This window comes from Agelaius phoeniceus, chromosome 1 (assembly GCF_051311805.1).
Source record: "Agelaius phoeniceus isolate bAgePho1 chromosome 1, bAgePho1.hap1, whole genome shotgun sequence".
Taxonomy (NCBI): domain Eukaryota; kingdom Metazoa; phylum Chordata; class Aves; order Passeriformes; family Icteridae; genus Agelaius; species Agelaius phoeniceus.
In genome coordinates this window covers 132,041,630-132,113,718 of record NC_135265.1, presented here as the reverse complement: position 1 = coordinate 132,113,718, position 72,089 = coordinate 132,041,630, and the positions used below count along the sequence as shown (strand labels likewise).

General features: G+C 38.6%; 1 protein-coding gene across 2 annotated transcripts; it reads left to right on the top strand.

Annotated features, from left to right (window-relative positions):
* The first annotated feature begins 23,647 nt into the window (after nt 1–23,647).
* Nucleotides 23,648–58,692, top strand: MTDH (metadherin). 2 transcript variants are annotated; one of them, XM_054642115.2, is made up of 13 exons: nt 23,649–24,371; nt 30,262–30,366; nt 34,498–34,579; nt 34,993–35,172; nt 36,572–36,640; nt 39,093–39,344; nt 41,976–42,062; nt 43,864–43,962; nt 46,034–46,158; nt 46,709–46,828; nt 49,204–49,323; nt 53,130–53,286; nt 54,881–58,692. In XM_054642115.2, exons 1-13 carry the CDS (start codon nt 23,967–23,969, stop codon nt 54,949–54,951), a joined length of 1,872 nt encoding a protein of 623 aa, XP_054498090.1. In that variant the 5' UTR covers nt 23,649–23,966; the 3' UTR covers nt 54,952–58,692. The 2 variants fall into 2 exon arrangements, with proteins under 2 accessions (XP_054498098.1, XP_054498090.1); XM_054642123.2 differs by lacking the exon at nt 49,204–49,323 and having other exon boundaries at nt 23,648–24,371.
* Nucleotides 58,693–72,089: the final 13,397 nt, after the last annotated feature.

Here is a 72,089-nt window from a genome sequence, read left to right as displayed (position 1 = left end):
AAGGGAAGGGAAGGGAAGGGAAGGGAAGGGAAGGGAAGGGAAGGGAAGGGAAGGGAAGGGAAGGGAAGGGAAGGGAAGGGAAGGGAAGATCCCTAAACAATTATTCTTTATGAGTACATGGATTTCCTAGCCAAAGACATGGCAAATCACATCATAGGCCATGAAGTAACTGGCTGACAGCATCATAAGGAGGAAATGAAGGCAGAAGAAGATGGGGAACACATCTCTTGAAGTAAAAGAGGATGGCAGCACTTCAGTCAGGACTAAGAACTGGGCCTGGAAGGCATTAACAAATGAACACTATAGGAAATTGTTTTCCAGAGTATTGCACATTGAGCAGAATCCTATGTCTGTATTAAAATGTGCAAAAAGTCCTGTCATTTTGCACAGATGACTACCTGAGGAGCAAAGGCCAAGACAGTCAGGTCTTTCATCTCAACAGTCAAAAGCAGGAACAAAAGAGATCTGGTGATTTTCTACTAATGTCATGATACAAGCTTTTTCTTTCTCAGAAGAGGATTAAGTACATTCTGACAAGTAACTTCTATCCTTCTCATAATAAGCAGTGAAAGACTATTTTAACTAAGCCCAGTAAATCAAAGATGTGTGTTTACAGAGTAAAATTGCTTCTTTTCTTTTTTACAGTTACAAAAAGACCATCTGATTCCAATGATAATCAGGCACTCCACATGATTCCCATTAGCTCTGTCCGTGGAACACCTGAACAAAAGCCAAAGGAACTTGGACATGTTCCTCATTCTGCCATTTCATTATTTTTTTCATCTAAACATCTGTTTTCCCATGTTGACGTATGAGCTCATAACTTGCAGAACAAAGAGAACCCGTGCCTTCACGTAGGATGTTTATGTAGGTAGTGCTGGGTTTTTCTGACAATTTCTCCATATCAATTCCACCCTTTAGTCTGTTGTCCAAATTCACTGCCACATTGCAAGGAATGACTGAGAGTCACTGAATGCTTCTGTAGTGGGGAAAGTTTTTCAAAACATAAGCAGAAACTAAGGCATAATTTAATGAGGTATATTGGTTAAATATAGCTTTATAAGGAAAACATGATGGTGATTACTTCATGAATAGCAATGCTATGACCACTATCACAGATCATGTCTATTTAGCTGCATAACACCATAGCATTTTCAAAACAAATGTAGGACTTGTGCCCTATTTTGAAGCTTTTACAAGCATTTGCTTTTCACCGATCACGGGGATCTCTTGCAATACCCCAGGCTAAGTATGTGTGTGATGTGTGTGTAGCAGCTCAAAAGGACTAGGGCCTCTTAAACACACTGTATTTAACATCATCAGATCCTGTGGAATGTCTCACATACAGAAAACTATGAAAAGTTGAAGTGCTTGCAGATCAAATAAGTGAATTTAGAAAAAAAAAAAGACGAAAGATAAAAAAAGTTAGAGATTACAAAATAGAGTACAAAGTAGAGTTGCTTTGGACTCTAATGCAATTTGTGCTAGTCCTGCTGGAGTTGGCTTTTCTTTGTTTACAGTATGAATGTTGTAAGCCCCCTACAGCAAAACTACAATCCAGAGTTGAAATAAAGTTAGATTCAATGTTAAGCATTTAAATATTTAAAATAATTTTAACAGTTCACAGTGTTAAAGTTTTTCTTGCAATAATGTAGTTAATATTTTTAGTTTAGCATTTACATAAAAACAAATATCATAATTTTTTTCTTCCATCCTTCTCCATTACATAAGCAGATCTTGAGATCAAGAAAATGGAAGGCAGAGAGAGAGAGCAAGATGATAAACAACACAAGAGTTGTAGCAGAAGGACCCTTCTAACAGTTGAGAGAATGAGTATCATTAGATTAAGGTTAGGACAGTGAGGCAGTGACAGTATGGATGTACAGATTTGTGGCCAAATGGATATCAAATGTAGCTCTGTGTATTCCTTCAGTAACATAAACAGGGTGTAAAACACTCTGTCAAATAATGTCAGGAGTGTGGCACCTGGCTCCAAAGAGAGGAGACAGGCTGCTGTGGGCAGGCTGCTGTCAGAGACCATGGCTCCAGCACTGGCTTCAGGCAGCTGGGGCTTAACAAAGTTCTTGCAGACCCTGGTGGCACAGAGGTGGATTGAGTAGCAGCAATGGGGTTTCAGAGGATTTGGGAGGGCTTCTTGTGATTATTCATGCATAAATTGTTTTCTCACCTCAGCTCACTTTAGGGAACCGGTATTTTCCATCAGGGATTTTTGGAGATACCCATTTCCATAAGGTTTACTGTTGGAAGTCTGAAAATTTAACCATAATTACTAGCATTTCTGCCAAAAAAGAGAGTCATATTTTCAAATATTAGCTGCCATCAACACATCAGCTACAACTACTCATATATCTTTCCCACCCAGGAGGAGAGCTCAAATGCCAGTTTAAGCTGACTCTTGTCCCATGGCAAAGACAGACATTAAGAGCAAGGGATTCTTATATCATGTTTACATACAGCAGATGCAAAGAAATGTAGTTTGTACATTTTTTTGCCAAGCTTTGTTTCATCTGAGATAGTATGCACTGAAAGCATTCATGCTGTGCAGTTGCATGGGAAGACTGGAGAGCTGGAGAGTTGGGATCCCTGTTTGTGGGACAGATGGGCTCACCTGGAGAGTAACTGACCATGCTGTCACTTCTTCACTGATTCAGCACATGTGGCCAGCTGATGCCAAACTGGGCAGGAAAAGCCTTCTCAAATACGTCACAAATACCTCGAGATCTGGTTTTATGCCTTGTCTTAGGGTGGCACTGCACTGATACTCTCTGCAGCACCTAAACAAACCAGGTTGGGGAGCTAAAATAACACTTAGATATTTGCATTCTCTTCTGCTGGTTTCTGATAAATTGGCTACTGGTCTCATTCCCTCTGAAAGGGCAAGGGGTATTCCATTGCAGTGGTGCTGAGTCTCTGCCAGGTCACCAGCCTACACAGAAATCTGCAGCATGACTCACCAGGTGCAAATGTTTTGGTTCTAGACTCTTAAGTCTTAAGTTGTGTATATGTAGCCATACAAACTTATGAATCTGATTGTAGCAAGCTCTGCAGAAACACAGTTAAATGCTCCCCCTGCCCTAGGAGATGTTATACACAATTTGGGAGAAAACCAAATTATAAGTGGGAGAGAGGAAAAACATTAAATAATAGGAGCAAATATTTATGTAATGACTATAAGCAGCTAAAGTCTAAAAGATTCAAACAAGATTAAACATTAAAAAGAAACACTTTGTAAAGGTATGGATAATTTGGGAAAGATTGCTTGGAGAAAATTAGTGTTTCATGCAGTTCCATGGTTCTACAGATTTGTATCATTCCCAGATGTTCCACAGGTTTCACATCTGAGATCCTCCTTGAAAAAGAGTGTAAAAGGGAAGGATAATTCATTGCAAATAATTCAGAAAAGATAAAGGGGCACCTTAAGGGGGGCAAGAAAACAAGAAACTTAGCTATTGAATGCTTTCACAAAAAATGTGCATGCAGTGAAATCCAACAAGTTTTACAAATCTGTTTTCATGCTCTCTATTTATATTTAGGGTTGATTTAAGCTTTTATTTCAATTATAGCAGTTGTAGTACAAATTCATTCTCATAGTTTGGTTCCAACTGCTCCATTTTGATTTATAAAAACCCCCACCACAGACAATGAAAAGTATCCCTCTCTGTTCTTTAAATAGCCTTCTGTTCTGTTCACTCAGAGTGCTGCACAATTTAGTCACAGCTCTGTTAATTAAGAACATGCTGTTATCCTCAGCACTGCGAGAAATGAAGTTCCTGATAGATAAAGTTTTGAGGTTCCTATCTCCAATGAGAGCTTCCAATGAAAGGAAATGTGGGTGAGTGATAATTTTAGTGCTTTGCAGCATGGCTGAGAAAACTGACCCTATCTCTTTGCACCCTTGGGTATTCTAATAAGAGTGGTGTTGTTCCTGCAAGCACTCCTCTGGTTTCAAATTGGATTGTTCATAATATGTGTTGAGTTGTGAGAAATTCCACAGCTATCCCTCTCTTCTCCTTTCTCTATCCTTCCTTGCTTCTGGGACATGTTGTACATAAAGTTCCAGCAATGTGGGGATATAGGAGCTTCATGCTTTGGAGATCTCATGCCTAAATAAACAGTCCAGGACATGATTAAGTTCCAACTAATTTTATATATCAGATAATATAAACAACTTTATGTAAAGTTATGCAGATTATAATCCCACAGTGAAACCACCAGCAGCACTAAATCACATTTAAACCTCAATAGTTCCTCTTACTGTTATTTTCCTGCTATTTTCCTTCATTGTTTGGTCTGTATAGATGCTTAGATGTGAAATGATAAATGTGACAGATATACCAATACTTGTATCACATAAGGTTTTATGTTTTGATTTAAGAAGAAAGAAAGGCTATGCCTTCTAAAGTCAAGAATTTCAAGACAGGATTGTTGCTGCACTTGTTGCATAAAAACATCTGTGTGTCAGCCTGGCAGCACCCATAGCAATGATCAGGGCGTGAGGAAAGATAAGCAGAAGTTTCTAGTCAATCAGCCTTATTTTTTTTCTCTTTTTTGTCTTTCTCTCCTTCCAGTTGCATGAAAGGGAGAGCACACAATGGTTAGTTCTTAACAAACCAAATTAAAACCCAGGCCTATCTCCTGATCCTTATTGAGACAATGACACAACAGCACACTATGCTTAGAGAAATAAAGAATAATATTTTATAAATACATGTACATGCTTCTGGGACAACTATTTATGATGAAGAGATACTTGCTTCCTATATGTGATAGAAATTTTATCATGCAAAAAATTATACTGTGCAAGACCTGAAGTACATTTACTGACTCTTAGATTCCCCATCGGATGGCACAGATAATTTAGAATTATTACATTCTAAATTCTAAATACTAAATTCTTCTTATTCATGTTTGAAGTCTAACAGTCTAATGTTACATACTGATGTAGGTGCTACTAAACACTTCATGTATTTCACACTGGCATGAAAGCTTGACTTTTCAAAAAGCAATATATTTTCTCTTGGACATAGTTATCTCTGTTAGTTACAAAGCAGGAAGCTGGACTTGCTAGTGGATACTTTCAAAACCTGACCTTTGGCATGTGCTTCTTAGGAAATTCCCTTAATTCACAAATTCTGAAACTCTTACTCATATTAAACAGACTTCAGCATAAATAACTGTCATGTCTCTCAAGCTTACATTAGATAACCAATGGAAAAATGGTTTAACAATCTCTTTTTGATCCTTCTGATCTATGGAATGTCTTCAAAATTAGATGTGGGTAAAATTCCTACCAACATATTAATACCATCAGTAGGAATAACATCAACAAAGCATCAGCTGGCATTATCTATTTTTTGCCAAGAGACTTGTTATCATAATAAAGAAATGGAAGACCTGTTTACTTTGAGGTGTTCATGAAGCACTTAAATTTCTATCCAGAGAACCATACTAAGCATATAGGTAATATTTCACATTAAGAGTGAAGAGGATCCCTGTCCTGACAGAAGCTGATCATTGTCTAAAGAGTGTTTCACAGAAGAAAAGATAGAAACAGGAGAGAAGAAATTTTAAATAAAATACTGGAAAGAAATGGCTTCCTAAAGTACCATATAAATAAAGTAACCCAGCCATCTAGGGAAAAAGAAGACCAAATCCCACGAGACAAAAGAAAAAAAAGAGGTTACAAAACTCACTAGTGTCCTTTGTAGAACATTTTTAAGGTACCAAGGAAGAACAGTTTCGATCTTCTCAGCTGAACAGCTAATAAAGAGAATACAGGATGGTACAGCATCTCCTGTGTGGGAGCTTGAGAGCTTTGATTCAGAAAGTATCAAAGAAAAATAAGAATGGAAATCAAATGTCATATAATTTATAAGTAAAATGGTCTTTCATACCAGAACTCAGATCTGGAAAATAACTCAGGCTGTGACTTTTTGCAATGATAAAGCTATTTCCTACTATTTCCTTTGTCTTGTCTTTTCCCAGTTGGACCATTTTTCTTAAACGGTAGACAAATAATAACAGAATGGAGCACATTGTAGTGAAATTAGAGCTCTCCATCAGCTAGTCTATTTTATGTTTCTTACACCATGAGGTGAACTTTACTGTAACTTCTCTGACTCTGTGAACTTATATAAAGGAAAGAGGAAACTAATGAGTACAGTAGGATAATTGGCAGTAAAAATAGAGCAGATGTCGAGATTCATTGTAAAGCCATGGTATGGCTTTAAATCTACCCCAAATTGTCCAGACTTGTATGAATTTCTCCTGTTACAAAATGCCTAAAAGATTTCAACACTGAAAGAAGAATTCCAACTGATTGATTCACATTAGCATTGGCTATTCATGAGACAGTAAAAGGAAATATTAGTACTAAAACATCATAACACATACCCAAATTAAACCAGTTTCTGCTATTGTTGAACTGCTAGATCCCTAATCATTATTTCACTCAAATATTTTTTTTTCAAAAAATACTCCATAATGAAAGAAAAGCATACACTAGGAATAATGTACTAACTAAATGTGTAAAAAATAAGACAAACTTTAGTAAGATTTTTTGAAATGTGTGTGTCTTTACCTAAGATTTTTTGAAATGTGTGTGTCTTGAGAATCAGTTATTCAGCTTTTAGCTCCTGCTTTTCTTGATGTTCCCGGTCCCATGGCTGCAGTACTAATCAAGATGACAGGATTACATTGGATAAGCAATACCTGCCATCTGCTGGAAGGATATTTTCTAGCACTGATGAGGCTGGCATTGTTTGGGTAGGTGGCCAAATACAAAGAAATTGAATTAACAGCATTCTAGAAATTGTTGAGAAATTGAAATTCAATCTGCAGTGTAATAAAGACCTTCACATGTTGTTTACTGGTGGAGAAATGAGTCACAGCAAAAATGATTTCCAGACCAATCTAATGGAGCAGGACTAGAGACTTCATCAAAGTACTAATCCCCTTCTCAGTATGGTATCCCACAATTCTACCGCTGCTACTACAGAAGAAAAGAAAAAAAAGGGCGGCAGGGGAGAGAAGAATGTTAGTAAACCCCACTAAACCCTATTTTCTATTCAAAGGATTTCAAAAATGCAGTTTTCCTCAATCCACTCTGTAATCATTTGCCAGAAACATAGAATACAGCAGTACTGCATATTTGAACAGAAAAGGGTCTTGGTCTTCTTATTTTACACAAGTAAAACATTTAAATTAACCATGATGATGAAACATTTTAGAAAGGGAATCAAACCCAGTGATCCTGTAATGATATTACAGACATGGATGTCTACTGTCACATATACATGTATTACATACAGATAAACTTCCACAATATATATCTTTGGGATTTGACAAAACACTGGTATTTGTCTGTGCTTTTTAATGCCCTTAGAAGTATTCCATTAGGCTTCAAACTGACATTTCCATGATGTGAATGAGTGGAGTGAAATGCTATAATTACCTGAGCTAACAGAAATTGCACACTGCCTTTGCTACTCTTTGGTAGCAGCAGTACATTACCTGTTTAATACATTAGAGTGCTGTAGTAGGACTTGTAGTACTATTATGACAATTATCCATCACTTCTGAACCCAATTCCCTTTTATCAGCAGCATATAATTTTGCCATACATGAATAGCTCTGTCTGGAATTTTCCATGCTGGATGTTTGCCTCTGGACAATTTTGCAGAGAACTTCAGTCAAAAGATTTCATCTGTTTCTGAAAACACAATTAAGGACAAGAAAAACCAAAAAAACAAAAACCAAAACCAACACACTGTTTTGAGCATGTTAAAATATTCTAACAGCCTTTTCTTTTAATAGCTATGGTACATTCATCCTTTGTTACAGGGACTTCCTGTTTGCAAGGTGGGTGGCCTATTTATCAAGGGTAAACTTCTTGCTATCTTCACAAAATTTTATCAAAGCCTGCCCATGTTATAAACCTTGAAGCCTTTGTATAATATGTTTCCAGTAGAGATGGCAGTACATCCATTCACTCCAGCCTTGGGCTGCACACTACTTTCACAGCCTTTCAGGCTCCAAGCTGACATCATGGCTGGCTGGTCCTGGCCTGTGATCTGAAACCAAGGATACACTTTCAACAGTTCCAACACTGAGTCCCGGCGGTATGGGACAGAAAAAAGGGACCTGGTCAGAACAGAAATGCTATGGTAATTGTGGGTGGCATGGCATGGCGTGGTGTGTGGTGTGGTGTGTTGTGTGGTGCAGAAGGTGCAGCATGAGAGGAAAGCTGGGATGGGTTGCTAAGGCACTGAGAGTGGTGGAATGGGAACAACCAAGAGAAAAGAAAAGGTTGGTGTGGTTGCCTTCGACCTAGTTCAAGGTGGGGTTGAGATGAAGATCTAGAGGAGAGTGAAAGTGAACAAATAGGTTGGCAGGAAGGAGATATGAAAGGGAAATGGATTCAATTAGTGATCAGATATGTTGGAAATAGTGACAAATGTCTAGGAAAAGACACTAGAACAAGTAGTCAAGAGCAGATGACAAATCTAAAGGAGAAGATTGGAAATCATTGAATAGGGAAGCTGAGGAAGAAAGACTAGATGAGGAGTTCGGAGAGAAGAAAAAGTATGGGTAAGACAAACATGAAAACATAAGCTGAGGAATGAAAGGAGGCCAGTCACTGAGACAGAGGGGGAGTAGAGCTGGGATTTCGTTGGAGCAGAGATTAGTACTGGCTTGAGAAGTCTGTCAGACCGAGTATTCTCAGTCATCATTTATTTCAAGACTCCTTGATCAGTATGGGACATCTGTCTCAGTGGACTTTCTAAGGCACACACTGTAGGCTGGGTATCCCCAAGTGATGTCATTACACATTATCTTTTGCTCCTGTTTCATTCACTCATCTGCTCTGATGATGCATTTACTACTAGTGTAGTAAAGGAAACAGATTCTTTTCTAGCTAAAATGTGCTTTTAACGGAGGTGAATGAAGAATTTAATTCACTAAACTTACCACCTATCAAAGACAGTCTGTTTTTACCTTGGCTATATCCAGGTATTTCCACAGCCCTTAGGAAGGCTCTGCATGTGTTTGTATGCATGCATTTCTCTTAGGTTACCTTTCCTTCACAGTGTGAGGGAGAGGTATGAAGGAAGAGACAGTGATCTATCATCTCAAACTGTTTTTAGACATGCCACCCTCCTTTAAAAATGAAGCTCAAGTATTTTCATATTTCTTCTGGTGTGAAGAGAGCTGAAAAGTATAAACTCACATTTAGAGAGCCAGCATATTGAGAACCACAGACTAGAGAGGACAGATGCATGGGCAGAGCTGTGGGGAGCTGGCAGTGAGCACAGGCTGACTGAAAGTTGCTGCATTTCTTGCCCTGGATAATATGAGGAATCCCATTCAGTCCACAACGTACTTTGTTGAGAAAAGAAATCTCAAAAGCTCCCTCCCCAGTTTACTCATAATTTTTGAAGACCTTGACATTGGTCTCAGGGGCACTCTACTGATAGACTATTAGTAATTAATTATTTTCAAATTTTAATAACAATGATTAGAAGATCAGTTATTTTGTGACTTCAGCAATAGAGAGATGTAATTTTCTCATGCAGCTGAGGAATGGAGAGAAAGTAATGCAGACACACTGCATAATGCCCCTATCCACTGAAGACTGTAGTGAAAACACTCATCTCCATAAGAGTAAGAGGAAAAAATGTACATGAGATTAAAGGATACTTGGTCATGTGTATAACATTATGGATGAGTGGATTTAGAATAGATAGGTATCCATTGCTCCCTGAAAAGCTGCATATGAAATATCTAATGTCCTATAGAATGTATGTTTTGCCAAATATTTAAAATATTTCAAATACTTAAAATACTTGTATCTAGAGTATAGTTTCTATACTTTTAAGAGAGCCTTATTACCACAACTGATCTTTATAGTCTTTCCACTGGATTCAGAGCAAATGTGAAAGAACAACCAATGTTATTCAGTGACAGACAAGGGAGTATTTTGAACTATGTGGGTGATGTGTGTACTTAAAGGCTTCCATTGCTTTCTGGTAGCAAAGGTTCCTGGGCATCAAACCTTTCCCAAGTGGTCAAAACCAGAGTTTTATAAATGTCCTCTATGTTCTAAGCTATTTTCTTTCTTCTTTCTCAGTCCATCCATTCCTGTTCCTGTCTCGGGTTCATGTGAGTGCAGAGTCGTGTGGTATTGCTACCTAGTGCTCAGAAAAAGCTGTGCTCTGCCTTATGTGCTGCAGCTAATTAGTGTCAAAACAAAAAGAGGAACAAAACCAAAAAGAAAAATAATGACACCTTGAAAATATTCTTACAATTTTTTATGGTTTTGATAGGATCAAAAAATAATTCACTCTCCTGGATGGGTGTCAGGGAAACAGAATCCAAATCACACAAATACCCTTCAAATGTGGGGTGATGTATAAAATGCATAAAATTTCTCCCCCTTCACCTCCTAGCTGGCACCACTGAGGCAGAGCAAAAAAAAACCCTTTTAGAGTCACTTGGAACTTGCTGCTGCTTCTCTGTAGCCCAGTTTCTGGATGTTTGAGCTTAAATTCACATACCAATACAAAAACCCATATTGAGTTCAGTGGGCTCATTTGTGACATTTTTCTTCTTGGTATGATTTCATGGTTTTGGCAAGTCTTTATGCTTCTCTCCCCATTAAGAATCATTTCAATTCCTTGGTCTCTGAGTAGTTCATCTTTATTGTAAACTCCTCCCACTTTTTATAATAAGATCAAATTTTTAAAGCCACCAAAGTGCTCAGGTCAGGAGAGAGGCACAAAAGGGGTAAGAGCATGGCAAAAATATTTCTGGAAGAGGGCACGGAGTACCTGTGTAGAGAACTGACTGCATGTGCACAGGGTTCAAGATTTCTGTATGTTGTGCCTGGGACCAAGGATAACATGACCAAGGATTATATAAATATAATAATAATTATAAATATTATTGAGAAATAATTATTATAATTATAATTATCATAATATAATTATATATTATAATATTTAATATTATGAATATATAAAGAATTGTATATTATATAATAATATATAATATTATATTATAATAATATTATAATATTATATTATAATATTATATTATATTATAATATTATATATTATAATTATAAATATTATTCAGAAATAAATATTTCTGAACCAAGTAAAGGTGATAGAGGATATCCACTAATATTCCTCTTAAAGGAAGTATGATCTCATAGACAGAAACTGTCCTTTTTTTCTGTTTGTACATTACACATATGATTGGGTTTCTCAAGGGAATTCAATTAACAATACAAAAAGCAGTTGAAGAACTTAGACAATTCAAAGTTCTTTTAAGCAGTTAAATTGTAGCCCCCTTTTTGTTCCTTTTTAAATTCTGCATTTGCAAGGAATGTTCAGCAACACCTAATGTTCAAGATGTGCAAGTCTAATGTGAATTTTACCTAAAGACAAGCTGAATGGAAAAGACTACATTTTTAAGACTGTCAGATTGTTAGTCCTGAGTAAAAATGCAAATGCAATCAGCACATTCCTCAGAAAACCAAAAGAAGTGCGAAGTCCTGCTATTCTTTTTGTTGGCTTATAACTGAGGGGATTAATGCAAGGAAGGTGTGGTGAACTACACCAGTCCAACACTTGGTCTTTTTTCTCTGATCTCTTTTCACCTGGTTTTTCTACTTGACTCCACAGTGCAAAGCTTTCTAGATAACCCATATCATTCTTCAAGGCTGGATAAAGCTGCTGACAGTCTTACAGCAGACAAAAAATTCATTAAATGGATTCGAGTTTTGAAATCTTATTTTCTAATGCTTTGCTGCAGCACCTTAACAACCACATCCAGCGTTCCTAATCAGTTACTTCTTATTAAAATGTCACTTAATTGATTAGGAATCATGATAATAAAAGGAAATAAGCCATTTTTCATGTCATTATTGCTCTAAATGCAGGTCTCACTTTTCCCTTACACCCTAGTATATTGCTACCATGGTTGGTGAAGTGTGCACAAGGGCCTAGATCAAAGTTTTCTTTTTAAGCTATCCCAAACAGTTTTCCAACAGTGCAAGTCTCTGACTACTCTTCATTCTCCTGATTGGTTCTTCTCCAGCACCATAGAATCTTCTCCCCTCTCCTGAGGATTAAACTACTCTAGCTCTCTACTTCTTCAGAAGACAGTTCCAAAAGCTGCATTTCTGCTGTAATTTTATTGAGGCTTGGATAGTTATCAGTCTAGACAGACAATTTAATCAGGATGGAAATGTGCCAAGTACTCCCTAGGAGCCAAGACTGATATGAGATCTCTAAAGAAGAGCCAAAAATGGAGTACACTGAGACCTTTTTTTCCTTATTTCAGGATGTCATTCTTTTCTAAATCATATAACAGATGGAGCCTCTTTCTTCCTTTCCTCAGCCAGCCTGATCCATTCAAGTGTTTGAGTCCTTACAACTGTAACAAAAAGCAATTTTGCAGTGGTGTCCCAGAAGGGATGCATAAAGGGGATGCCAGTGTATCTAACCCCACAAAAAAAAAAATTGAAATGATACATCAAAAGAGGTAATGACCTGCCCTGAACACTGCATTTGTTCCATTAAGAGTATAGAAATTTGACAGAAAATAAACCCTTTGTGTTCCAGCTGGTTCACAGAGATGAGGGAGGCTGGGTGTTGCTGGGTTTAATTTCTGACTACAACCAGTTCAGCTCTCTAAGTTTGGTCATGTTCAGTAAGAACTTTGATGAGCACAGGTTCACAAGTAGTGCAATTTCAACAGGATGAGTCGAGTCTAATCAATAACAATGTGTGTGAGCAAGATTCAGGAATAGTGTGATTTACCACTCTGATACTAGAGCTCTGGCCAAGTTCAGTAAGAACTTACATGATCCAGAGTCACAAATAGAATGGTTTATTGAAGAAACAGGAAAACAAGTTCTGGATTGACAGTGGTAAATATACTAACTGCAGAGAGTTAGTATGTATAGCAACCAAAGGTACAGTAACGGGGATCTATTATAAATATGTATATGTATATATGTAAATAAATATTCCTGGAACTGCTCACATACAGATGTTCACCTAAATGCTTCCCTTTGGGAAGGAGGAGAGACAAAGTCCATTGACTGATCCCAGACAAGCAGAGGTGTTTCCCCCCCTCTCTTATATTTTTTCTTTTTTTTCTGCCTCAAACCCCTCTTCTTTTATACAATGTTTTAGCCCAAAAGGAGGGGAAAATTGCATGTTACAGGTGAGGATTGGTGACTGTAACAACACATGTAAGGCATGTTCTCTTTTCACTTGCATTCTTACTGGGTGAAAGTTAATAAGCAAACCAGGCTCCATGGCAGTTCTGGCTTCTTTCACTCAGAATTCTTAGTTGATAGAAAGAGTAAAATAAACACTTTAGTCTTCCTCCACCTACAAAAGAGGCAGTAAAGGCTGTCTGACATTCACCAGAGAGATTTTTCATGCATACTTATCTCCTTAAAGGACCAGATTTGTAGCAAGTCTTGTTTGGCACTGTGAAAGGGGGAGTGAAGCCAATGGCTGGTCTGGAGACACGGGTGCTCTTCTGTGCTTCACTGGAACAACACTGAGCAGTGAGGCCTCCACTTTGCTCTGAGCATCATTCAGTTGTTAGGCCTTACTTGAGCCAGGTGCTCAGCTCATGTTTTTCCCAACCAGCCTCAGCAATTCCTCACCAGCTTAAGGCAACTCTTGTAGCAGGTCTGATGATTTATGATAACACAGGTAGGATGAAAACTAGATGTAACATGCACGTGGAGTAACTCTAGAAAAGGCTAGCAAACTTTCAAACTGTATTATATGGGGTTTTATTCAGTTACATTATATATTATAGCATTATATCTTTTATAACAAGAAGTAGCTGGGAATGAATTACAGGAGCTATGGAATTAGAAAAGGGCAAGAGTGCAGGCATAACCCTGGAATGAAACACATGGCAGGGTCATAGGGAACTGAAAGGTCTAGGAGGAAGGTAAGTCAGAGGATAAACAGATGAGGTTGCAGAAACAGCAGTAAAAGAAACAGGACCAACAAGAAAGGAAAAACTCCTAGCATGCAGCATGTTATTTGTGCCCTGTAGAATAAATGAACAATCTGTTGGTCTTTTAAAAAATCTCTCTCCATTATTGTTCAAATGAAACTGCAAGAAATGCAAATTTCAGGATTTATCAGAGAAAACTGTGAGAAAAATGGTCACTGTAAGTATAACTATTCTAAAAAATTAGGAATTGAATGTAACTGTTGGAGGCACTTTGGCACCTGCATAACTGTATCACCTTGGATTTTAATAGGAGTCCATTGTCTTGTAAAGAAATGTTATTTCTTCACTAATGCACACAGACTGCTGATGTACTGAGAATACTTTCTTACTGTTTCTGAGTGGAATCCCCAAAAGAATATCTGACACTTCATGAGAGGATTTGAGAGTATGTTTTTAATACAGAAAACAGAATGACTACTTTAGACACAGTAAAAAAGGAGAAGCAATTGTTGAATAGTCTGCACAAATGACACATAAACCTAATTATCATAAAAGTTATTCCTTAGATTAAAGGACTGCTCTTTTTTAATTTTACTTCAAAGGGACTTTACAATAGAATGAAAAAGAATGAAAAGACTTTAAAATAGAAAGAAAAGAAAGAAGGAAAGGGGACATGCAGAGTTTTTTTAAGGTCAAAGGCCATAGTTCAGTAAGATATTCTGATGGCACAGAGATAGCACAGTTGCAGGCAGAAAGTTGGGATGCTGCTCAGAAATACAGTGTACAGTTGTCAGTGATTGCCAGTGATCCCACTGGCTCATGATCATGGAAATGCCTTGAAAAATATTGGAATTCAACACTTGTGACTTTTTAGGTCTTCATTTTTTTAAATGAAACATGCCTGTTCATCTTTTGGAAGCTATAAAATGTTTCTTAAAAGCTCAACACAGAGAAAAATTAATTAATAGTGCATATGATAAAATGGAACTAAAGGGAAATGTTTATGAATTTGGGTCAAACTGATGACTAAAAGTTTAGTTGAAAGACAGGGTGGAAAATCCATATAGATTCAAACAGTTAAGCTTTTTTGCAATAAAATATTCTGTTCAGACATGCCAAAATGTTTTATTTTTGAAAATAAAACCTTTTATTTCAAAATAAAATTCTCTCTTTTTAAAAACAACTAAAACAAGAAAAAGACTAAGCAAAAGACATAATTCTAAAAAGACATAAATAACTATAAAAATAAATAAATTCTAAAATTTCTTTGCAGAAAGGAAGTCTTTTGTCCAGGTTTAATTTTCAGCCCCAAGTATCTGTTTTGGTCTGAGCTTTCTTTTCATTTATATTTTCTGTTTCTTTACATGCTGGTTTCAGGCTCTAAAATCTATTTTCTCCGTGTAAATTTACTGTTTTCTCAATATTTTTCCATACTTACAGGGCTGGAGCATATGCCTTAAAAGAAAATTCAGTTTTGGTTAGCCTGGAAAAGAGAAGGCTGAGAGGAAATTAACTACCATCTTCAGCTAACTAAAGAAGAGTTGCAGAGAAAACAGCCATAGACTCTTCTCAGATGGGCACTGCAAAAACATAAGAGGCTGCAAGCCACATCACAGGACATTCCAGCTGGAGATAAAGATAATACTTTTCACAAGAGTGTGGCCAAGTACTGGCATGGGAAACTAGGGAGCCTGAAGAATCTCCATTCTTGGAGACTTTCAAAACCTGATTGGGCAAGCCTGAGCACCCTGATCAAACTTCAGAATTAGCCCTGCTTCTTGCAGGCAATGGGAATACATCAGTCACTCCAATTTAATTTGCTCTGTATTTCTAAATGTGAATGCTTTGCACAGTAGTGCTCTGGGTGAGATCAAAACAATACACAGAATGATTGAGTAACAGCTACCTGACTACCAAAAAGCACTGGTCTGACAGCTAGTGCACACATTCCATAGAAATCCAAGTGGTATTTCATGCTCTACTTTAGACTCTCAGGCTGAACTTGGCCAATTACAAGGAAGAAAATTGCATCCTGAGCTTGGTTTGGACCACACCAGCTAACTTTCCAACCAAAGCTCAGGCAGCATGCTCAGGATATTTTACATTAAGCACTGTTGACGTGATTTGGACCTACACAACCCTCATGTGTTGAAATATCTTCAGAGACCCTTACAGCACACAGCAAATCATGCAACCCTCAATCTCATTCTATAAAAACTTCTCTCTGTCAAGCTGCAACACAGCCCTCACATTGTGTCTGACAGCTTGACCTAAGAAAAAACCTACAAAAATATAGCAGTTTTCTCTCAGGGTCATAGGAACATCACATGGTACCCAAATGAAACCCAGAGGCAGAACCTACTCAGTATGGACACAGCTCATCAGTTAAAGCAGTGTGGGTGTGAGCCAGAGTGTGCCACCCCAGAGTCAGGAACTGAAACAATCCCTGGGGTTGTTTTATTGAGCACCATAGACACATATATTATAGACACTACAGTCTTTCAGAGAGTCAGGTTTCAATTAGTTTTAAATGAGGCTGAAGTTTGTACTCTGTATGGGAATAATGTCTCTCTGAAGCAGATTTTAAAACCAGGAGAACTTTTTTTCTGTTTGATTTTCTAAAAAGTCTAATTTGTATGTAAATTTTTCAATTAAGAATAATTAAGAATGCCAAATCAAGTGCACAGAAGTTAGGAAATACCATCTCTAGGACTGACGTTTCAGACTGAATTCACATATGTTCTATGTATTATTCATAGTTTCATTATTGAGTGGTGGGTTTTTCCTTCTCCCATTGGACTATACAGCTTTCCATTGACTAAAAAAAGGGATGGAAAATATATGATATTCTACCTCAAGCAAGGGGTTTGTTTTTCTGGGTTTCCAAGCTTACAGCTGCCAAGAACAGGTCTTTTCTGTGGTAGACCTCACAGCCAAGGGTGCCCAAGCTTCGCAGCATGCTGCTACATGAGCCAGCAGGGAGAACAGGATGAGATTAGGCTTCCTTTGCATGCCTAAGGTGATGCCTCAGGTTTTAGCTTTAATATTTTTCAGATTCTGTACTGCTTTAGTGTATACTTCCAAGCTTCATATTAGGGGATAGCAAGCTCTCTTCACAGAGTAGGTATACAAAACAATTCCTTCTCTAGCTGGGGACCAAGGACAACCTATCCAAATCTCAGGCCCAAGAGCATGAACAACAGTGGACTGAAGAGAGAAAAATAAGAAGGATGGGACTTCATGGGCTAAAGCTGTAATTGGACAATTAACTCCAATGTGCAAATGGACCAGAACTTTAAAAAGTGTGAGATCCCGGGACCGGTCATCCATTTTTATTGAATTTAAAATACCATCACATTGCAACACATTTTGTGACCATTTTGGGTTCATCTTGGGTGTAGCCCTGGCTGGGCTCTTGGGCTGCCCAAGGTGGATCTATTGATGCCTTCTCTCCTAATCAATACCTACTTTATTCTTTAACTCCATCTAGTCTCTGTTCTAGGTCAGCCTACACAAGGCATCAAAGGTGTGCTGCACTGAAAGCTCACCGAAAGACAGACATTTTCCTTTGTAACTGTAATTTCCCTGAGCTGATTTAGTATTTTGGAATATTTCCACCTACCTCTGGCACAGAATGACAGAAAACAGTCCAAGCCTGTAACAAAATTATTTAGAGTAGGACATACCAAAGGAACTTGAATATGTCTGCACTGACATCTACACTGACATCCCAGCAGTTTTCTGACTCTTGCTAGCTCAGGTACTGACAGCACAGGACAGTACCTGAGTGCAGGTACAACACAGACTGCAGTGCTACAGGCTAAATGTGTAAATGAGCCTGCATTCCTGAATTCTGTAATTGTATTGCTAATAAATGAACCACATGGTTTAAAGTTAACTTTAAACTGTGCTACTTCTATGAACAGCAACACCTCTTGATTAAAATGCTGTATTAGGAAAACTGTCTTGCCTATGAAAAAAAAACTGCGAAAACTCTCCAAACACACATATTACAGGAGACATTTAATGTACACTTAATACAATTTTATACAACAAATGATATGAGCTAATAGGCCTATAATTTGGTGTTTGCTTCCCATTAATTCAAGGAGTTTTTTCTTAGGTGGGTAGCAAGTCTTTGCAATTTATTCTTCTCAGTGTTTAGGGCTGATAGAAATTTGAACATGAATAGTCTGCCAAAGTGTTCTTCACCTCCCAAGGCATTGAGCTCTATCAGTCATAATGACAACTTAGCTTTGATGACTAAACACTACTTATGGCAAGGTTTAATGAGAACAGACTTATCCATTGTACAGGGAATTAAGTTTAGTACTTTTAGTAGAATGTTTCTGTATTTGAATTATATGATTATGTACAAGAATGTGAACTGAAATGAAAAATAATGTAAAATTGAGAAAGACTTTGAAGAACACATTACTTCTTAAGAGTGAATTTTGATTTATGATTCTGTCTCAGCTCAAAAAGCTGACCAGACCAATAGGAAAAAAAATAAGGTAAACTTTGAAGGTCAGAGAGGGACATGGTTTACTCATATAATGAGCTCTTCCTTTTCCCTTAGGAAAAAAATCCTTCCAAAAGCACTGCATCAGAAAAACTGTAACTATTCTAAGTCTTGCTTTGACCACTCTGAGAAGGTAATTGAGCACTAGCCCAGGTCCACCAGCCATGTCCCAGGTAAAAAAGCTCTCAGGGGACAAAATTTTTTTGCAACGTGCACCTTCCTTCAGCAACCTCCTTCAAGCTTCTCTCCGAACTGAGCTCTGTGCTTTGTCTCTCTCCCAACCCCAAATTTATGTGGGGACTTTGCCCCAACTATCCCAGACTCTGTGTTGGATGAGACCATGAATTCCTAGCTATGACTCAGATAAACACATCCTCATGTAAATTTAACACAGCTGTCTTGGGGTGATTTTATGATGATTAGTCTATTCCCTGATTGCATGCTTCATGCCCAGAAATGGTTGCTGTAGCTTTAAGGTGGGTCTGGAGGGAGAAGGGAGCCTTGAAGTTCTTCAGTGGGCTTTTCCAAAGTCTCACCCCCAGGTGTCCCTGCCATGTGGTCTGGGCTTTTGCTTGCCTAGCATGGATTTTTTTTGTTAGCCCAGGCAGAAGTTTTTTTCCTTGTCCTTCCTGGACTTGGAGAGGCTGCAGCAGCAATTCTTCAGCAGCACTTCGAAGTGAACTGGATGGTTTGGTTTTGGTCTGAGATCAGAGACTAGTGGGAAAGACGAGGGGCCTCTCCATTTCAGCCTCACACCTTGGGAAAAGCTGAGACAACAACAGAAAGTTCACCTGCTTCCTCTGCTGTGAAGAGGGGACTGATGTCAAAGACTCACCAGGTTTCACATCTGTTTGCCTGAACTGCTGCTTGAATCTGCTGGGGGTTTTTCTTGTTTGTTTGTTTTCCCTGAAAACCCATGCCATTTTGTACCCACTAAGTGGCAAAATGCTGTTGGCTTTTTTCTTTCCCTGGCATTTTGGGTTTTTGTTCCGGTGTGTGTGTGTGCAAGGGGGTGAAGGGAACTAAATTCTTACAATTCAATATCTACCATTTACTTACTTTTTACTGTGCCACATGGGCACAGTATTGATTCTGTCAATAAATGGTTGGGGTTTTTTTTACTTTCATCCACTAGTATTCATTCCTTATTGGGATTGTTAGAACTCCTTTTTTTTTTTTTTAGAGGAAACACTCATTCCAGAGTGTTTTTCCCCTAAACCAATCTCTAAACCAACAGAACAGCACAAGACTTCAGGGGAGAATTCTTCTGATACTCTACTGTTCCCTTTGGCAACCTCTTTCCAGGCTTAACAGACTAAACTGGAGCTTCTACTCTTTGTGTCTCTTCCAACTCTTAACCCAAACCTAGGTGTCAGGTGAGATCCAGCTCAACATTCTCAAGCCATAGCCCAGGTGAACATGTCCTCAGGGAACAATTATTTTTGCCCCCATCCCTTCCTCTGGCAATCCCTTTTCAATCCCTGACCAAATGAAGTGCTAGGCTTTCTCCCTTTTCCCAAAGCTGAACAGAACCAGATCCCTAACCATAGGTTCAGGCTGAGACAGCCCAAAGCCCCTAACAATTAACCAGATGGAAACTTCTCTAAGAATAATTCTTTCCTGCTCCATTCCAAATGGGTATTCAAACTTGGCCTGTTTCCTGTCCCTAAGCCTAATTGTAGCCACAACTTCAACACCTGGTATGTGCAGAGACCAACCAAAGTCCCCAAGCCACAGCCATGATGAACAAGTTATCCTAAGAGAATTCCTACAGCAGATCTTTTTATCAAAATGGAGCTCTTGGCTTTGCCTTGTTAAAAGTTTGACTTAGTCTGAATGCAAAGGATGGGTTGAGCCTTAATTCCAGATCCTGACCTAGCACCCAGATTAGAAAGATTTCAGGGAAGAGGTATTTTTGCAGCCTACCCCTTACTCCAGCTGCTCCTTTTCTGCCCCATACCAACTGTAGCCCCAGATTTTATCTCTCTCCCAACCAGGTATGTAATGTTAACATTAACCCTAATCCCAGGCATCAGCTGAGCCTTCTCCAACATGCCCAGCCATGGCCTGGATGAAAAGTGTAAAAGTGTCTCCAGGAAGAATTCTTTTCATGTTCTACCCCTTTTTGGCAGCTCTTGGTTACTCCACACCAAGTGCATTTCCAGGCATGATGAGCCTCATTTTCCTAATCCAACATTTAACTCCAAACCCATTCCTCAGCCTGAGCTCAGTCTTGGCTCAAGGCATCCAACCATGACCTAGATGAGAAATTTCTCAATGCAAATTCTGTCTGCAGACTTCTCATCCTTTTCCAGCTCCTTGTTAGCATTGCCAAGGATGGTAACTCTTGGATCAGGGATGTTCTTGTTGTTGTTGATCCCTCCTTCCAGAAAACTAATGGGTATATGACTTAGTATTTTCAGTGAATTATGTACTGAGTTCACCTTAAAGCAACTCAGAGTCACGATCCATATAAGACAGCAAAATTGCTTTTTGTTCAAGATTTTTTCAATTTCCTGTCACAACCACCATGAATGTGTTTTTATTGGGATTCTGCTTATTTACCTGATCAGAGGCTTTACCTGCTTCTGCCATATCCATCTGACTTCTAATCTAAAGAATGTCTACAGCTGCAAGACACATGGTTCAATATCATTCAAGATAATCATTAAAAAACCTCTTGAAACAGGTATTTTGAGACTGCAAAGCAATAGTTGGGTTTCCTTCATGCCATGGCAGCAAGCCATGGAGCTTTAAGTATGGTGGTAAGGTATTGTGTAAGGTATGTCCAATAGCTGTTGTGATAAAACAAGGAATGTTTGCACAATCAACAGAGCTGATATTTTAAAAAGTAAGTTTAAGCTCCATTCTTTTTGGTTTTTCCATAATTTTCTCTTATTTAGTGTGTCATGTGCAATGTGTCAATCTTGTGCTGTTATCTTTGGGAGAATGGCTTGAGAAAGATGATGGAAGAGTCCTTGGGGTAACTTTGATCAGATCTCTTAATACAGTTGAAGATTAATACCAGCCTAATATGTGTCGAAATTAGTTCCAAATAAAATGTTTGGTTTATTTGATGAGTACAGACAGAGTAGTATATTTGTTCCCAACTGTTTAAATGAGTCACACAGACCTTCAAAATATTTCAATTTGCTACAACTGTACGCCTATTTATGGCTATATCTCATTGCTTCAGAGTAAAAATATATTTATTCCTTTCAGATTAACTTACTTTACCAGCCGACTCAAACCAAAACTGGCTATTTCCAGGTGCGAAACCACTCCCTTTGTTCTTTTTTAAGACAGAAATGTTTTTCCGACGAGAGCTCAGCTCTTCACAGTGCTGCCACTTGGTGGTGCCCCGGCGCCGCAGTGAAAACCATCGTGTCAATGGCTCGGATTGTGGCATCCAGCCCCACCAGGTTCTTGCGGTGCTTTCTTTAAAATGAACAATATTTTCTGTTCCATGGCCTTGGTTTAATCATATGTACATATATATACATATCTATCTATATATATATACACGAAACAAATTACAAAACACAAAACATTCACTGTTAGCTGAATGATGCCTTCAAATTTGTTAGGCATATTTCTTTGATTGATGTATTTAAAACTATAGCTACACGATAAATGTTCTGTCACCTCTATCTATATAGTGCAACATCCTAAACTTCTAAAATACTTACAGAATACATTATTTGGGATGTTAGGGTGGCTCAAATGTGCAACCAGTTGCAACAACAACAGTTAATATTCACTGGAAAATGAAAACAGTCCACGCTAAAGCATCCTTGACTAACTGCTGTCCTTCTATGACAAGGTGACCCACTTAGTGGATGAGGGAAAGAAAGGGTATGGATGTTGCCTACCTGGACTCTGGTAAAGCCTTTGACATGCACAGCCCTCTCCTGCCTGCTAACAATTTGGGTGAGTGCAGTGTTTGCTGGATGAAATACTGGCTTGATGTCAGGCCCGGAGAGTGGTGGTAAATGGAACTAATGCAGTTGGCAGCTGGTCACTGGTGGCGCTGCTCAGGGATCAGTACTGGCTCCAGTTCTGTTTAACATCTTTATCAATGACCTCGACAAGGGGACCAAGTTGACCCTCAGCAAGTTTGCGGCTGACACCAAGTTGTGTGGGAGTGTTGATCTGCTGGATGGTAAGAGGCTCTGCAGAGGAATCTGGACAGGCTGGATCGATGGGCTGAGGCCAATTTTAAGAGGTTCAGTGAGACTGAGTGCTGGGTTCTGCACTTGGGTCACAGCAACCCCATGCCACACGCTTAGGGCGCAGTGTCTGGAAAGCTGCCCAGCAGAAAAGGAGCTGAGAGTGCTGGGACAGCAACTGAGCATGAGCCAATGTGTGCCCAGGTGGCCGAGAAGGCTGAGGGCATCCTGGCCTGGATCAGAAATAGCTTGGTCAGTAGGACCTCAAAAGTGACTGTCACTTGTACTCAGCACGGGTGAGGCTGCACCTCAAATCCTGTGTTCAGCTCTGGGCCCCTCACTACAAGAAGGACATTGAGGTGCTGGAGCATGTCCAGAGAAAAGCAATGGAGCTGGTGAAGGGGCTGGAGTAAAAGTCCTGCGTTCCTGAGGCAACTGTGGGTGTTTAGCTTGGAAAAAAACGAGGCTCAGGGGTCACTTTATCGCTCTCTACAATCACCTTTAAGTCGGGTGTAGCCAGGCTGGGGGGGCGGCCCTTTCTAGGAAAGCAGTGACAGGACGAGAGGACATCACTTCAAGCTGCGCCGGGGTAGCTTCACTTTGGAGCAGGAATTTTTTCACGGAAACGGTGGCCTGACATTGGAATGGGCTGCCCACCCCTGGAGGTGTCTAAGAAAAGACAAGACGTGGCACTTAGTGCCAAGGTCTGGTTGACAGGGTGGTGTTCGGCCATAGGTTGGATTTGATGACCTCAGATTCCAACCCCTCGGCTTCGGCCGCTCCCGCTCCCTTCGCTGCCTGCCACGTCGAGCTCGCTGCCTTCCCCGCCGGCACCGCCCTTGGCTGGGCCGTGCCGGGCCGGGCGCGCCGGGGAGGAGGAGGAGGAGGAGGCGGGAGGCTGAGGAGGCGGCGGGAGGCGCGGCCCCCGCCCCGCGCGCGGCGCTGATGGCGGTGATGGCGCTGATGGCGGTGATGGCGCTGATGGCGCGCTGCGGCGGGCGCGCGGCGGGGCGGTGACGTTGCGCGCGAGGCGGAGGGCGGGGAGGAGGAAGAGGAGGAGACCCGGGCGGCCCCGAGGCTGAGGCAGCCGCGTCCAGCGGAGGCTCCGCTCCCGTCCCGTCCCGTCCCGTCCTACCCCCACCCCCGGTGCCTCCGGTTCGGGCGGGCCGGCGCGGCTCTCCCGAGGCCGCGATGCGCTCGGCCTGAGCGCGCCCTCGCCGCCCCGCTCGGTTCGGGCCTCTGCGAGGTCGGGGACCGCGATGGCTGCGGGAAGCTGGCAGGAGGCGGCGGCCGGGTGGGCTGAGGAGGCGGCGGCCCGGGTGCGGGACGCCTTGTCGGGCGGGCTGGGGCTGCTGCATGCCGAACTGGGCCTCGAACTGGGCCTCGACCCGCAGGCGCTGCCCACCTGGCTCGCCCTGGCGGTCCCGGCCGCGCTGGGGTTCGTGTTGCTGGGGCTGCTGCTGGCCGCGGCCTGCGGGGGCGGCCTCCGCAAGAAGCCGGCGCGGAGCGCGGCCGTGAGGAAGGGTGACGAGGCGGTCGGCGCGGGCCTGACGGCCGGCGGGGGCCAGGGCAAGTCGGCGGGCCCGGGCCCCGGGCAGCTGAACCTCAAAGGCGATGAGCAGAAGAAGCGAAACAGGAAGAAGCTGCCGGAGAAAGCGGCGCGGGTAAGAGGGGTGTGAGGGCCGGGAGGGCAGCGGGGGTGGAAGGCGAGCTGACAGCGGCGGCACCGGGCGGGCTGTGGCACCCGGCCGGGTCCCAGTGGGGAGGCGAGGGGGTCGCGTCTGGCGAGCGGCCCGAGCCCGGCTGCCGCTCCCCGGGCCCTGTCGCGGTGGGAAGGATCCGGGTGCCGTAGAGGTTTCCCCGAGCCACCGTGCGATATTTGCCTGTGAAAGGAAGTGTGGGGGTCCTGTCTGCTCTGGAGCCGTCTCAGGTCGTCTGGGTTACTTTGTTACTTTGAAAACCTGGAGGAGCAGCGCTGCCACAAGTAAACTGCGCGTTAATAGCCCTGGGTGATGGGGAAAAGGCTGGCTTTTTGGAAGCGTTTTATTGTAAACAAAAATTATACGAAAGCTGCTATTACTGTTGTTATTCACTGAATAATAGGGTTAGCAACCAGTTGTGCAGTCCTTAGCATGGCTTAGAATTTCAAGCCAGGAATTGTAGTCTAGGCAGGTAAAGACTATTGGAAGCAGCATTCTAAGCCTTATGAATGCTGTGATGATTCAAACTTGAGTAAGGTTTTTGCTTTGTATTTTCAATGGAACACGTTAGTGTCAATGTTGCTGTGAGCGTGCCTCAGTAGGAATGTGTCTGATTTAGTTATTACTGTAAGGATCATCTCCTTTAATAAGGAAATCTGTGTCTTAGCAGCCCCTTAAAAAGAGATCATTCCTGTAGTTTATATTTTTTAAATTCTTAATATGTGTGGGAACCTTCCAGCTTTTATCGTGTGCATCCATCCACTTAAGAGAAAATTAGTAGAATGCAGAAATTGTCAACTGTCCTTTTAAAGCTTACAGTTGTCACAGTTTTGGGGCTTGAAAGGGATTGCTTCTATAGCTTTTATATTGTTAGGATGTTTGTAATCCTATTTATGTCCAAATAGATTATAGGAATGAAAGTGTAACAGATGTCCCCTGCCTATTACAACTGTGTCGTATAATTATATCTTGCTCTATAAAATCGGAATTGTTTCCCTAATGATGAGAGAAAGGAGAAACATTAGGTTTGTATCTTCACTCGAGTCTGTGGCAGCATTAAGATTTGAGAGGTTTGGGAAACTTTTTAATGAGAGTGTAAGGCTAGAACATCTTAAAAAGGAAAAAAAAAAAAAAGGTCTGCATATGTCACCAACCTGTCTCTGAACACTGAACTACTGAAGTTGTTTCTGGAAGTTGCAAGAGACTGAATGCTGAGCACCAAGAAGAGGAAACATGATTCAGAATCTTTCCAGTGTAGCTAGGTTCTCCATTTTGGAGAAGGCATGCTAAAGAGGTAATTTTTTTTCCCATCTTGAGAAGCAGATACTCCAGGGTCATATAAATATGTTATGCTTTCTTGACAACAAAGACTAACCCTAGAAATTAAATCAAGTTTGCTTCATTTATTTTGTTGAAACTCTAGTATGAAAACAAATAACAAACTCTTGCAAGTCATTGCTGAAGACATTAAAAAATGCTTCCACAGAAGATTGCGTGAATAGGTAGATATCTCTCTTGACTTGACAATGCTTTGTAGTACACAGATTCATAAAAACAAACTTTAGTAATTTTATATAAAAAATAACTGACTTTTTTAATGTAAATAATTGTACTCCATTGAGCTTAGTTTACGTAGGCATAGAATAAAGTTAAGGCGATGTAGGAGCAAATCTTTTTGTAATTAAAAGAGCAAAGTAGTTTTTAAGCTGTCATTCTGTATCATTAAGATTTTAAAAGTTATTTTTATAGTACTTTGTATTCATTATTTCCATGGTGAGATGGAAAAAATCCTACCTTCTTCCAAAAGGAAATGCACAAACTGAATCATTAACTGAAGTGCAAATAAGTTTATACCAGTGACAAAGTTTAATAGGCCTGCCTTGTGCTCATTTTCCAAGATAAGTTTAGAGAGACCAATATTAGCATGTCTCAGTGTTTTCTGACTTATGTATGAAAAATTCTCAAAATAGCCTTGGAAACTTAAAGGTGCAACAAAGATTTTTACGGATTGCTGCCTGGCAAATTTCATCGTGTGGCTTGTGTGCTGTGATGCTAATACTGAGGGCTGGGAGGGGAAAAGAGTAAGCCTATTACCAGTAGATTTACTACAGGCTTGCTATGCCAGGGTCTAGATTTCCATTGCAGGCGATTCAGAAAGCTTAGAGCAAGTGGTCTGTGGCTTTAAGAACACACTACAGATGTCTAATTAAAAGCTGTAGGGTTACTTTAATACCGAATTCCTGAGCTCACTGTATGGCAGGTGATGTGTAACACTCATCAGTCAGGATCAGAGGTGTTCCTCACTGTAGCTCTTCTGAGGAAGAGTATTAATTGGTTTTTCCTTGCATGTGGCTTTATTCAGTACCTGTATAAGTAGGGTACAACTTACCCTACATGTTCTTAGTAAAACAGGTTTCTTTGAATAGCACTGTGTTGACTGAATACAGTAGTACCTATGAGATTTTGTTTATTTACTTGCTGTGAACAGACTGTGAAAAAAACGGAGCTGAAACTGTTTAGCATTCATTAAGATGAAAGTTCACAGAGCCAGTTCTGGCATTCAGGCTGCTTGGAGCAAGGTATCATGGTGTCTTTACATCAGAGTCTGTGCAGTAAACCTGAAGCTGCTTTTTTCTTTTTTCATTTTTATTTTAACTCCTGGAAGAGGCAAAAGTCTTTGGCCTCATTAAGAATTTTTTTTCTGTTCATAAAACTTGATAGTTAATTTTGATTCTGTTGCCTTCTGAATAATTACTGTGCCTCTCCCACTTCAGCAGAAAAAAGTGGAGCTGTTCTTACATGGTTTCTGTGCAATCTGCCAAAACACCACAGAAACTTGAGAGTAGCCATCTTCTGTGCTCTGCAACCACTTTAGGAAGCCATTCACAACATCCATTTGTAGATGTGGAAAACACCAAATTGACTTTGTACTTTCCATTGTTTGTCACGCACCTGGAGAATAAATGCTACACATTCTAGTAAAAGTATTTGCATTCATTTGAGGAAGTTTCATATTTGAACTTTCTGGGCTATGGCTGTTTATTGCTTATTTGCGCTTAGATTTTGTAAAGACTGTATACTTTCAGGTGATACTCAGGTGTTGGTTTGTGTATATGATAGTGGTCAAATGGCAAAAGTTGGGCTGTAGGATTCTTCAGGCCTCATAGATAGAGAAAATTGCTTAGTTTCTTTCTGAACAGAAGCTTGCAGAAAACATTGGTTACCAGATTCTTTCATTGGCCAAGATATTCTAAGCAGAGGTATCTTTCTAACGTGTAACTGAGGACTTTGGCTAATACAGCATTGTAATATTGAGGTGATAACAATTTCATTAATACTGTTTGAAGCATGAAACTGAGTTATCCTTTGCACTACCATATTTAAAGAGTACTTTTTGTTTGTTTTGAAAGTCTAAGCAAAACCTTTTCTACATTTGGTATATCTTAACACCCTCAAATGAAGTGTGTGTGGAAAAAGGTTTATTTAAGTATTGGAATTTTAAGGTCCTTAGGCAAGAAAAGCATTCAGTAATCAATGCTGTTACTGACAGGATTACTTCTGCCTTGTTGCATCTTGCCTGGCAGCTTTAAGATGAGGGGAGAAAAGATGGCAAATAATAAATTGCACAATTTTGAGTTAATTAATTTTGCCAGTGGCTGTTTAATTTATTACCCATAAAGTTTTAAACTTTGGGCTGTGGTTGTCTTTTTAAAATTAAACATTTCTGAATACTGTAGAAAAACGTTCTTGTTTCTTGCTTCTGTTGCTTTCTTTGGTATATCCAAAAATGGTCACATGGATTTTGGTTAAAAATCTATGATTCATCTATGGGCAGAAAATAAATGTGGAAAGCTTCCACTGAAAAGGAGGGTATTACAATTAAGGGATGTATTTCTCCCAGATGTATCAAAGTCCAAGTTTTCTAACATGTTTCTAAAGATTGTTGTTTGCATGATCAGATGATCAGACAGCATTTTGAACAGTCATGTGGATGAATTTTTCCAGAGGGTTTTTAATGGATATGAATTCATTTATTAGTTCAGAGAAAGAGCTGAAGTTCTTTTAAACTAAAAAATAAAGCTTCTATTTATTGAATAGTTGGAAGGGATTAATAAAGTACTTTTCAATTTAAGGTACATATGTAATAGCTAAGAAGCAAGGTACAGAATTTAAAAAGTTAGTTGGCTGTAAAAGTTTTGGTACACACCCAGTACAAGATACATCAAATATGTTATCTAACTTCAATTCTAAGCAGTCCCTGGAGAAAATAGAGAGGCACAAGAACTGAGTTTTGACAATGAGTTATTTTCAAGATTAAATATCAGTTCTTTGGTACCCCTGTGGAATATACAAATAAGGTGGACTTGGTTTAGAAGAACTTTTAGAGAGCGTTCCTAGACCAGACTTATAAAATATACTTTGTTTTCAGAATGCTGAGGGAAATGCACTGCATGTGAGATATGAGAAGTCTAGTTTAAAGCTGGTTGTTGGAGAAGAGGGGTTAGGTGACCTGATCTTTCAATTTCTATTTATAGTTACTTTGAAGAAGTTGGCATGCTTGCTAACTAGAGTTAGCAATACTATGTTATGCACTAGTGAAATCATGCTGGCGTGGTTTGTAGGCATAATACAATGTGGCAAGGCTTAAATGCCTCTAACAGTTGAATTGAGGATCAGATCTAATATTTGAAGGAATAGGCCATGCTAAGTTGTGATATGGCTTTTGTTTTACTTGAAAGCAATTAGCTTTGTGTGATGCAGAGTTATAACAGCTTTTGGGTTTTTAATAGCAAAAAAAATAACTAAAGGTAATAGAGCTTGAAATTTATTTTGAGAGAATTGCTGGAATTAAAGCAGTTTGAAGTAGCTATTTATGCTTATTTAGTTTTCAGTCATCCATTTATCTGAGTCATTCTGAACATGAACCAGTGACATTTGTGTGGACTCTTCCAATTACTATTCTTAACAATTGTTTTCCATGCAGTGAAATTAATGGCTGACTGTAGTATAATATTTTCATCTTTTTTGCGGTTAAGCAGAGTAACTTCAGTCTTAGCCTTTTGTTAGAAGTAAATGATTTCTAAATTACTACATTTCTGTAAGGGGAATATGTAGGCTAAGGTGTCATACTTTTGACATGCTTTTGCTGTCAAAAGTAATGTAAAGGCCCCCTTTAATGATTGTCCAGAGTTTTAATTTTATATGTTGCATAATACATACTAATTTTCTTTCCTTAATTGTGTGAGGGGGAAATGGTAGACTAAGGTAACATCTGTAATCAAGTCTGTCTGAAAAGAACAATGGGCTACCATGCTTAGTCATGCTTCATGTTTGATTTTTAATTTCTGTTCTACTATGAAGTTTAACTTATGAAGGAAGTGAGCTGGGAGGGATATGCATAGAGAGAAATTGCAGATGTTTGGTCAATGTAGAAATTGCTTTTAAAAATTTGTCCTCTTGCTGAACTGCTACAAAGTGGTAATTGTGTTACTTTAATTAGATAATTTATGGCATGTACAACTGTAGCTGTTCGGGATCAGTTTTCAGAACAGCTACAGGTAATTTCAAAAGCTGGTAAATTTCTGAAATTTACCTTTTGCTATGAAATTCCTGGATTAAATAGGAGTGAGATGAAATTATAAGACCTGTTCTCTTTCCTTTTTCGTTTTTGTGTTTGGTAAATACAGAATTGTAGTAGATCCTTTGAACAGCAATCCACAATTTGGTCTGCTCTATTCAATAATCTTACAAGCATTTTTCCGTCAACAATTGCATTTCAGTAATATTGTAATTTGAGCTTTGTTTCATCTGCTTTCTCTAATTTTTTTATTATTTATGCTCTTTCTTTACACAGCCTAATGGAAGGTCTTTCCTTGATGTATCTGAAGATGAAGTAATACAAACTGTCCATAAAGACAATATAAAGCAGCCTGTGGACACAGAAAAGAAGAATGAAAAGGTTAGTTATGGATACACAGCAAAAATGTTGAAGTTTGATTTATAATATTTCAATATCTAAAAACTGGTTTTGGTTTGAAATCCTGTTACATATATGAATGAAGAGGCAGACTTCTTACTGTGAAGAGTACTAATCTAATTTGGAGTTGAAAAGAGCTAAAGTAGTATTTTCTTAACTTCTGAGACATGCCTTATCACAGAATGTTTGTCAAGGAAGCCCCGCTCCCAGCCCCCCACTAAACACTGGTATCTGTGTTCATCATGTGACAGTGTTAAGCCTACAGAAATAAAGTTTGTTTCATCTTGATGGCTTCATGGGGATGCAGCATAATGATAGTATTGTTAAATGCCTTGTAAATGGTCTACCAGTTGGGGGACTACTATTCAAAGGATTTAGACCGTGTGCATGCTTATTTCTTTTGCCAGATGTATCCATTACTGATTAGAGTTCTTGATTTTTGATGATAAATGTGGGCTTTGAAGTCTGGTGTGGGCTTTTTTGTTACACAAATTAAACAGCTACCTTAAAATATATTTTAAAGCATCCATCTGCAATTTCTAATCTAAAAGGTAACCTTACTACTGGCAGTGTTATTTTTTTGAACTGTGAGGACTAATCTTTTTTTATTATATATGCTGTTATTTATGGGTAACATGGATATGTTGGCTTGGGCCTTTGATAATTTTTTTTGCTTGGTTCTTTTGCTAACACTGTGCATGAAGTTTTCCCACTGTCATTATTTTCTGACTTATTTTCTTCAAGAAAATGCTTTTGTTGTAACTATACTGAGGAAAAATAAAAGGTTGTGTATAAACAGTCAGAAACACTTCGCTGTGAGGGTGGTGATACACTGGAACAAGTTGCCCAGGGAGGTTGTGGATGCCCCATCCCTGGAAGTGTTCAAGGCTAGGTTGGACAGGGCTTTGGGCAACCTGGTCTAGTGAAAGGTGTCCCTGCCCATGGCTGGGGTTGGAACTAGATGACCTTTAAGGTCCCTTCCAATCCAAGCTTTAATAAATACACTTGCTTACCCTCCAATAACTTCTTTTGTGTTTAGTATTTTGACTAAAAGACTGTATCCTTTTAGTTTGCTGTAGGACTTCAAATGTTTTTGCAATTTGCAAATTGAGTGACTTTTCTGTGAAATAGGTTTGCCTTAAAGTTCCATGCTGTGTGGCTCTTCCTCTTCTCCATGTTTTGCATATCAGATTGGCTTTGGCTTTTTTTTTTGTTTTCCCCAAGAACATGCCACAACTTGAACCTGAATTTGCAGGTTCTCAAGTAGATTAGGTGTTCAAATCCTAAACTCAACTTCATGTTAAAATTGCAAACATAGTGACCTGAATTTTAAAATGTGAAGCTGAAACTAGGAAATGAGTACCACTAAATGGATGTGGATGATTATTCAAATTGTGGTTTCATATCACTTTGGGGGATCCTGGGCAAAAAAATGATTGAGTCAGGAGTAAATTGTTACCCTTCAATTAAAAGCATACTTAAGAACTTCCTTTGAACTACAGGTAACTGTACAGGCTTCTGATTATTTGGTAAGGCTTCTCAGGGCATCTGTAACATTTATAACATTACAAACCTGCTGAGCTTGTAGGGGGTCCTGTGTGTCTTTGTGTACCATCTTTGGGATGGATGGTGTAAGACACAATGGCTGTGATTGAAGTTGTATGTGCAAGTGGGTACATATATGAATGCATATAACCTATGTGTTAATAATGTATGCTTTCACTGAAAATCACATGTTCTTTGTGTTTCTGTATTTCTTGGCTGCCTCAGGATTGTGAATTTCATGTGTTTTTCTGCTTTATGGGAGGGGAAGCTTTGGGTAGTGTCTGGAGTCTGGCTGTTCACAGAGTTTATTCATCTGCAATTAGTGACTTACCACAGTGCAGGGGTTTTTTTTAGTGTTTAACGTAAGGGACTGTTCCCTAAGAAATAACTCTGTGGATGAGGTTGTGGGAAGTTAAAATGTCATCATCCATTCTGTTTGCAAGCACATAACTGCTTTGTCTTGAATAGTAGAAATGATTACTCAGAGATCAAGAAGAAAGGTTTATTTTTCTATTGTTCTTGCATGGGGCACAATGCATCCTAAAGACTTAAAAAAATTTGGCAGGCCTGCAGTATTCCTCATGTGCTCTTTGGCTGTTGGCAGAGCCAACACTGGCATCTTTGTGTGTTGCAGAAGGTGACACTCTGAATGCATAGACTTCTGCAGAATGGCTGGCTTGCTCTGGCTTTAGCATCTCTTGCTGTTTCTTTCCATCAGTTTGGTACTGAGATAGCAACTGGTACAGTACAAAGTTTAGCAGGTGATGGGTTGATTGGATAAAAAAGGATGGTTCTGGTTTTTCAGAACAAGGTAACACTGTTTAGGAAAGTAAGCATGTTTTCAAGATTTGCATTCTTGATCTTTTTTAAAACAGTGTTTGTTAATCACAAATTTCTTTTTCAGCTGTTAAACTTCAGTGTTTTCCTGAAAAGTATAAAATTTGATGTCAATAATTCCATAGGAGCTAGTTATTTAAGGAAACTGAAGTTACAATTTGGAAGAGTAGTCATCTCAAACTGTTGTCTGGGAGTCTTCTGAAGTAATTTCAGGTGTTCTCTTAATGCCAAAGGACAGTTGGGTAGTTAGGGCTTTGTGGATAGAAACTTTAGGGTCTCAAGTTCCTGTCTCAGTGTAGCTGCAAATGGGAGACAAAGGTACAAACTTAGTCTTTTTGTAATTTTTCTGTTTCAGCTTGAAGAGGCAATTTATAACTAATTTTATTGCTAATTCTCACTTGCCTTTTTAATTCTTTCATTAGAAGTTACCCTAGCAAATAATTTCACTTGTTCAGATTTTTAGAACCAATTCTTCTCAGGTTGCTTTTGAAACCAGCCCTTCTCTTTTGGAGGCTTTTCAGAAGTTAGTTGGCTGGTATGTGGGCAAAGGTAGTCTGCTGAGCAAATGAAAATTCAGCTTGGGTGCATGTGTAGTTTGGGTCCCAATGTACATTAAACCATGAGCTACCTGTTCAAATCAGTTCCCTAAATGTTATAGGTGTGGTGATGCAGGATTGCATATAAGCAGTGAGTTTTTTATCATCTCTGCTACACTAACAAGCTATACTGCTCTCAGCGCCTGTATTGAAGCTACAGGTTACTCTGGGACTTCATAAGGCATGTGAACTGCATGCCATTGTGGGGCCCATAGAATATCAATTCTGAATTCTAGAGAGATTGTTAGACACTTCATGGACATTTGAGACTAGAAAACCAAATTGTGGAAACTCAGGTATACAGCTGGCAGTTACTAGTCTGACTCTGGCAGATGTATTCCAGAAAGATGTCCAGCATTCTTGAAATATTTCAGAGACAGTGAATAAGCGAATAGTTCCCCTTATAACATTTGAGTGGAAAAACATACTTCTTTTTAAAGTCTTGTTGTTTTTCATTCATGTTTATCTGGTAGTTCTTATACCTTTCTTCACTAGGTTGAAAAGCTTTTCAGTACAGAAGTCAATTTGCTCCAAGGCTTTCTGCAATATATTTTCTCCCAATATCTTGGGGTTTTTTTCTTCAATACTATATTTTCAACACTCTATATTGCTACCTGTTGCACCGAAACTACTTGCAGAAGCAGTCATGTCTGTTCCTATTTGTTTAGCTTAGCTCTTACATCCAAGAAGCCATAATTGATGAAACCTTGAGGAAAAAAGAGTTTGGAATGTATGGGCTCTAATCACAGCTTGTGTTTTGAAGTAATTTCCAACCTGGATTTTTTTACTTTTTTTTTTAAAGGAGTTGCTGGCATTGTTTATTTCTTCATGTGCAACTTTATACTTCTGCACAAAACAAATTTTGACAGAGTGGCATCTGCCTGCTAAACAGCTCATTACTCTTGTGTGACTGTGATGCTGCCAGCATAGCTGCTTCTGCCTGGCTTTGTATCTGCAGCATAAGTAATGTTCCCCCCACCTGCCAATTCTGTGCTGCATAAGTCTTTCACAGAGAGTGGTTCTGGAGAATCTGTTTTAAATTTATTCTTGTATTTTAGGAGGAGTGGGAGTTCTGAATCACTATACCAAGTGATCAGTAAGTAATCATTAAGAAAATGTTTTCTTTTTATTCTAGTCAAAGAAAAAAAAGAAATCAAAGGGAGATTCCAAAACAGTTCAGGATACATCTCGTCTGGATGGAAAGGAAGTTGATGAAGGTACTGAACACAAACATAACACAAAGTGCAAACATTATGGCTTAAATGCTGTTTAAGATTTACTCAGATTTGGTTCATAAAGAAACACAAGAAACTCATAACTCCATAGTCACGTATTATATATGGAAATATGATCTTTGAAACAACAGTATTTAGTAACTTCCAACTGATTTTTAAAGTAGTCTTATAAAAACTGAGAAACTATGGATAGTAAGGTGTTCATGCTATTCATGTTTTGCTCTGTGAAGCCAAGTATTATCACAGAAAAACTTACCTTTGATCATTTGTGTTTTCAATCTAAGGTTGAAGCTGACTGGTTAAAATGCTCTCAGACTTCTGTTTGATATGATAGAAGCTAAAAGTCTTTTCTTCCTCTCTGGCTTAGTGATGTTTTCGTTTGGGTGATGTTTTAGGAGCCTGGGAAACAAAAATCAGTAACAGAGAGAAGCGTCAGCAGCGTAAACGAGACAAGGTGCTGACCGATGGTGGCTCAGGAGACTCAAATCTCCAGGGAATAGAAAACACGGTTACTGTATCCATTGAACAGCTGATGCCTACACCATCCCTTCCAGTTGGTCTCAGAAAAAATAAAGGTATGATGCTTGATAGGTCTGTGAATGTGTCCTAGAAAGATAACTTTACTTGAATGCTTAAATAGTGACTCTGTTTTGGATGTATGTTAGGTATATTTGGAGGTGGAACTCTTGAGGAAATTATTTCAAGGTGTGTAAAAGTACTTTCTCATTGTGCAAAACTCCCCCTTTTCTAGCCATATTTTTGGGGAAGCTCAAGAGTGTTTTAGAGCAAGTGTCTAAGGCACTGGCCTCCATCCACGCTGTTGCGCTGTTGTTGTTTCACAGCTGCGTAGGCCTGTCCTTGTTCCTTCACTTGTGCTCTGTGACTCTGCCCTTTGTTTTCAAAAAATTCAAAGGCATTCTCAGCACTGCTGCAGGCAGCACCAACTCCTTAACTTTTTGAGTGCTTCCTTGTGGGAAGGTTATGCCCCTGAAGTTCTCTTAAAATATCACTCATTGCTTAACATGTAGGTATTTTTTTCCAACACAGATTTAGTAGCATCATGTACTAAAGCTGTTCATAATGGTAAGGCACATATGGCTGAGATTTACTAGTCAATTACTGTAGCTGAGGATTCAGTAGATAGAGCTGCTGCAATAAAGATTGCATGGACTGGTTTAGAGCATGTATAGGCACAGGAATCCCTATTTGGGTAAAACTGAGAAATAGATGCTTTAATTGAAGGAAACTTGATGTTCTAGCAAAGTGGCAAAAAGACTGAGCTGAACAACTGTCTGGTACCTTGAAACACTTCATTGAAATTGGTGTGCCTCACCCTCCTGTTTCACTGACACTCATTTACACCTTGACTGAGTGCATCATTGTTGCCTTGAGGACTAGACCAGTTGTTTCCTATTGTCTTTTTTTTTTCCCCTCAGTTTACACAGAGTTTCAAGAAATGGTAGGTCCAACTGCCTGGATGCACTGTTACTAACTGTAACTACTGTAACCTCTCTAGTGAGAATCCTTTATGTACTTTTTTGTATCTTGTGTATCACCTTGTACAAGACTAATCCAAAAAGAATTTAGCTGTATCTAGTGTTTTTATGGTGAGGTAGATGTTAGAAATAGTTACCGGTCTGAAATACTTAGAGCCACTCTTTGCTTGTAAATAACAACCTGTGTTTTAGATTTATGCTCTTTGTTCATTGGGAAAGTAGTTTAAGTTCTTTGAAATCTGCAGTTATTTGTATATGGGTCTCAAGTCGCTTTGAGAGCATTCTGTCTGCAGCATAAACACAAATAATAAAAAATAGAGCATTTTAATTTTATCTTTAAGTTTTCTGGAAGTGTCTGAATTTACTGTAAGGTACTAATATATTATTTTCTTAAAATATTAGTAATGGATTGTCAGAAGATTTTTACAGGCGTTATTTTTTTAAAAAGCTTAATCTAGCTTTGTTTCCTCTTAATCAGGTGATTCACTTTTGAATGCACAGATTAACAGTTCTAAACCTGCAAAAGGGGAGTCATCAATTCCACAAGGTAAAAAGTTTTCATTATTGGTCATCCTAAGTAACTGGAGGAGTATTTTACAGAAGTGAAAACAGCAACTGTCTGTGCAGGATTTTGAGTTACTAACCTGGAACGTTACTGTACATCTGGCTCTTTTGGCTATGCAAATATTATACTTCTAAGTTCCAGTTATTTCTTAATAGAGTTGAAAACAGTCTCTGTTACATGTAGAAATACAATTCAGTATTTTGAATTTTCAGGTAGATTACCTATTATAAAAATCTTTATGTACAGAACAATAACATTTATTTTTAAGCTCTGCTGAAAAATTCTTTATCCTAGCTTTACTTATTTGTGTTAATGAACTATTTTGTCAAAGAAACCCTGGTATAGATAACTGCAGAGAGCTCACAAGTCCTGATTATTGTTTACACTTGTTTCAGGTTGAATATACAAGTTACTCAGTTCTTAACATTCTCCTTTGAGATGCATAAATACATTCATTTTGAAAGTTCTTACTTGTATGTTTATAAAAAGAACATACTTGACATATATCATACACAAAACTTAAAATATTTGACTAGTAAATCTTAACAGTTTTCTAATAACAGATACTGCTATAATAATACTTGAAGTGAATTAGTTTGACATTATGAAATCAAGATGGTTGTTACTTACATATAGCCAACATTAGCTGAGTTGCTTTAATCAAAAATAACTAGTATAAATAAGCAAGTCAAAAATTAGTTACTAACAGCACTCAGATCCAGAAAGTGAATCCCTTTCTGCTTGTTTTTGAGAGCTTTTACTTCACACACAAACTTCCTATACCATGGCACAGAAGGAGTGTGCTGTATTCTTCAGAGATGCCTAATGGGAGGACAGGAGAAAATAACCAAGTTTCAGTAAGGGGAAGGTCATGAGGAAAAAAGCTTTTCATGAGATAGTTCAAAGCATCTCTGGACAATCAGCCTTTATGGTTTCCAGAACTTCAATAATGTAGTATAATTTTGAAGTTAGCTGTGCATTGAACAAAAGGTGGGACTAGGTGACTGAGAGATCCTTTTCAATCTTCAGTTTTCTGTGATTCAGTGAGAACTGGCTGGTAATTTAGAATTTGAAGTTTTTGACAAAAGACAACTATAATAAAGAGGAAAAAAAAGAGTAAAACAGAGAAGAATCAAGCTCCTTCTTCAGGACCTCAGCTGCTTTTTTGCAAAGTTGCAAAAAGGTTTTTCTAGTAACTGCAGTTTGGTTTCTGTCTCTTCAGTATTCTTTTGCTGCCTTTCCCTAAGATTTCATATTATGCTAGGAGGATGTTGACTCACAGGAGCAATGCTAGTGCTGTAGACAAAGGGCAGTGGTTTTTGTACAGCAATGGTGACCTTACAGATGTCTGTGTTTGGAATTGATTTGTCTGAGAAAATCTAGGCATATCTCACCTAAGTCATTCTATGTCAGTGAGGCCAGCTTGAATTGGGCATGTTGATGCTGCCTGAGTTACAAGTTCATTTGACAGATAAAATGAACTTTTGGTCTGTATTTTTTGTTGGCATATGATACTGACTTGTGCATAAGGGTTTGGCTTACTGTTTAAGTGTTACACTTGTAATATGCAAATATTTCTTAATTGCTTGAGGAAGAACAGTTTTTTTGGTTTTTCCACTGCATATATAAAAAGAAAGGTTTGTGATACATAGTAAGGGAGGCTGGATGCACTAGCCCTTATATTTAATAGGGACATAAATTTAAAAAACTTCTATAATGATCTTTGGCTCAGTTTACTGCTGACTTCTCAAAGAATACATTAAACTTGCAGTGGCTAGTAATTTCTCATGAGGGTAACACATAACAGAGATTCTTGCAGTGTTGTGGTCTTTTACCTTAGTGAGACATAAAATGTTACTTACAAACTGAGTGTTACTATGATTTCTATCTCTCACTGTGAGGGACTCTATGGTCAGTATGATATCTATGCTCTTTGTAAATCCTTTGTAGTGTTTAGGAAGTATTTTCTAATACTTGGTAATTTTGTCTACATGCTGCTTGGAGAACTGCTGCATGCAGTTATGAAACAGGAAATAATCTCCATTTAGTGTGTGGGTTTTTCCACAAGTTGTCCCCATATTGTCTAAGAGAAATTAGCTGACAGTGTTGAAAGCACCCTCCCCACCCTTTTTCTAATCTAGAGACACTGGTTCACCAACACTGGGCTCAAACCCTGTAAAGAAAGGGATGAGGAAAGAGAGTGCAGTTGGTGCTGCTTTTTCCTCCCTCTTCAAGTTAGTAGACAGATGGTGCATATCATCTGAACTGGAAAATCAGCTGAGACAGAGCAGCAGCCCTGTCTGTATCACACTGGTGTAGCAAAGCTGCCGTTCATTTGGGGGTTTTTTATTAAGTGAATGTGCATATAAGTGATATTTTAATTCTTCATCCAGTTGTTATTTTAAATAATCCTTTTGTTATTGTTGTATTTAAGTTTCTCCGGGATTGAGTGAAAGCCATACAGTAAATGGAGGAAGCTGGAATGAGAAGCCTGTAAAAATCTCCTCACAGATTGGTGTAGGGGAGGAGAAATGGACATCTGTTCCTTCAACTGCAGCTGGGAAGAGGAAGACTGAGACATTGGCGTGGGGCCAAGACACTGGAGATGCTAATGGAAATGGAAAGGACTGGGGAGTAAGCCTGGTGGGCAGGCCCTGGAAAGAGCGTTCTTTGTTCACTCCTATTGGTAAGCTATTTCCAAGAACTTGCTTCATGTAAGCAATTTTTCATAAATGTATTTTTTAGTAGTCTCTGAAATATTTTTATGTTTATATATTTAAAAAATCTTGATGTGGTCTAGTGAAATGTTAACAGAACAATTTCTGTTTACTGCAAGTGCTGATGGCTTAGCATCTATGTTTCTGTGTACAGTTAAATTGGGTTTTTTGAGTTTATCTGACATAAAATTATTTCTGTGAAGGAATACAATGTTGTATATCACTTTCATAAAGTTCTGGAGATGATTACTAAGCCATTTTGAAGCGTAATTTATTTTAAATAATGTCTTAAAACCCAGGTTGTAAGTCTATTCTGTTGATCCAGCATGATGAAATCAATTGTGTCTGATATTGGCAGGTGTTATTTTTAGGCCCCAGGCATAAACATTGTTTAACTCTTGTGACACTTAGTGTTACACTGTTTTTCTCATTAGAAACTGGGTTTTTTAGTGCTCAGTACAGTTTTCTGCCTTTTTTTCTTGTGCTGTCCACAGTAATAATGGAGATTTCTTGATTTCTCTCTGGACAACAGTCATCAAGTTATTAGTAAATGCTGTAACATGGCCCTTCCCACTGTTCAGTCTAAGTATCCTCATCTCTTCTAGAAAGCAGTGTTGCTTTGTGGTCAGCAGTGTTAGTTCAGACTTGTGGAGTCTTAATCCCAGCCAGCAGGCAAGCCCCATCCAGCTGCTCACTCACTGTCTCACCAGCAGGGGAGACATTGGGAGGAGAAAAACTGGAAAACTCCAGGATTGACATAAGGAGAGTTTAATAGGGAAAGCAAAACCTCTTCATGCAAACAAAGCAAGAAAATAATTCTCTACTTCCCATGGGCTGGTGGGTGTTCAGCCATCTCCAGGAGAGCAGCACTTCATCACATGTAACAGTGACTTGTGAAGACAAACACCATAACTCCAAATGTCCTTCCTTTCCTCCTTCTTCCCCCCCTTTCTATACTGAGCATGGTGCCACATGGTGGGGAATATTCCTTTGGCCAGCTGGGGTCACTTGTTTGGGCTGTGTCTCTTCCAGCTTCTTGTTGGGAAGAGAAGCTCCAGCTGCCTTGCTGCCAGCAATACAAGAAGTGGAAAATGCCTTGACTCTGTGTGAGCACTGCTCAGCAACATCCCTGTATTACCAACCCTGTTTTCAGTGCAAATCCAAAACACAGCCCTACCCCAGCCATAATCTGCAGAAGTCTAGACCTTCTTTTATTTCTCTGGCATATTTTGAAATGAAGTTCCTGACGCTAGGTCTGATATACCCTTGGAAGCTTTACCATTACCAAGTAGAAGTGAAGGGCTTTCTTCATGTTCTGGCTAGATGTGTTCTGCTGTGTATTCTAATAAAGCAGTTTGTAGTGACTGACCAACTTTTTGTTGGTGTTGTTGCTGAGGATACATCATATCTACCAAGCTGATTTGCTTTTGGTAAAATGAATAATTTTGTGGGTGAAGGAGAGCTGTGAAAGGCTTTCATGATGACTTGACTAATGCTTTCAACACTGTCTCTCACAATGTTGTTGTATCCAAACTAGAACAGGTGTAAAACTGATCAGGCCCAAGGTAATGGAGACTGCACAAGGTGGGTGTCACAGGGCTTGCTTAGAACTGTCCTGTTTATCATCTTTATAAGTGACCTGGAGGAGGCAACCATGTCATTCACATCCAGTTTCCAGATTATATCAGACTTAAATGTGGGGGCAGGAATCAGTTGAAACAGTCCAGGTCAGGGATCCCTTCCAGAAGGACCTGAACCTGATGGGAGCAATGGGCCAACAGGAACCCAAGGAGTTCAGTGAGGATAAACGTCAAGTGCTGAATCTGGTTGGAAGCAACCCTGGCTGGATATTGACTGTCTGGATTGCAGCTTTGTGGATAAGGGGTCTTGGTGTGCACCAAGATGGACGTGAGCCACCTGTAGATCCTAGTAGCAAAGGACACAAACAGTATGCTGGGGTGCATTATCACAAGAGTCAGTAAATTGGGGGTTAGTGACTGTCTACTTTTTGGACAACATCTGGAATACCTGTCTGGTTTTTAGCCCCTTCTCCCCCATTTAAGTAAATGTAATTCTAAATAAAAGCCACTAGTAGTTTTTACTGGCTATTTCTGCTTATTTTCTGCCTTGCAAATGTAGCAGTCTAGTATGCCTTCATTTTTAAGCATTATCTCCCATTCATCAAAAATTGTTCTGAATTTTATTCCCTTCTTTAACATATGTATATATAATATAGTCTGTGTTCTGTAGCTGTGTTCCATCTACATGTACTTTACAAAACTTAAGTGATTGCAGTAATGGGAGGAATAATAGTATGGGGCTCAAAAAACAATTGACTTCTCTTTTGTGAGAAGCTTATATATAGAAAAAGCTGTAAAGGGAAGATGGCCTTGGAAAGCTTGAAAATTGTTTCAAGCTGTGTGTTCATAAAGTCACAACTCTATCAGCAGTAATTAATGTCCTCAGTTGTGTGAAATGTCATCATGGCTGGACTAGCCGGTGTTTTTCTGATCCAATTCTTAATTAAATAGCTACATTTTCAACATTGCCAGCACTGTGTGATGCTCTTTTTTTTCTTTTTTCCCTCCCCTTCCCCACAGCTGCTTGGAATGTGGATGCAAGGATTAATACCTCTGAACAGAATTCTACTTCTTTCTCCTCATTTGGATTAACTCCTGGAGTTTCTGGTATGTATGCCTTTAAAAAGATTTTTCCACTCTCTTCCACTCAACCAGGTGGAATAGAGTTTGCCAAGTGATACTAATATGCATTTTCTCTTTTTTCTTTGAAAATAATAGGAGGAGGAAGACACTTAAAAAGCTATTTTCTTATGCTGAAATTATGCAGTAAAATAACTGTATTAAATTGATAATCAAAAGCTAGATCAACAATAGAATATTAGTAAGAAGGTTGGAACTAGAGGGGGTTGGAATGAGGTGATCTTTGTATGTTCTAACCCAAATCATTTTATGATTCTGTGATTTCTTAATTAGCTGCCTTGGTTGTGTGTTAAGTCTAAATAATGGGCTTAAGAGGTTTCTCAGCATTGCAATATCTCAAGTTAGAGATTTGAGGATTTCTTTCTAGGAAAGCCCATTTATCCCAGTCCTCTGAGGGAGTTTGTTATTGATGATTGAGTTTTTCCCCATCAAGGAACTAAATCATTACTCTGAAAATATGTTCCATAGGCAGGATTTGAAGTCTTGAGTCTTTCTCCGTATGACAACTGGAAATGCTGAAGCTCTGGGGTTTTCTTTTTTTGAAGGACTGTGTGCTATAGTGTACAAACCTGTCTTCACAATAAATCTTGTGTGTTAAACAATTAACATGAGTCCTACAATGATTTATTGTGCAATAAAGGGATCATATGTCAGGTTATTTGTTCTTGCTTGCTTTCACCATGAGCTTGGCATGGCAGTTTCCTTTTCAGAAGTAGCTGGCCAAGTGCTTATGCACTTAGGCTACATTTGCTCATATTGCAGTGTACAGGCTTTTAACTGTTGAACTTAGGCTCAGTGTCCAGCATCTAAATTGTACAGAGAGTTTTAATTAAAAAAAAAAATCCCAAGCAGCTACCTGGAACCAGGTTCAGCCTCTAAGCTAAAACTTACGACAGTTTATTAAATAAAGTAGGATGGCACGCTGAGCTAAGATTCAGCTGCAATGACCACCATTTCAACTTCAAGAGAAATAGTTTTCTTTGATGCACCTTAGCCAACAATGCTGTAATGCAAAATGGCCACAAAATAAATGAGAACATGTCTATATTTCTGTCACCTGAGGTATCTTTTGCAGAGGGTTATGTGAAATAGAGACCCACGTTCTATTCAAACTGAATTTCAGAAGTTTCATCATAAGTAAAATGTTCATTTATTTAATTCTTACAAATAGTTTTTGTTTGTTTTACTTTTTATGAAATTGTTTTGTTTGCTGTTTATTTTTCTGGAAACAGTTATGTTAGATGTGTAACACCTTCTGTTATCATGACTGGTATTTGCCTTACTGTTGTTTGTCCGGCTGCTTTTATGTTAGTGAAACTTGTGCTTTAAATGAGAAGTGGATTCTTAGTAATGTATAATTTGTTTGATCTGCAGTGTAATTAATGAGGTTTCTTTAACTAGATCTTTCTAGTGATTGTTTATTTTAAGCTTCTCCCTGTAAGAGATCTTATTGATACAGGGTAACAATTTTATTACCCATGAAATTTGTGTTTTTCAGTTTGAGGAGACTGGTTTTACTCATCCTTCTTATCTCTTTTTGAGTTCTTCTCATGACTTTATTTTGTCTTCCTTGTTCAGCTTCCTTGTTTTCTGAATATACCTTATGCACAAGACCCTACTAGTTCTCCTGTCTTCTGCAGTCCTTAAAATCTGACATTTTTCTTTGAGCATTTTGTCTTCCTTTCCTACTTTGATTGGACTTCCTTCCCCAAGAAAACTTCAGGAAGCTTGCTAACTTACAAGTACAATTTTATTTATTCCCTTTCAGGTTCCAACAGTGAATCAGTTTCTCAGGCTGGTACTTCTGATTTTCAGTGGGATTTAAGTCATGCTCAACCCCCTGTTGATGACGAATGGTCCGGGTTAAGTATGTTCCTCTAAAATGTTCATTAAAAAAATGTTAATTACTGTTAAAGTGTAGTTATTTATATTAGCTACTAGTATTAGACAGTGGTGGGTATCTGAGGAAAAACCTGTAATACTTGAATTCTGTAAGCTAATAGAAAGTTTGAAGGAATTAAATAGAAGTATTTTAATAAATTCTGATAGAAAATGGTTAATTTTTAGGAAAAATACTTGGATATTCAAACTCAGAAGTGAGAGAGCTCATGCATTTTAAGGTAGAAAAATCTTTGTAATGAAAGACTCTTGCTGGAAGTGATGAGAAAAACCTACTGCAAGTCTGCAAAATATGTATTTAGTAGATAGCATTTGAGTCAGTTTGTTTTTACATGTTTGTACCTTACTGGAAAATTAAGGCAACATCAGACTCTTGTATTTAATCTAACTTGCTTTCTCGTTTAGCAAACATTAGGAAGTTCTTACATATATAGGAAGCATATACAGGATAGAAATAACTGAAATTACTTGGGAGTTGTAGAATAGTTGGTGTTTACTCCCCACTTTCTCCTCCCTGTTTATGAGAAAGCATAGTGCATCTCATTGGGCATTGACCTGAAGAATTGTTCCAGAAGTTGACAGAAACAGCCTTGCACGTTAACTTCTCTCTAAGAACAACTTACTGCAGTTAAATAACTGGAAAAGTGGAATAGATTGATGCAGTCCTTGACTCCACCACTGTTGGCAATGATTGCTCTGTTACCAGATAATTTTGAAACTTACTTACCTTTTGTGTGCTTTACCTAGTTTAAGGATAAGGAAAGCACATTTCAGTTAATCCTTTGAAAGTAATCAGTTTTATGTTTTAACAAAAGCATAATCGATTCACATATCTGAGCATAGAATGTTTATGGTTCAAGCTTCTGTTAATACAATTTTGTCATAGTTGTCAACTAAGAGTACACTAACAGAAGTAGGCAAATGCAAGTTTAGGCCAAAGTGATACACAGATACACCCTACTGCTTTATCAGGATAAGAAAACTAACTGTACGTACAAATACTACTAGTTTTTATTATTACTAAGAATGGATTTTTTTTCTTAAGCAACTACTGAGAGGGCAATAGGTAAACTAAAGTGTTGAGTAATATTTTTCAGATTTGTAAATTTTAGCATCAGAAGTAGGTGTCATTAAAATAATATTTTTATTAGGAAAGTTTCTAACTATTCCAAATGTTCTAATTAATCTTAAGATTCTTAATGTATTTTTGGCTTCATGTCTGCCAATAAATTTAATTGGATTTATTACTGCTTTTTATTTTGACTTTCTTTTCAGTTGTTTAAATCAAATGCCACCATAGTTGGCAGACCAAATTTGCCTGTTCTTCAATTTGGTATAGACTGGGGGGGAAGAAATATTTGTGATGTTAATATAAATGTGAAATGAAAATGCAATCTTTTACAACATGTTCTGTTTTAAAATTGGCTTGCCACAACTTTCTACTAAACAGATAGTCTAAGGCTTAGTTCTTCCCTTATGATATTTTTAGTTTTTATGCAACTGATCCTTTAAACCTATCATTCCATTATAAATGAATAATAACAAAATAGGGTGTGGACTTAAGAGTCTTAAGAAAAAAAAGACTATTAAAAATGGCAAAGTTGTAAGGTGACTTGAATCAGTAACATTTACAGTTTCAGATCTATCACTTGTAAAGGAATCTTACTAAGGCAAGATTGATCAGTGTTACGGTTCATCCTAATTTTTTCACTAGCTAGAAAGAAAATGCAGAGAACAACTTAAGATAGATAGCAATTCTTAAATTTGTTCCTCTTCAAATAGTTTAGAAAAATATCTTGCAGCAACTGCATCTAGCTGGCTGCTGCTGTGATTAGGCTCTGTAAAATGACTGTCATACTCATTACTTTAAAAAGTCCTCCACTTACCAATAAAGTCTTGACCGTTTTTTCAGAAAGACAGGGAATTACTATTTATATCTTGATATCAAGAAGTGGATATATGTGCAGGGGGTTTTTACCTGGAAATGAGCACCTGTAGAGTAAGTCAATATTCCTCAAAAAACCTTTTAATCTTTGTAGATGGACTTTCTTCAGCTGATCCAAGCTCTGATTGGAATGCACCAGCAGAAGAGTGGGGAAACTGGGTAGATGAAGAAAAAGTTGCTTCTGTTCCTCAGCGTGAAGAGAGATCTGATACTCAGAAGGTAAAAGGTGGTATTTTCTCCTTAGCTCCAGGACTTTGGCCTTACCACTGCCATTTCTTAAAGGAACTAAAAGGGTAATGCTAATCTCTCATCACAGTTACACTGATAAGAGTAGCACGACTGTGTTTGCTCTGTACACAGAGAAGGAAAACACTGAATGTTATTGAGAAGAGAAAAATCAGTTAGCTCCATCTTAAACCTTTCTGTTTTCCCATAATTATAAGGACTACATTATCAGTATAGACTGGGAGGGTTTAGATCTGTTTTTATAAATATTTATTGACAATATTTAATTCTCAGCATGAAAAACAGCATTTCCATGCCACTATTGCCTGGTGGTCTGCTGCCTTTTCCATTACCAGCTCCTCTACCTGTGTTACCAGATAGCATGTAAGAATGTGGTCTTTCTAAAATGAACTGGATAGATAACACTGTGTTCATTTCCACTTGTATAGGTATATTCCTTATCATTATTGATTTATGTTTAGTCTATACAAGGTATGTTTCATTGTCATTTTAAATGCTAAATACCTTCTGTTCCCATATGAAGATTTCAGATAATGAAAGAGAAAAAGCAGAGCCAATTCTTCAGAGTTCTACAAGTGGCAAATCCAAGAAAAAGAAGAAGAAAAAGAAGAAGCAGGGTGAAGACGCTAACTCTCCTGCACAGGTAAAATCTTAATGGTTTAAAAGGCAATTGCAAGGAATTCACAAAATTGCCTTATCTTTGGTTATCAGCATCTTGAACAAAAATTATTTTTGGGAAATTAATTTCTTTGTGGGATTGGATTGTCTACAATTGTTTCTCAAGAGTTAAAGTAATTCTTATTTTACTAGTATTTCCTTAATTTGTTGTATTCACAAGTTGAATGTGGGATAATTTGTGATTTTGCTGAAGTTACGAAAAGCACAAAGTACGTGGAAAGTATTTATCCTGAATTACTTATTTTCTGTCAGATCTGGATTCTGTACTGTAGAGATGCTTCCAGGTAGGATTGTCCTCTGCATGGCAAACCTTTTCCTCATGTTCTTTGAAAGACAGCTGCTTTGGTGAATATAGCTAGTTAGGAGAATGAAAGAAATTGAAGTTTTCTCTTAAGCTGTCTTCAAATACAATTGTGTGAGAATATATAATGGTTTTCTGAAGTACTGTTTTAATTTGATTTATGAGAAATGGTAAGTGCCAATGTTTCAAGCTCAGTTGGTGGAGCTACTCTGTGAGTCAGATTTCAATGAGGGAAAGAATATTTTCAGACTGAGGATGGTTGGAGTTTTCTGTGTTTCTTAAATAGCTTTTGAAGAATTGCATTGAAACAGATCTGTAAAAATAGGAAAAGCAGATTGCACTTCACATGGCAATTGAATAGATGAAGCAAGTACTTTCCTAGAGGGAGAAAGCTTTTAATAGCTAATGATCAGAATGCATCCTGCTTGTGTTTATTGTGACAGCCATTCATTGTTTACGTTCTTTACAGTTACAGAATGACCAGTGTTCAGTGGAATCTGACTAGATTAGACTGAATTAAAGAGGAAAAGCAAAAACTTCAGTCATACTTGCTTTGGAATAGCTTTTATGGTTATCACATAGTCAGTTTATTAGAGTTGTGAAACATTAAATTCCTGTTACAGGAAATTTTATTTTCAAGTTGTCTGTGTGGAGGCGGAGCTTGTGTTGATTTCTCTTGTTTCTTTTGAAGCAATTCAGTCTGGGAGCACTAGGGCTGCAGCTTTTTTTTAATTGAAATTTGTTCTGGACTCTGCTATGACTCTTAAGTATAAGTCAAGATTAATAAGTTGTGGTTAACAGGTGTTTGTGAGAACATCCTACATGAATGTTAAGGTCAGTGAGGGCATTCTGAATTTTTTCCCATTGCTTGTGAGCTGTCTTTTAAATTATATATGTTGAGTCCTACTTTCTATATTAACATAATCAGATTTGTTATTCTACTAATTGTTCTCCAACCGTTCCAATTTTGTTACTTCTTTCCGTCCATCAGTCTATGAAGTCATCATTTTACAGATAAGAACTTATCTGTATTAAATTTTTATGTAGAGTTGGGAGTTTTGTTTGATAGGGGCAGACTGAACTGCTCACAGAAGCTACCCTTGTTATAACAGTTTAGTAATTTAACTTGCCAGTCCTACTTCAAACTCATTTAAAATTTGTGTACTTATCCTCTAAGATTGGAACACGTTCATTCAAACATCTTCATCTTTCTCATTGATTATACTTTAATGTTCACACTCATTTCTTGACTTCAGTGTTTGTTAAGGCAGTAGAAGCCAGCTGAAGATCTTGGAGTAAGCCAATATGTGTTCCTTACTGTCAGGAATCAGACTTAGGCTGTGACTGCATTTTCATAAGGAAGTAAGTGAAGGAACAGTCTTTGCAGTTTAAACTCGGAGACCTCTTCACAACCACAGGATTCTTCTAGTGCCACTAACGAGTGTAACTACTCTAATTCCACATTAAAAATGAAAACTTTCCACTTCAGATTGTTTAGGGAGTAGAGGTTGAGACTCTTGGGTACTTTGGATATATTTCCAACTTCTGTACTGAGGGTTACTTTACAAGCATCATGGTAAACTGCGTTGCTAAAATATTAAAGTGTAATAAGGATAGAAAACTATAGGGCTTGCATTTAAAACTTGTAACAAAGCACAGAACCAAGAGCAGTCAAGTGTCATTGTGATACTTTTGCTAAGTGTGTAGAGTAAATTAATTTTAATTTCACATTCTTATAATTTAACAGGAGTGTGAAATGCAGTTCGTTCTGAGATTGGGATTTTTGCTAGTATACATGAAGCATCCTGCTTTCTGGGCTTTATTGTATTCTATGGGTATTTCTTTATTATGTTATTCTATACATTTTGAGTGTTAGCATAGGCTAGTATGAGCCCACTACTTCAATTATTCTTTTTGATAGATTTTCTGATTTATAGAAGCTGATTATGGCAACAAAACTCATTGACAGGGGAGAAGAGTCAGAACTTGACTGCAAACACAGGCTCTTCTTTTTTCCCCTCCCACTCCCCTTTTTGTAGGATGCTGAAGAACTGGATAGAGAAGCTGGAGAGCAGTTTCAGGCGGATACCTCAAAAGTTCAAGCACAGCAGGAAAGAGCTTTTTCTTTGAAGACCATAAGTACTAGTGAACCAGCTAAGGTAGGGATGCAAAATTTGATTTATGTTACAGTTTGATTTGGAAGTGCTCAAGTCATTTGACAAGTTCATTTGTGTAGATAAGGTCACAGTAGGAATACTGTTTCAGGCTGTATGTTTATGAATATAAAGGGAATTGAACAGTTGAATTTTAGGGACAGGTCAGCTGTGAGTTTTAAAAAGTATGTCTACTCTGTAAAGCAGTATCTTCCAAATCAGTAGAGACTTTCTTTACTGGCAAGTTACTTTCTTGTTTGAATATTCAAGCAATAGTTAAAAACTTGGAAATGTAGAAACCTAAGAACTAAGAGATCTGAGCAGAAGACTAGTGGCATATTCTACTGTTATGTTGCAACAGAATGAAGTGTTACTAACTTAAAATATTCTGACTTAAATGCAATCTAAAATTGATTTTTGATAGCTGTACTGAGCTTAATGGCTGAGTAAGAAAAGGTGTTATTTGATCCAATTCACAAACTGTTTGCTTCGTTGAAACATATTTTAGACAATACAAATTCTCTTTCGTCTTTCTCCAAACAGCAGCTTTCTTAGGTCTGCTACCCAACAAAGCATCTCATTCTTGGAAGGTTTAAAATATTTAATATTTCTCGTGGCTCTGATTTTTGTTTTTAATTTCTATAAAGAGTGAATGATGCTAGTGACACGGCAGTTTGGTACCAGAGAGTATATATCAGAATACTGAGATTTAATTTTTAATTGCTAAGCATTAGTTTCATAAAAATAATGAGTTCTTAAGAGTCAAATGAAAACATCAGAATGAACTCTTTTACAAGGGACTGCAAGTCAACAAATAAGAAGTACAGAAGTACTTTTTTGGTTGAAAATGTCTTGAAAAGCATATTCACACATACTTAAGGCTTATCAAAGTAGAGCTTTAATACAGTTATTTAGCAGAACCAATTAGATCAGTTCAGCCTTTAATCAAGGTTGGCAACAGCTGCTTATTCTATCCTGACTAGTGTATTGTTTGGTTTTGTGGTGTATTTTTGAAGCTGTATTTGAAAATACATCTGCTTGTGTATGCAAACTCCTGAAAGTGTGAGGTTTTGTTTTGTTTTAGAGGCTTTAGTTGAAAATGTTTGGACGGAAAACTTGGATTGTGACATCAAGGTGGCAGGTTTTTGACTTCTAGAAAAAGGCACAATAGTGCTTCCTGGAAGACTATAGATTTTGTTCTTCAGAAATCTAAATTGATTTGAAAAATATCTGCAGTTAATTTTTTTTCTCACAAGCTGTCAGCACTACCAAATACAAGCCCAGTTTCAGTAGATTTCGCTCAGTGCTTTACTGTTTATTATCACACCCAACTTCCTAGGTGATTTGATGGCATCAGCATCTCATGTAGACCTACACTACACCCTTTTTGAGGCTTGAGGGCTTCTGTTACTCTTGAACCTTAAATTCAATCTGTTAATCTATGTGTCTGTGTATAGCTGTGTAAGTAGTAGCTGTGAAACAAGACATGTTCTGTATTAAACTTAGTATGGAGGCAAAGGACAAACAAAATTATTACTAATATTCTCTGAAACTAAAGTTGATAAAGGACAACTTGTGAATTGTTGTCTCTGACAGTGCAGATGCTCTGTCAGTCTTTATCAAGTCTCCTTGATAAAGGAGACTGGCTATCAGATTTGGCTTCATTGTAATTTCATACATGCAAAGATGCCTTCCAATATTGTTTGACTTGGCTGTTGTAAAAAGTTTTAGAAACTGTCTGTGAGTGATGTGTGGAATGGATAACTTAAGTTTCCAAGGTAGGTAGTTTAGCCTTAAGCAAATGCTCCAAAACACAAGAATGAAATATAGGGAAAAACAAACTGGGTACAAACAAGTTGTTATTCAGTGTATCCTCATAAACATCAGAAACAGCTGAATGTTGAACTTTGTGTTTCACATCACAGTATCTGGTGATGGTATTGCCCCCATGCTACATTGGGCTGCCTTGAAACCTTCTGCACTTTATCAGCCGGCACAAGTTTTAAATGAAGAGAGATACTTGGAAAAAGAAGTAACAGTTTGACAAGTCACTACTTCATTATTGAATCATAGAATTACGCACATAACTATTTATATCATCTGATAGGCTTTATTTGTTGTTTCAGGCCTCTTTTCTGAATTAGCAGAGAGTATATCTAGCAAAGAGTAGTACCCATTTTTTAATGTCTTCATCACTACCCACTTTCCTGTATTCAAAATTTGGACAGAACTATTTGGAAAAATTTCCAGATAGTGCTCTATGTATTTGTAGCATTACATTTGCAGTAATACTTCATGCTGTAACACTCAAGCTGCAACATGTTTCTTAGTCAACCTGAGGCAGCTGAGCTATTAAAACCTTAATTGAGTCGATTTACCTGCTGGTCAAGTGTGACTGTCCTAACAAAACTGTGATGCCAAACCTGAATTGATTACCTTGCAGTAGAAGCTTTATGTCATCCTTTTGTTTTAGAAATCACAGTTTGTTAAGTTCATTTATTTCTGTAACTGATGATTGCTAACTATTAGACAACATTAGAATTGGCTAAGCTTGGAATTCCTGTAGGCTGGGAGTTCATTTTATCAGCATGGTTGAGCTATAAAAAGATTTGAGATTACTAATTTTTCAGTAGATTGAGAGAACTGCTGCCATTATAGATATTAAAAAAACTCGTTTCAGTTGATGTGTAAGAGCACAGCAAACTATTCATGCAAGGTCAGAGAACTGCTATCCTTTAAATTCATGTGTTGGTTTTTTTCAACTAAAGCTCTTTAATTTCTCGCTTAGTAGGATACAATTAAAAAATAAATTTATATTTTTTTGCTCTTGAATGTTCTGACTGAATTTTTGAGATTCTTACATTATAGTGATGGAAGCAGTAAAAACTGGTGACTATGATGTAGGATCTGTACATCTGCATCCAGGGACATAGACTTCAGTGTTTGGTTTTCATAGTTCCAGGTCTCAGCTGTTGTGACACAACTACAGCTATGGTTTCTTAATAACATCTTAAAGTTTGGGGTTTATTGCTTGGCGAGATGCTGTGTTCTAATACATTCTTTTTTGAAGCCTTCTGTCATTTGGTGACTTGGTGTGGGATCTTATGTTTTTTATATTCTGACTTTCCTATTCGAATGTCAAAATGGTTTTTTTTCTGTTTTGCTGTAATTTTAATTACAATAAGTACTACACACTAGGGTACAGTTTTGTCTCCGTAGTGGGAACCTTCAAAATCAAGTAGATAATTGAAAAATACCACAGGTACCTTTTACTTGGCAGCTGTTTCTGCAGTAAGCTCCACTGAAATACTTGCTGACTGCTTTTGCCAATATTTGTTATTCTGTAAGCATACAGAGTGTTTTGAGCAGTTTATAGGAATGACTGGAGATGTGATTTGTTTTGTATTTGAGTTATCTCTTTGGTCCTATTTAACTTGCCCACTTACCTTGTAACCAAATGCATATCTGTCACTGTTTCGCATATCTGTCACTGTTTCACATCTCTGTTGAATATTCTAGAATCCTTTTAGGGTCTTGGTGATTTATAGATTGGTCTCCCTTTCTTTGCATGCACTGTATTTTAAGAATTAGTGTTATCTTTGCTTGTATGCAATTTAAAATGTTGGCACTAGATGGCAGTCATAGTATTACAACCTCAATTTAAAATTTTTCAGGATTTTAATATTGACTTAATTTTTCAATGCCATCTTCTCAGCAGCTGCCAAGTATACTGCCAAAATAACACCATTTAAGAGTGTTTGCTTTTGTATTACTTAAACTTTTGGAAACTTTTATTTTTGTTTCTCAATTAGTCTGAGGAGGCTCCTTCGCTTGCTGTTTCTACTGAGCCATCTGTAATTGTATCAGAGAGCAATTCTGACAAGATCGCTTCCCAAGTGCCACAGATGCTGCAAGAGACAGATGTTTCTAGTCCCAATATTAAGCAAAACAGTGTGCCTCCTCCACAGAGTAAGTATCTCTCAGTGCAGTGTATTTGTCTGAAGTTAGGATGTGCTTTTTCCCCATAGAGTGTAGTCAGAATACTTTGCCCCAGGGTTTGAGTTTAAAGCGCCATATCAGATCATTGTGTCTTATTTATACATCTTGCCATATTTTTTACTTCCTTAAAGTTAACAGTACCTTGATATTTTTGTTTTCATTGTGATGAAAAATTGGCTTCATATGCTTGGATGACTGAAAATGTCTGTTGGGCTTGTCCAGTCCTTAACGGACATTTGGATGTACTCATCACCGCTGGGACTGGAGCTCTGTGCTGTGACTAAGGAGTTCTGCCAACATTGTTTCAAAGGGCTGCTTGCAAGTCTTCAGTGGAGAACAGATGGTTACTAACATTGCAGTTGACAGAATATTTAGCTACCAGAAATTTGGGAAAAAATACAAATAATTCAATTTTCAGCCTACTGAGGTCTTTGATTTCTCAATTTAGCTCATTAACATCTTTTCCATATGCTTCCATGTAATCATAGAGGGAAGCAGTTGGTTATTTGGGAGTAGAAAGGTATTGGGTGGATTTTTTTTTTTTTTTTGTAGTCTAACAGCACATAGATCTGGCTAAATTGCTGCAGGTATATTGTTTTTTGAAAATATGCTGTGCCCAGGAATGTCGAATGTACCCTCTGTTGTACTTGACAGGAGTGTTCGTACTCAAAAGCATTTGAAGTACTCACACAGTAAAACAGGAAATTTAGAAGGGAAGTGAGGATGTGAAAGGTATTGCTTGGGAAAAAAAAGATGTTTTGATTCAGATTCTTTAATAAAATTAATAAGTAGTGACAATCCATAATAAGTTGCTGGCTAAGTGTTGAAGTACTAAATGAGGTTTTAATGACTTCAGAAGAAACATGATGACTTTATAATTACAAAATCTCATTCAGCTTCATTAATTGGCTTCTTGGCTTTGAACACATGAAACAGTAGAATATTTCAAGTCAGTGTATCAACTTAGAACTATTTATTCTGGTTCTAAAATATGAAATCTTTTGTGATTGATTCGTGTTTCAGCAATTGAAAGAACATCTCTTAGGTTCAGTATGTACAATACTTAATGTTTTTTACCACTTTTGGCAGCCAGCATGTTTTAAGGCAGTCTGTTTTATTAAGAACGTAGTGCCTCTTTACTGGATTATGGATTCCATGTAACCACATCTTTACATAGTTCAATACTTTTAAAAACTCAGATGTAGTGGTTAAGAGCAGTGTAATCTGGTAAGAGTGAGCATTTAATGTCAGTTGTGTACATTATTTTCTAGGCCAGAAAATAACAATGACTCTACTATAAGTAATACATTTGCAAAATGAATGGCCTTTGACATTTATCACTCTTTAAGTATTTGTGGGATTAAAAAGTAGGATGAAATTGGCAAATATTGTGTTAGATGCATTTCAAATGAAATTATTTTCATTTGAAGCAGGTGAATAAAACTTCTAGTTGATTAATCTGAATCACTTCCTAATAATACAGTGTGTATTATCCAGGATTTTAAAAGCCAATTCTGTGTAAATGTTCTCAGGGTTAACACTATAATTATGTTTTGTTTTTTAGCAAAGTCTGAAGAAAGCTGGGAATCTCCCAAACAAGTTAAAAAGAAGAAAAAAGCAAGAAGGGAAACATGAACTTCTAAGATGGACATGTGTTGCTGAATATTATCATGAAGATTATGCTGTTTATGCAATAATTTGTGAACATGTACAGAATTTTATATAAATTTCAAACAATTTTTAAAAACAGAACTGCTGTGAACACAAACATCTTTAAAAAGGAATCAAATGAAAGTAACTTTATGATATAGCAAACAGAACATGCTACATTTGAAAGACATTCTGAAGAGTCTGTTTTTCCAACTTTTGGAGAGAGATCTTAATTTAAAAAAAACTGGTTTTACAACACAGTGCCCTGTTTACAACAGATTATACTCTCATCTACCGCTGCGGATAAAAGATTAATTTCAAGGAAGGGTTTTCTGTAAAAATAATCGTCTGTACAATAATGGGTGTTTCTTGCCTCTCTTATGAGTGGTGCATTAGAAGCACAGAATGTCAACGATTTGAGTTTGTTTCATGCCTAAATCAAAGTGCTTTGATTCAATACATAATCTGCCATATCTTTACAGTAAGTTGGTTAGCAAGTCTGCTAGCTATCACAGGAATCTCAAGAGCAAATCATTAACCATTTGTACAGTCAGACCTTCATGGTTTATTATATGAAGTTAACACAATAAAACTGCTTTGGGATAAAAGTTTGAGAATGTGATTTGAAACTTGAGTATGGTTCATGAAGTTATTTTTTATAATGTCTATTACCTTACTTGAATTATTGAAGATAACAGTATATTTTTAAGAATGCAGTAATGTGCATAAAATTGGTTATCTTTTTCATTCCCTACAGTTCTTGGTTGGTTCAGGATCCCATCTAAAAACTATTCTCTCAACTTCTAAACTCATGAAATGAACTGAAATCAAACTTTTCCTTCTCCTAACACTTGTTGACTTACCACACCCAATTCTGTTGTCTATATTACTAAAACTCTGAAGAAATCAAAGTGAATTTTTCACTCACAAATTATTTGGATTTCAAAGATCTGTTGGAGAACTGGAGTAGCTTCAGACAGCTTTAATTGACATTGTCAAAAACAGTTATCAGGAACACATTTTTTTACTGCCTTAACCTGTAGTATGTAGAATGTGTCTAGACTTCTGGACAGGAGTTAGTGTTTTTATATAAAAAAAAAATTATGCAAGTAAAGCAGTTGTAAAATAAAGACCATTTCCCGCTTGAAACTGTTATTAAAATGGCATTGAAGACGTGTTGTCATTTTCAGGCACTGTAATGAGGTGGTGTTAAAGTGGAGATGTGTTTGTGTCTGTAAGGTACATGTTCAGCCATGTACACTGTAAATAGCCTTTACAAAATTTGGTTTGCTAAGGATGGTATTTAACATCACCTGGTAAGTTCAGTTAAAGAGTCAGGATTCTTTTCAAATGATTGACTTCTGGTTTTGTGGCACAAATAGAATTGTTAACAGCTGTAACATGTGGTACTGATCAACAATCTTGTGCTCTTACTGTACTCAACTGCAGTTTGACAGTATTGCAAGGCAAGAGCAGACAATGCAGCAAGCTGGGTTTAATTGTACTGAAAATGCACCTGCTAATGGAGAGCTTTCCTAATAAATGGATACTAACTTGCACAGGTATTAACTCCTGTATGTCAGGAACATGACACTCTAAATTGATCTGTTAAAATAAATCGAGCAAATTGATGGTATTGATTTATTTACTGGGAGGGAATAATGTTTATGAGTGATATTTGTCATTATTCGTGTGAAATAAATTTAGAACCGAAGTACAGCTTTTCAAGGAGTATCTTAAGGTAAACATGAAAAATAGGATATTATGAAATCATGCAGAGTCCTTTGCATGTAAATAATATTATAATTTTACTTGACTTCATAGTAAAGGTTAAAAAATACCCTTTGAATTCGGGTTTTTAATGTATGTCTGAAATCTGTTTCCAATCTATATGTTATGCTATGAGCCTCTTATAGAAAATGCAAAGATTTTATGTAATGAAAGAGACTGCCCCCAAGGACTTTCACTGCATAAATTCTTTTTTTTCTCTTGAAAATAAAATCTGTGATATTTCTGGGTTAGTCAAATAGCTTGTCATCCTGGAAAAAGAAACAAACTAGCTAAAACATAGGAACCCTGCTAACTAATTGCTGCTGCTAAGCAGGGTCATATAAATACATAGCCTTCCTTTCAAAATGTTGTGACCTATTTAGCAGCACCTCTTACTGTTTTCTTAATATGCAGTTTCAATGTCTTAGAAAGCGAAACTTGCTTTATTTGACATTCATTGGAGAGGTAGTAACTCTATATCATATTGTCTATAAATAGAAACTTGGTTATCTATGTACTGTCATGTTTCTATGATTCAAGCAGTGGTTAGTCTTAATGATACACTGAATCCAGACTTTGGTACTTGGATAGAGCAAAAAACCACCATTTTAAAGAAACTTTTTTTTTCCCCTTTGGTTTTTTTTCTGTTATCGTTGAATGCATGGAATGGTTTCATAAATCCAATATGTTGTTTTTTTCTAAATACTCTGGAATTATTTGTATGTGTAATTTAAGCTTGTGATGATGTGTAATTGGATAGCCATGGCATATTTTTATTTCCTTTGTGGGGAGGGGAAGGTGTACAGAATTCATATGTGCTTGTTACAAAGGTAACTGTGCATTGGTTTGGAGGGGGGTGAAAACTGTATTTCTGATACCCTTTTAGAAGTCTAAAGAAAAAAGTGCAAGTGAAGAGCACTACTTTAATATTTACTAAGAAAGAATGTACATATTAAAAGCATTTCAAAAATTTATAGAAATATTGCTAGTACTGTTGTGTTGTAACTGAATTGTATCTCATTTGAAACTGCCCTATTAATAGTTTCTAGCCATGGGATTATCCTGTGAATAAGGCTTTTGAAAAGTGCAGACATCAGAGTACATGGTTTAAGCAGACTTTCATCTGTTACTTGTTGTGCCTTTAACTCAACTAGGTTGCCAGTCAAGATTTCAGTTGTTAAAAATTGCAGGTCCCTCACAGACACTTGTACCTGCAAGTTTCCTCCTGGTGACCACTGAGTAAAACTGAGCAGTTCTGATTTTTCAGGCCAGTGCTAAAAGATTTCTTCATTGTTCTGCTGTAACTGGAAGGAGACAGCAGGAGAAAGCCTGAAATTTTTAATTGCTTCTTAAAATACTCTGCTAAAAATATTTTACTGTTAAAATTCTGAGTGAATTATTTCATTAAAGAACAAGGAGTATCAGCCAAATGAATTTGGGGAAGAAGGAGCAGGAAGGGCTGTGTGACTGATAAGTCTTAACTTGAAAGTAATGTGGCAACACAGTGGATTTTGCTCACTGCAGGACTAACAGAACTGCTGTTAGTTGGGATGGATGTTGGGAGCAAGGTGGGATGATTTCTGTTTCTTCATGGGTAGGGGGTGGGAATTATTGTTGATTGTGTTCTGTATCATGTTATTAATGATTCATGGATTGTTCCTGTTGAAACTTAGTTGCATTACAAAACTTGTCTGATTTCCATAGTGGGTCCTTCGTTGAGGAAACTCTTGAACTTCTGCTCTTCTCATTTCTGGCTATTTGTACCAAGCTGAAGGTTTCTGGTTCACTGAAAATTGGTTTTTTAACTGAAACTGTGATGTCTTTAATAGAGGTGTATTCTGAAAAGTGCATTTAAAACCCTTAACATGAAACTCATGGTTTCAGGAATTCATATAATACTCTTTAAAAAAACATGCTTAGGAACATCTGCAACTATAAAACACATTTGCTGTCTTATTCGTAGCATTAAGTGTTCCCTTAACTTGGCTTAGTATTTTTAATTCAGTCCATGGCAGAGGGTAAGCCATGGATCACTCAGAACCAGATTGCCACAGTGGGCTCAAAACTGACTAGGTATGAGGTGGTTCCCTGTTTCTTCACAGATAGCAAGTTCTGTACTAACAGTATTTCCACTTAGCTGTTCAATAGACTGATTTCAAGGGATTCCTTATTTCAAATACCTGGTGAAGTATAAACCAAATATGTTGTTTCTGAGGTGGGTTTTTTCAGAGGCTGTTCTAACAAGGGCTGCCACAGTTTTTCATATTTCCTTGGCCAGCCTTACCTATGTAGCTAACAAATAAAGTCATGCCTAGAGCTATGTCTGCAAACAAAGCTCCAGACGGGAGAGAATTCCTCTCTGATGTGATTCTGTAACTTGGACTTGCTCTCAGACAGCCAGGCTTTAATGTGTCTTTTGAAGAGGCTTGGGACCCAGGAGAGCAGTGCCTTCCTGAGCTGTAGCCAGTTAGCCAAAAGAGTAGGAGCTGCATCAACTGCTGTTCCTCTGCTGCTGAGGGGCTGGGCATATGTGTAAGGACAGGTGCAAGCTTTGCTTCTGCTCTCAGAAATCTTCAAATACACTGTGGAAGATCAGTTACCTTGCATTTTCACCTGTTCACAGAGGCAGCTAGTGAATGTGGAAAATAACCTGCAGCCATGTCTGAAATCACTGTAGTGTTAATTTTTTTCAAAAAGGGACAGATTTCAGGAAAAGCTTCCCTGGAGAGTAAAGAAGCTAATGATTGCTGTGACTTTCTTAAGAATCCTCTTTTTTTTTCTGAAAGCACAAAAACAGTTAATCCCCTTTAAAGATAAGGGATGTAGCAGGAGCAAGAGCCCCCTTGGCTTTAACTGTGAGGTTCTGAGTCTACTCAAAAGCAAAGCATACCAGAGATGGAAATATGGATCCATACCTATTGAGAACTATGTGGACATTGCCAGGGTGTGCAAAGATGGAGTTAGAAAAGAAAAAGCTCAGCTCCAATTGAATTTGGCCAAGATGTCAAAAAATACAAGAATGGGTTCTTTGGGTATAAAAACGGCAAGCAGAAACAGAAGTCAACTACTGTCCTGCTGATAACCAGGACAGGAGAATTAGTCACTGGTAATGCTGAATAGGCTGAGGCTCTCAACAGTTCCTTCACCTCTGTCTGCACCAGCACTGCTGGGCCCCTGGCCTTGGGACCAAAAATCCAGGCTGCACAAACACAGAGCCAGCAGTGGGGGTGAGCTATTACAGGAGCTGACATTGCAAGGCTGCTCTCCATCATCTTGGGATGACGTGGATTTGAGGGTATGGCAGAAGACTGAAAAAGGCTAATGTACCCCCAGCCACAAGAAAGGCTTAAAGGAGGATCTAGGGAATTTTAGGCTCATCAATCTTGATTCAGTCCCTGGGAAAATTATGATAGCTACCAGAAGGTTTTGTTCCATAAGTCACATGAGGCACAGGATTGGGGAAAGCCAACATAGATTGACTAAGGACAAACAGAGCTTGACAAACCTGCTCCCCCTCTGTGACAAAGTAAGCTGCTTGGTTGGTGTGGGCTGGGTGGACATTGCCTCCTGGATTTCTCCAAGGCTTTCAGAGTGGTTTCCCACAGCCTCCCTCTGCAAAAGCAGATGGGCTGTGGTGTGGATGAGTGCTCCATGTGGTGGTGGGAACTGGCTGAGAGGCAGCAGCCAGAGGGTGCTGGCCAATGGCTCCTCCTCAAATGGGCAGCGTGGCACGAGGGGGGTCCCCTGGGATTGGTGTCAGGCCCAACTCTGTTTAATATCCTCAGAAAGTGATTGGGAAGATGGGATCAAGTGCACCACGATGAAGTTTCCCAGCAACACCAAACTGATTGGGAAAGTGGATGCTTTGGGAGAGAGAGCCACCCTGCAGGAAGATTTGGATAGGCTGGAGAGTGGCCAACAAGAATCTGATGAAGTCCAGCAAGAGCAACCGTCAGATCTTACACCTGGGAAAACATAACCCAGGTGTGCAGCACCATAGGGCTGGCATCCACCCAGCTGGGGAGCATCTCTGTGGAAAGGGATCTGGGGATCCAGGGGGACAATCAGATCAGCATGAGCAAACAGTGCTGTGCTGGCACAGAGAGGCAACGGGGTGCTGGGCTGCATCCACAAGGGCATCACCAGCAGAGATCCAGAAGTCATTGTCCCACTCTGCTCAGAGCTCACCAGGCCACACTGGAATACTGTGCTCAATTTTGGTCCCTGCTGTGCAGAAAAGATGTGAACAGGCTGGAGAGGGTCCAGAGAAGAGCCACAAACTGGGAAGCCTGTGACAGGGGAAAAGGCTGAGAGAACTGGATTTGTTCAGCCTTGACAAAAGAGGACTTAGGGGAGACCTTATCATCATGTTCCACTATTTAAAGAAAAAATAGAGACTCCCTTTTTACAAGAAGCCACGTGGAAAAGACACGTGGAATAATGGGTACAAGTTATTCCTGAAGAAGTTCCAATTGGACACATGGGGAATTTTTTTCACAAAGAGAGCAATCAGCCTTTGGAATAATCTCCCCAGGGAAGTTGTGGATTTCCCCAACACTGGGGACTTTTGAGATCCAGATGAATAGATTGCTGGGCCACCTTGTCTCAAATGTGCTTTTGCCAACAAAGATTTGATCAGATGATCCTTGTACTGTACTTTAAAACAAACAACCAAAAAACAATGGCACCACCAAATGCCATAAAGCTGGTAAGCTGGTCAGATACTTTATTGTTTGAATGCAGTAAAATTATGAACAGAAAACAGACTACAATAAAATGCTACATCATTACTACCATAAGTGGTTTGGGTTTTTTCCTATGGTATACATAAAATGCATCTCAAGAATTGTATTTCTATCAATCAAATTCTGCAGTTACCAGGGTGATTTTCTCCAGAAGTTTGAGACTTTGTCAGGTCCATGTGTTCTTTAAAGACTCTACTGCTTTAGGTTGCTGCAGTGTTAAACAGTATCCTTTTCATAACCACTACCATATGGCTTCTGAATCACAGAAGAATGTAATCCATCAGTGATAAAAGGGGAATATATATATATATATCAGTGATATGAAGGGGAATAAAGTCTATAAATTCAGTAATAAAAAAGCCTGTAGTCTCAGCCCAACTGAGTTTTGTCAGGGGCAGTTTAGGACAGGGCAGCTGCCTCAGGTGCCTGTTTCAAGTCATCTGTTACAAGTAACCCTGCTGTGCCAGCATCATCTTTCATTTGACTTTTGAAGTATGTTGTTCCAGTTTTGTGCCTTAGTTACACTGCCCTTTAGCCTGGATGCAAAGTTGGAGTCTTTCAATTGCTTTGAAACTTTTTCAGGTTAAACTCTTTCTCCCTGAACTCTTGCCTGCATGGTCTGAGTAGCCACTTCAAGAAATGCCAAATCTGAGATTGCATGGTGGCTCTTGCAGAGCAGTGGCCAGCACCCAGCAGCAGCAGCAATGCCAGCTCACCCTAACCCTGCCCTGCTCCTTGGCCTCACCTCCAGCAGGGGCAAAGGCAGCTGTTAAATCAGGGGAGGGCTGTGATGATCCTTGAAAATTATTTTTGCTCCAGAATTATTCTGGCTCTCTGGTGTTTCTGCTGTAAGTCAAGTCTGTGGCCTGTGTAGAGGGGCGTTAATAGTGGTGTTGCATTAAGTATGAGACTTACACAATTGTATTTAACAGCTGAGGTCCACCTTGAGGCATGATGGTCTGTCACCTCCATGCCTGGCTGGTTATTTAAAAACACTTTAAACTCTTCATCGGTGGATATTTGGAATATTTTCTTCATTTTGTTGGAATTCTTTTCTGCATTTTCCAAGGATGGAGGTTCAAACAGCAGTCTGCTCTGAACAAATGTGTTTATTTAATTTAAAAAAAAAAGGAAAACCTGTTGTTTTAATAAGGAAAAATAATGTTACTTGGACTTCACCTGGGTACTGAACACTTCTGAACAGCAGTACTAGTAGTAAAAAGTACTTAAGTGCTTTTCTGGAGTGGGATCAGCACTTGATAGAATTGAGCTGGCAAATCAATACTGTGCTATTTTATATTCATATACTACAGACATGCAGTTCAAAGTCATCCAACTCATGCAGCCTGCTGTTAACCATGGAAATCCTTCATGATGTTTTAGGAGCATGTCTTTTTCTGTGAGCCCTTAGCAGGCCTGCAGAACAGAAAATTTAGTGACTGTTTTTGTAATTATTAAAACACTTTAACTTGTACTGCCTTGAATACAAAAAATATTTTATAGAAATGCATAATTTAAGGGTTCCAAAGCTTCACATATGACTGAGAGAGGCAGGTTTTACATACCCAAAGATTGCCATATGTTTTGGATTTCTGCAATCACATCATGTGAATGCTAAACTATGGTCAAACTTAGTCAGAAGTCATATGTCACGTTAGAAAATAACTTTTTATCTGTTTCACTTTGAGGCAGAACATCTTGTGCAGCACCAGGGGAAAGCAGGACTGCGAGTGCTTCACTTTACATTAAGAATTCTATCTCTAAAAGTCTTGAATTTGCACTAGGATGCCACTGGAATTTGTGCTGCCAGAAAGCATTTGTGCTGGAACACATTTTCTTATGTGAACACTTAATGTAATGTTAACATCTCTTGAGAGCACCACTCTGTTATCTTTCACACAGTGTTTCACTTCTGCTTTGTGTTGCTTCTGTATGGAGAACATGATACTGTTGGAGGCTTTAAACTCTTTAGAGCCAAATATTCCTAATATTTCTTTTTTGAGCAGTCCACCTCAAAAAAGGTAATTTAACTGAAGTTTAGCTGAAGAAAGTATTCCTAATTGCATTTTTTTTTTCTTTTTTTTTCTTATGGCAAATCAGCAGCTCAGCCCTTCTCCAAATGAAGTGAGCTATCAAGAGAGTGTTCTGTCAGGGCTTTAAGGATGTCTCCATCAGCATCAGCATGGTAAAGCTCACAGTGAGGAGTCTTTTTGTCTTACAAATACAAAACTGACCCACGTGGCAGTTAAGTGGTTTAAAGGCTCATATACATTAAACATCAAAAGAGAAGGAGAAATATGTACAGATTTGCATTTTCAAACTATGTTTGGGTTTGGAGAATGTCATGTTGGTGATCAGTGATTTTTACATTAAAAATGAAAAGAAAGTTCTCTCCAAAGTGGCCAATGTGTGTTGTTCTGGTCTGCAGAGATGGGGTTTCTAAAAGCTAAGGCTAAACCTCTGGTATTCCAAAGGTTTATGCATAGATGTTTGACACTAAATGAGTTGCAGTGCAGATGGTGAGTTACAATTGTGTCCTACTGCAATTACACTTTGTGCCTTGACTAGTCCATTACTGAATACCACTGTGAGTTGGGACAGCTCTGCAATGTTGGCTCAGTCAGGATTTCCCAAAGTTGCCTAAGGCTATAATCAAACATGTTCAGACATGTGCATGCCTATAAAATGCTTTGCAGTCACAGCATAGTAATATACATTGATAACCTATATTGGAACACAGCAGAAAGCTGTGTGATTGTGTGATGTGCTTTTGAAACAATGTTTCTAATGCACCTGGAGGTCAGCTGGCAAATAATGCTATTTCACTGGAATTGTATTGGCATTTATTATGTGATTTGCTATACAAACGATGAAAAATTAGAGATATGATTTAAACTATCACTGTTACTTCTGGCATTAGGTATCTTAAGAGGATGTTTAGGAGACTGTGATGAAGAGAAGCCAAGAGTATCTTTGGTTTTTATAATTAGGAGAATGTTAGCAGCCTTGATCTTTCTTTTCTTTAGAAGAAACAATATAAAATATATAGTATTAGCTTCAGTCTCATCCCACACACACATACACATGGTACTGGTGGCTCCATCTTATGTAGCTTTAAATCTAGATTTCCTAGCTGCATTTCCTAATACATACAAATGATTTATAAATTGGAACAAACTTAATCCAATTAAACTTTCTGCACCATCAGCACTGTTCAAAAATGTTTCTCTTGCTCTTGAAGTAGTAATATTATCAGTGCTGTATCTCTGCACTTCATGAAGGACATACCCTGGACCTGTAATTACTTATAGTGCATATAAAAGGTTACATTGCATGTACAGTATTTGCAGTCTGCCTCTGCAGAAAAAGGCACATATTGGCTAACTGGGTTTGTATTGCTATCGTGTGCTCAGCAAATCAATCATCAAGGGGATTCAGGACAGACAGCTGAAGGGGACAAACCCAGCTGATATTTTCACAGTACAAAGCCACCAGCTCCTATGGCATGCTCTGCAGGCTTGGCTGGAAAGCAATTGATCTCCATTGGTGACTCCCTAATGAGCAGTGGATGGGTAAACAAGCAGAGGATGTGACACTATGAGGAAGTTAAGTGCTGTTTTTAGCATAGAAAACAATACATGTGAGACTGAAAGTTTCTGTAAGGTTCTGTAGCAAACCTCTGCCTGCAGTGAGCACTGCTGAGAAGAACTGAATGGCATTCCCTGGAGTTTGTTTGAGAGTCCAGCAGACTTGGAAGAGAGCAGGAAAAGAGAGATAACTCCATAGATATTCAAAGTAATGATGTTGATGCTTTTCAGTTGCTTTAAAGTTGGTGGTAGCTCAAAGCTCCAGGTTTTGGCACATTTGGCTTAATATTCAGAAGAATAAAGTGCATCTGGAGCAAAGTCTAAGCAGGTCCCCAGGTGAAGTGGTGAGTTACTGCTTGAAGCCTGACTAAAAAAGGCATCTAAAAATCTGAAACTGAGAAGTGCTTCCTGTGTAAGTTACAGGCAGTAATAAATCTCAGTTATGGAAGATGTGTTGTTTCAATTCTTCTTGACTGTACTTAAAATCAGTATTGGTTCTCACTAGAATGTAAGGACATGATTTATCACTAGACTGAGATTGTTGATAGAAGACAAAATGATTATGAGTTCTACTAGATATAACAAAAAAAATCCAAACAGGTATGTAAACAAAACCTGTTTGATGATCAAATTGGGGGGTGGGGGGTAGAGGGTGGGAATATCTACATCCTTTTATATTAAAACAGGAAAAAAGGTGGTCTTTTAACAGCAGGGGAAAACCCATAATGGCATAATGAAGAAGGGATTTAAATCTGGAAACATTCCCAGTGTTGAGCCATACTCAAATGAATCTATAAATTAAACATTAACTAATCTAACTAATGGAACTAAAAGGAAGTAAATGCTGTTTGATGTATATTAGCTTTTCTTAGAAGGTTTACCTCTCCTATCAATCAAAGACCTGTGACCTCTCTGCAAACTCAACACAGTATTAAAAACTGTCACAGAGATTTCCTTTGCTCAAGCAATCTGGCAAGCAGTGAGGCTGCTGGCAACACAACAACCAATTTATCCAACAGCCCTGTCTCATCCTTGTATGCTGTACTTTATGTTCTATAACTGGCTACAGATTATGGATAAAATGTCCCAGGCTGTTTAATGCTGTGTCCAGCATAAGCATTCAGGCCAAAAAACCAAAAAGCTCCGAGCATGACCTTCCACTGGGTTGGTGTAGTAAAAGATCCAGTGTAAATCTGGGGATGTTTTAATCCAAGTAGTGGAGAGGAATGGGGGTACAATCCCAATACTGTGTGCATTGATTAAATGAATACTGTTATGCCTGATACCTGCAGTTTTAAAAGCGTGTACAAAACTGTCTAGATCCCCACACTGGTGAGGGAAGCAATAAACATACTTAAAGGACTGAAAGCAGTGTCTGATAAGCAGAAAGATAATTTATCAAAAAAATTGGAGAAGAGTTTGTGTAGAGTAGAAATTATTAGGATATGAGGTGGTAAAGGGCTCATTAGCCTGGTAGAGAAGAGTTGATGAATTTTAGTTGGATACAGGACAGCTGCACCTGCCAATTTTGTTGATAACAGTTGCAAACAGTGGTGATGTCTGCACTTCTCCGTATCTTCAGGTATGCTGAGCCAGCAGGGGAAAAACCAGGAGAACTGAAAAATTACAGAAATTTACAGGCTTCAAGGGCAAAAGGAGAGAGTTCTGTTTTGTTAAGGTACTGGCAGAGCCAGGCTATATAAGTCCAGTGTAAATATCTCCTCCGAGGCAAAATGTGAGCCTCTGGCAGCCCTGTGCAAAAGTGATTCAGAAAGAACAGCACGGGCAGGGGAGAGGAGAACAGGGGTGGACACAAGAGAGCCACATGCTCTGGTATGCAGGCACTCTGTGTGCAGCAGATCTCTGAGGAGACTGCAGCCCATGGAAAGCAAACTGGATCTGAGGGAAAGCTTCAAGAACATGTTACCAAATTGCAAATCTGCTGCCAAGCAAATAATTATGTGAAAAATGCATGTATTTTATGATTGGCTTTTCGCAAATATTAAAATGAATATTATATGAGTTGTGTTAGAAAGTAATGCTGTATTAATTCTCTTAAGTACGGTGTTAAATATAGTTTTAGGTTATAACAAAATGTTAAAACAGAAACGATGCTATGTAGGATACTTTTTTAAAGAAAGGACTCGCAGCGAGATAGCAGCCACAGGACACCTAAATCTTTCCGAGAAAAAGAATTTATGGCCCTCTTATCAGAAGAAACGAATTCTTCCCACCTCGAAGGCGCTGTTAGGATTCCAAGGAAGAAGCTGACGATGACCAGACAGAATCCTGTATTTGAATGGAATTTATGCATCATGTATGAAGTGTATGAATATGCAACAGGCTATTGTTTTTAAGGGTTAATCCTTTGTTAACGGGTGTCCTTTTTCGGGCTCGTGCTGCCCAGAAAACGGTACCCGGACATCCGTAACTCTTTGTATTTGTTGTCTCATATTGTCCTAATTCAAATTGTCCAAATTATGGTTACTCTAATTGTGTTACTATTTTTATAACCATTTTATTACTATTAAACTTTTAAAATTTTAAAAACAAGTGATCGGCGTTTTTCACAATTAGATAACTGCCCAGCTTATTTTTGAGGTTTCTTGCAAATGCAGCAGAGATGATTTCATCTCATCCAAAATGTTAAAATTAATCTGTGAGGCTGGCATGAATGAGAAGGCCAGAAGAAAAAAGAGCTCAATCTCAGTGTACTCTAGACTCATTTCTTGTGAGTCCTCTATTTTCAGAGCAAAATTGAGAGTCTTTCAAGTAAGAAAAGCGAGGAAAGAAGCATGCAGTAAAGCAAGCTTTTCCTTGGAGAACATTTCAGCTCTTGGCAGGCCAATATATCAAAATATTTTAATGACATGTTTCTTAAAATCACCACCTTCAAGTAGAATTATGAAGCTGTGGCCCAAGGAAGCTAGAGTTACAAGTACACTTTACCATCAGGAAGGAAAATGGGCAAGTATATAAATTTCCTAAGATATTAGAATCACTATCTTCTATAAGACAAATCATGAGAAAATATCCCACTAGTGATCTAAAAAGTTCCAGGCATTTCTCTCAACAAATTTTAAATATTTAAACTGAAATTTTAAAAGAAAGAAGAAATTAAAAAAAAAAAAACCAACCCAAACACCAATCATTTGTTGTCCATTGTTTGGTGCTGAAACACAAGAATTTTGCTGTGCAAGCACATCAAGCTGTGCCATTGCAATGGCTTTCTTACAGGCTCTGTGCTCTAAGTTGTATCATGCTGAAGAAAAATAATGTGCTCTGATCCTTTTTAGGCAAACCAGGGGCATGAATGACCTCTTGAACCCAATCGGGATCGTAGCAGCAGCCCTATCTGATTGCATGTTGGGCAGTCTTTGTGGCAGAGGGGTAGTGCCAGACTGTTATTGGAGGCTTACTTATTTTAGAAACTACAGGTATTTTTTAAACTTCATTGCATTAAGTATTCCTACAGCTCTGAATACTTGAATCACTTGCAGCCATCCTGAAACACAGGTTCTGAAGCAGGCTGAACAAAAGGACTCATGAAATGGCTCTTTACTACGACAAGAGTCTCTTCCTCAAAGTCGTCACCTCCCTGTGCCTGAGGACAATACCCAGACCTTGGTTTCTGGGCAATGTTTAACCCTTTTCTTATCTTAATTTGCCGAATACAAAACAATTAAGAATACCTTTGTTCACTCCGGAGCACGTGGCTAATCCTGCAGGCAGGAGATGCGATTCTCTGGAGCTGCCCTTTTGTTGAAGTGCTGTAGGCAATGCTGGGCAGCAATGCAATTGAATTATTCAGAGCCAGTTGAACTATGCTGCACCGCCTGTGTGGGCTGGGAGCGCAGAGAGAAGGTGGGAGGCACAAGCAGTTCCTAAACCAGCTGTCCTCTTCCAGCAATCTTGTTCAGACAGGTATTTACAGTGTTGGGAAGCAGCAGTAACCAATTTTAGTGAGCACTAGAAAGCGCAAGAAAATGCTGAATGGGCCAGAGCATCCTCTGGCAGGAGGGAGAAGTTGTCTCTGCAGTGAGAAGATCACGGGGGAAGATGGGGAATACAGATCAGGAGCAGGACACAGAGTGCACTGGGTTTTGTTAAGCAGCTTGCAGCTCAGGGAAAGCTGGCAGAGCAGCCAAGTCGGGCTGTGTCCCTTCCCAGGCGGCCAGCAGAGCTCTCAGGGTGTGCTGTGGGGAATGACTGGCTGTGTGGATGGAGTTTAGTGATCTGCAGCTCTGCTGTGGTCAGAGGGACAGGCAGGAGCCATGAGCCTGCATTTCTTTTCTGGGTACAGCCCTCACGCTGACCAGCAGCTGAGCAAGGGTGTGTCAGGCTTTGACCCTGTGCAGTGTTTAACTTCAGCATTGAGTGTTCCCTTGGAAAAATTCTTACCATATGAATCCCACTGCAAAAATTATTTATTTCTTCAGTACAGCTGAAACAAGTGCTTGTAAGTAAGCTGTTAATTCTCTTGACTTTGTCTCACTTGCTGAGCAAGACAGCAATCCTGTTCAAGTTTTGATGAATAAAGATGACAATCTCGAGTATCTGTTGTACCTCTGGAAACCTTGGCAAAACTCAGGTGTCATCCAGTTCAGAAGTTGCCCCTGTTGCACCTTAAATGATTTTCCACCATCAGGGTGTAAGATCAGGTATTCAGGATTCAAAGCCCCCCTCTGTAACACTTGTGCTTGTCATTTCTTGCATTGTAAGGCAAAGTGAGAGACATGGAAGTTTTACTTACAGAGGCTGTGTTGAGGAGGGTCTGTGTCTGTGGCAATACTCAGGCTCTGAACACTCCCCACCATCAAAATCTTGCCAAGCAAACCAAATACAGCTCGTTATAAATCAGAGTGTGACATGAAGCCTGATGTTTCCTGCTCTTTCCCATCAGGCTTTTTGAATGGAAATTAATAATTATACAGGAAACTGCTCTGAAGTGATTAGTGTTTGCTGCTTATTCTTTCTTCCTTTTCCTTCTGAGAATATGAGGGTTAAAGCCACTGATGGGAAGCCATAAGTGAAAGCAGACATGCAGTTACCTCTCCTTACAGAGAGAAGGGCTGTGCTGGAGGATGTTATAAACTGTGTGTGCCTCTCACAGCTCCAGGACCTGAGTTCCTCCTGCCTGGCTGCTAAAGCCCAGCTTGTTGTGCCCATCCCAGGCTGAGGGATGCAGCTGCTGCTTTCCCGTTTGCAGGCACAGGAGCCCAGCAGGGACAGCTGCACAGATGGCCACAGACAAGGTGCTGCCCTCATCTGTGCCTCCTACACGTGGGACTCACCCAAGATCCGAGCAGAGACCAGCTGGTCCAGTTTGATGCTTGCAAGCAAATAACACCCACCCACCCACTGATCCCTCACTGATCCCCCCAGCAGCTGGCACTTGCTCCTTACAGCCCCCACACACAGTGTGGGGAGGGGAAACTACAGAGAGACACTTAAGAAAGGTTTTATAAGAGGTGAGGGTGAGCAGGCAGTCTGTCCAGCCAGACTCTGCACACGATTGACCTCCTTTATACCCCTTTCTGTCTGATCCTCCTTCTGCTCCTTCCTGATCCCCCTCCTCTAATTATTGTCTCCCCTTTGCTCCTTCACAATCCCCTTCCTCTAATGATTCCTTCCAAAGTTTTGCAGAGTCCTCCTCAAATATCCCAAACCCTCCTGTTCTTCTTGTTTCCCCTTCTTATCAGTTACAAACTGCAGGTGACCCTGCCCAAAGCTCTTCAGTGGGCCATCAGTCAGTAACCTGACACTTCTGCGTTTTGGCATTGGCTCTCTTGTCCCTTTTCCAACCAGGTTTGCATCTGTGCGCCCTTGTTTATGGAATTCCCCTTAATTTATGGCCTCTGCTTTGAAAAGGTCAGGTCCTTGGTCAATAACCTTCATGAACCAGATGCTCCTGCCTTCCTCAAGGGATGCATGCAAGGGTTTCATCTCTAACTTTCCTACTCTCTGGCACTAAAGGACAAGGTCTCTCAAGGTTATCAGTGAGATAGTCCAGACCCCATGGCTGGTGATTTTCCTTTGGCCTCTTGAATATTTGTCAATACTGATGTTTCATTTTACAAGAATTTTAGTTTCATTTTTGAATATCAATCTTAAAAATATTCGGTTTATGCATAGAATCTAGTCAAAATTATAAATTCAGGGCTACGTGGCTCTTCCTTTTATACGCAAAAATTCCTGCCAACCCCTTGCCAATTTTAGAAGGACAAACTAAGAACAGAGGTTATGTAAAATTTCTACTTAAAGTATTTTTAATTTAATTTACTACACTGGCTTTATAAGTAGGGATAAAGCATAGTTAGAAATGTTCATCTGTGCCAAGCTAGCTTTTATCTTGAAGTTCCTGTTCTGTGCAGATGCATGTATGTATGAAATAATGAAGAGCCCCAAAGCAACCATAAATACTCCAATACATTGGAGTATTTTCAATGTTATATTTTGATGATAAATCGTGGAATTTGGTGGCAAGCAAAGATGGATGGCAGTAAATAAGTTATGCTTAGGGTCAGGGTAGACATACAGACCTTCTGACAGTATTTTCTTCATCGTTTCATCTGGAGGACAAATAATAAAACAAGAAAAGTCAGCTGCTTGGTAGGAAGTTCAGCTCAAATCTGCACAGTGCTTCAATATGCAGGACTGGGTCCTTCCTCCTAATGATGCATGTCCCCCTCACAGCCCACCATCATCAGGACATTAACTACAGGTAGTGGCCATGAGCTCAATGTTACCTTGTATATCAGTGACAGGAGGAAATTCCTGGCACCCCACTAGCAGCAACTTTGGGAGGGGATTAGGAGGGCACTGTGAAAGAAAACAAAGGTTCCTGGATGCAGAACTTGGGGTAAATTCAAAACATTCCATTACCTCCTCCAATATTATCTTTCCTTATAGAGAAATTGAGTTTATTTCTGCTACTTTGCCACTCAAAAATTGCGAGAAGCACTACAAGCTTTGCCAAGGAAGCGCTGAGCCGGTTCTCCCTCACAGGGCTCGTTCCAGG

Bases quoted from the DNA above. Each gene is read 5' to 3' on its own strand.
- MTDH (XM_054642115.2), top strand. From the start codon at position 23,967: ATGGCTGCGGGAAGCTGGCAGGAGGCGGCGGCCGGGTGGGCTGAGGAG. The intron at 39,345-41,975 runs GTAAGCTATTTC...CCTTCCCCACAG, and splicing joins TTCTTTGTTCACTCCTATTG to CTGCTTGGAATGTGGATGCA. The intron at 42,063-43,863 runs GTATGTATGCCT...ATTCCCTTTCAG, and splicing joins ATTAACTCCTGGAGTTTCTG to GTTCCAACAGTGAATCAGTT.